This window comes from Coffea arabica, chromosome 2e, assembly GCF_036785885.1.
Source record: "Coffea arabica cultivar ET-39 chromosome 2e, Coffea Arabica ET-39 HiFi, whole genome shotgun sequence".
NCBI classification, from domain to species: domain Eukaryota; kingdom Viridiplantae; phylum Streptophyta; class Magnoliopsida; order Gentianales; family Rubiaceae; genus Coffea; species Coffea arabica.
The window spans coordinates 55191883-55263971 of NC_092313.1; the positions used below are offsets into that span (position 1 = coordinate 55191883).

Sequence of the window (72089 nt, forward strand, 5' to 3'; positions counted from 1 at the left end):
CAACACCCCGCCTCCCTCCTAGCCATTGATCATGGCTTTTAATAGATAAAATGCAAGAAAACCGCAGGAGCTCTCTTGTTTTTTCCATTTTTCATTTTCACCATTCATTTTTCTCTTCTCTTTTCTTTTTTTCTTCTAACAAATAAAGCAGTAAAAGTCGAATAAAAATAAGATTCAAACAAATGAAATGCCCTAAAATTTTAACTTTGATTGATGGTTTTTTTTTCTTCTTTTTTCTCTCTCTTTTCCTTTTTCAATTAATAAACAGTAAAAAGAAATAAAACATATTTTTTATGAATAATTTTCTCTTTTTGACAAATTTTATGTTAAAAGTCTTAACAATAAAAAATAAACAGCCAAAAGGGCAAAAACGAATGCAAAAATTAAAATTAAAATTAAAATCAAATAATAGATAATAATAAAAGTCTAAAATGCTATACAAATGCTAAAAAAAAGTCGAAAACCAAAATCATGAAATTAACAGGTAAGAATAGATAAGAATTATTACTAAAAACAAAAATAAAAATTATTTAAAAATTATTTAAAAATTTGGTGTCTACAATAGGTTTTATGAGCTCGTAATGCGACTTGAAGACGACAGTTAAAGAAATAAGATTTTCAAAGACAATACACTTAAGATCGCATTCTTTCCAAAAAAAATTGCCCCAATTTTGGATTCAAAGATCTTGGACTTTATTTGACTTTTATCATCACTCACTGGGGGATTCAGTATTGAATCTCTTTGCATTTTTTCATTTTCTCTACTCTTCTTCTTTTCTTTTCATATTTTGCTTTTTCTTTTCTTCTCTTTTTCTTTTTTTTGTCCTTTCTCAATATCAAAATACCAAAAATGATGGAATTGAGAATCCCCTAACTTTTTAGATTATAAATACCCCTTCTCTCTTTTTTCAAATTTGAAGCCCAAATATTAATGGTAGAATCAAATTTTTCCAACTTGCGATTCCTTTTTTTTTTAATTTTAGTATTTCTTCTTTTTCATTTTGAAAAATTCTCCAATCTCCTTCCTCAGTGTGAGGTGCGATCATAAGTGCTTTTGAAAAAATCATTGATTTTAGCTCAAATGAGGATGCAAGGGGTAAACAGTGTTTAGATTGTAGAAACGATGGCCAAAGTATCATTCTTACACCTCATGACAACCAAAGTAAAAAATAGCTCATTGAGAATTCATTCCCTTTTGATATTTAAAGATTTTTCCAATGTAGGGTAATGATCATTAAGACTCTTATTTGAAACGAAATTATTCCTTTAAAGGCTCAAATGAGAGAGCAAATAATAAAATCTATATAGATAGAGAAACGAACGTTTGAACTATCATTCCAATTTCTCAAAACAAATAAGAAGTAATGTGCATTTCTGCTTTCACTCAGATGTGGATTGAACCTAGTTAGACACAGTAGGCGTTTTTCAAGCAAAGATTGCCCCAATTTGCAGTTTGTCAATCAATGTGACTGATTTTTTGGGGGTTAATGGAAGTGAGCCAAAGATGAAGAATGAAAGGGAAAAAGGTATCTAATTGGTCTTTCGAGACAAATCCTCATATTTGAGTGACCTCTTTTGATTTTGAATGCTTTTATTGAATAATTTGGATCGCAAATATAGTGTATGCAAAGATTTTATGGAATTAAACATACACTTGTGAATTTTCAGGCAAGAGGTTGAAAAATCTCAACTTAGTCTTATTTCTTAAAATTTATCATGAAATCCCTCAACGAGTAAATAAAGAATGAAATGTACATGATTATTTACAAAACAATAATTGTTTAAATGAAAACTTTATATTGTTGCAAATGTTTGAAACAAATTTCTTGTTCAACTATAATACAAATGAGAAAAGAGAAAATTTCTAAAGAGCTCCACATATACACATTTTTTTATCTCCTTTTCTTTGGAACAAAATGTGTTAACAAATCAAATAAACAGGATTTTTTTGTTTGACAAACAATTATGGAATCTCTCAGATACTTTAGATTAGCGCCTCTAGATGGATTCTTCAAATTGTTATTGTAGGGTCTGCCCAAGAATCAAGTAATACTTGTAATTTTTAAAATTTATTAGACCAAAAATTGTTATCAGATATAGAAAAATATTTTCATCTTATTGAAACATCTTTTATAAATGCAGGGGAGGGGAAAATTAAAAGAAAAATACCCAGAGTTAGTAAGTAAAACTTTAAAATCGGCATGCATGTCCTATGGGGAAGCCCTTTTATACCAAGGGTTGGCCTAGAATGAGAATGCAATCCTCTAGGGTAAGCACCATACAATACCTGATGAATCCGATCAACTTATTGATATTCGAGTGAAAGCAATTTGAAAATTTTGGCAAATTGGAGTGACAAGAGACATTTTCCTAACAAAATGAGAACGAAGTTCGAATGGATTGATTACTTTGATTAACACATAAAGTGATGTGTGAAAGAGCCTACTCTTAAAAGGATTGCAATGTCTCGACTAGTTTATTCAGGAAATCTTAGATCGAAACTCTAAAAGAGAATAAACGGGTCAAATCACTACAAGAAAATTGGTTTCTAGTGACAAGCCATTTTCGTCACAAAAAAAAAAGAAAAAGTCGTCACTAATAAGTTTTATTGACAACTTTCTAGTCATCACAGAGTCATCACTGAAGGCCCGTCGGTAAAAGTATACAGTGACAACCTTAAAAATCGTCAGTGAATGGTACTGTTCTGCGACAACTGGTGTCGTCAGTAATTGTTGTAATTTTAGTGATGACATAGTATCTTGTCAATGATGTACAAAGTAATGTCGTCACTAAAACTAACCCATAGTGTCAACAGATATAAACTAATTACTGACAACTTTTGTTGTCACTAAACACTTTTCAATTCCATAACAATAGGTGGTTGTCAATGAAGAAATCTAATTCAGTGACAACACTTTACCACAATGAAATTTGATGATTCTCCTGCTAAATTATATCTTAAAAATAAAAAAAATGACAATGCTTTACAATTAACAAATGAAGGCATCCATTACATTATAAAATGCCAAAATATCATTTTAAGCATTCGAATATCATAATCAAGTTCAATAACACCATACAAATGGTTTGATAAGTGGTATTTGGCCAAATAACACGTCAAGGCAGGTACTTCCATTGATCAGCTCTCTAGATGCCTCTATGTGAAGTACAAGAAGAGCAGAATTGATGTGCAGTGTCAGGTACCATTGTACGTGGCAACTAAAATGGCATCAATTAGAAGATCCTCCTTCTTTGTTCCATCTAGTGATGGCTATGCCCGGGCTGCTTTGTGCTGGATCGGCTATGAGCCCCATTGCACACCGCACTGGCGACATACTCTTCTGTGGGCTTTGACATATTCCTTGCCCGAGTGGATTTTAGATGCTTGGCATCTGCAGTTTTGCCTCAGGATTCGGAAGAGAGGACAGCTCAAGGACTCGAGGAAGAAGGAATAGAAAATATTTCCTTTCTATCCTATATTTTAAATTGACCATTGCCTCTCTCGTTCTGGGATCTGCAGTAAGATATGAGGCTAGACGCTAAGATCAAATTGTAGATGGTAAAATGGCTCATGTTCCAGTGTTTCCTTGTTTCCATAGAATGGTTTTGAGCTTGCTCTTTAGAACCCAGTCATCAGTTGTTTGGGTTATTTTTCCCACTTATTAAAGATCCTTCAGAATTCGGAACTGAAAAAAAAAGTATCATCTAGACAATAACTAAATAAGAGCAAAGTAAGAGATAAAGCACATAGAACTTTAGAACTCAAGAAACACTTCTTTTATTTTTACTATGATATTAAAAACTCAAGAAACAATTGCAGAAAAACCATTGCAGAAGTGCAGGACAGCCATGCGCACTACTGAACAACATGGATAAGTAAGGAACCTCAACAAACTCCATACACCAATTTTTTCCAAAACTACTGGACACTTATGAATGACAGTTTATATGATTTTTTAAGGGGAAAATTGTTGCCCAGTAGTTTGCTAAGGATGCAGAACAAAACCAACGCATAGGCTGATAACCTATTTCCCATTTCCTCTGCCACATCACCAATGAGGTATTTAAAGAAGCGAAGGAAAATCCCAACAATTAAAACAGCTACAAGTCCTAACCAGCAGACTGGCATCTCAGTACATGCTAATGACAACGCAATGCGACAGTACATTTCATTATCAAAGAACAGATGTTAATCAGCTCAACAAACCCATTGGACAGACTTCAATGACGCTTAAAAGAAAAAATCAACAGGGAAACGGTGAATGAGAGGGCATACTATTTCCAGTTGGGAGGGAGCTTCTTGGTCTTTTTGTAGTAACGAGCGAGGCGGTGAATCCTGCTCTCCACCAGAATCAATCTGAACTTGGAATCCTTGTCCTTCCTGTTCCTCTCCAAATGCTTCCTGATTGCGATGGCCTTCTTGATCAGATGGTATAGATCCTCTGGAATCTCAGGTGCAAACCCTGCCCTCCGAACCAGAAAAAATCACTAATATTGTTATAAAAAATTTAAACAAAATAATGCGAATGCAATAAGAAAAATGATATTGAATTGTTTTTTTTAAATATACTGTGAGCCTTGAGGATCCCAAATTCCCACTCCACCCAGCACCACTTAACCCACTATTTCTCTCACTAGCAGCCACTGATAGCAACATCATACACCCACTCCCTCCACCACCATCCAATTATTGGGGAAAAAATTTAGGGCAAATTAATTGGGGAAAAAATTAGGGAAACAAGGTTTGCAAATTAGTGCAAACCTTGCCCTCCGAACCAGAAAAACTCCTTCCTGAGCCTCTAGACATTGCCGGAGTCGTCGACCTTGTAGAACTAGAGGACGGCAGCCTTGGCCTTCTTCTTCTTGGGCTTGGTGTGGGTTTTCTTCTTGCGCTTCTTGGAGCCACCACGGAGGCAGAGGAAGAGGTGGATGGTGGACTCCTTCTGGCTCCTTCCAGATGTTGTAGTCCGCTAGGGTACCACCGTCCTCCAACTGCTTGCCGACGATGATGAGGAGCTGCTGGTCCGGCTGCCGCCTCCGCTGCTGCTCGGCATTCGGGAAACGAATAAAGGGGGTTGAGAATAATGGGGTTGCTTGAGGGATTGAGAGTGTGAGGAGTACAGATGGCGCCTGGATGTGGGGACTGGCCGACTGGGGAGTAAGAGTGGTTGCTTTTCTTAGTGTATGGTACCCGCGCCACTTTTTTCATTTTTAATTTGAACAAATTTCGGGTACTGGTCAATCAAGACAATTCAAGTCAATTTTAGGTTCAATTTTTATTTAAATTTACTAATGTATTTCTAATCACTACTTCTTAATATATTTATTAAAAAATTATAATGGATGAAAAATTTTTGCTAAATTCAAAGAACTGGTAAATGTTCTCTTTCTCAAGTTATAATAGTTTATATAGTTGTTCTAACTAGAAACTTTCATTAATTTTTTCCAGTTAAAAACGTATTATTATTTGAGCAACTATGAATAGTTTAATAAATCATCAAATTTAAAAAAATTAAATTAATATTGAGGCTCACAATTAAATAAATGGATTGGAGATTTTTCAAGTTAGTGATGATACTATGTTGTCACTAACTATGCTATAGTTTTACTGATAAAAATTGGTCGTCAATAAATATAAATAGTGACAATAATAAAAAGTTGTCAAAGAAAGAGGTAGAATTACTGACAACTTTTATCAAGTTGTCACTATCGTAAAACTCGCGCCTTCCAAGTCCCATGGCGCGAAGTAGTTTTGTGACGACAATTAAGGGTTGTTTGGAGTCCCATGGCGCGAAGTAGTCCTTGGCCTTTTTTTTCTTGTAGTGAATGGATTGATGATTTATTCAAAAATTGACTGGATCGCCCTAAAAATGGATAAATTGGTCAAATAGATTGAATGAAATTGATGATTTATTCAAAATTGACCGGATTGTCCTAAAAATGAGTAAACTGGTCAAATGAATTGAATGAAATTGATGATTTATTCAAAATTGACTAGATTATTTTTAAAAAATGAATAAACTAGTAAAATGGATTGGATGGAATTGATGATTTATTCAAAAAATTGACTGAATTATCTAAAAATGAATTGATAAAATAGATTGTATGGAGTGGATGGTTTATCCAAAAAAAATCGACTCAATCACCCTAGATGCTAATAAACTTGTAAAAATGGGATTGATGGAATTGATGGTTTATTTGAAAATTGACTAGATTGCCCTAAAAGGGAGTAAACTAGTAAAATGGATTATTTAAAAATTGACTAAATTGTCAACCCATTTGTGGTTTTTAAATTGTACGAATTTCATTACAATGCATCAGTCTATGAGTTTTCTAAAATCAAGATTCGGCGTCGATATATTTAACATCTCAATAATGAGGAATTATTTGTGAATTTCTTCAACTTAATGTCTTTTATGCAAGGAATTTTTACTAATTCTGAAAAAATGACCAAAAGATGATTGTTAGATGCTTATATTCTACTATGCAAAAGTTGCTCTATTACCATGGAAAAGATCGGATCCTACCTTAACTCGTACACCACCCCTTTGAACGGTACAAGAAATATAGACGTGCAAATCTCATTGGATTACATATCCAAGATACAATGTGGCTTATTCCTAACGTGGGATTCCCTAAATGGCATCCCTCTAAAGTTTATGTATGATACCAATTTCAAAGCGATTAAATATGCAATTTGAAATGAAAACATGACCTAAAGGGATCCTTTTGTATGTCAGGGTGGGTCTAAAATGATGTGCAATTATTAACCTACGAATGCAATACATCAGAATTTTAAACGTGCAATAGCCTATCTAAAAGGGTAGGTTCTAAAAGAGTATCATGCCAGATCTCTCATTTTCTAGCGTTTGTGAATGCAAAAGACGAGAAAACAAGGAAATGTTAGTTCAACACATAACACGTTGTGGCAATTAAATGATACAAAAACTAAAAAGAAAAATAAGGAAAGAGGGATGGAATCCCTCCCCCCGTGCCTAGTGTTCCTAGTTGGGTAAGGTTAACTCTATCCTAAGTTATTTCTAATATGGATGCATGAGGTTTTGGCTTACTAATGTATCTAGACTCGATAAGATTTCAGGCTCCCAAACCTTCAGACCAAGAGGCGAAAGGTCATCAATCCTAAGGCCTTCGATCAGTGGTTTGAGTGATCCCTTAGACATCGCTATGGGCGCAGAGCACACCATCCGCCTACCTAAGGAAATCGATCCTAATCCTACAAGGAAATGTGGGATGGCGCTCACGAGAAAGAATAAAAATAGGGTAAAAGTAATGCATGCACGTATGAGGTGCTTCCTTTTAAAGGGAGGGATTAAATACCATTACATGTAGATTAAGGTTCTAGGGTGGCTATCCTCCCCAAGATGCAAACGCGATAAACATAAGTAAATGAAAGAAAATAAAACACATTATTCATCACATACACGGATATCGAGACGATTGCGCGTGTTAGATGTAAAAAACCCTAAAAAGGAAAAAATGCAACCTAAAACCTCCAAATGTGATATATAAGAAGGTTAAAAAAAGAAAAGAATTAACTAAATCAAATGCCCGGACTCTTTAAAGTCCCCAGTGGAGTCGCCAAACTGTCGCGCCCCATTTTAAATGAAAAAATAAGAGTTACGGGTTTATAAAAATAAATTTTGATTTATTTTGAATGAAAATGAGTTTTTGATTTGTAGAGAATAAATAAAGAAAAAGGGTCTAAAATGGGATTTAAAAAATGCGACGATTTTAGCCCAAAATATAGTTTAAAAAGGGTTTTTAATAAAAAAATAGGAGTCGCCACTTGGTATTGAGTTAAGGTGTACCAAGTCACCTAAAATGAATTTTAAATAAAAAAAGTAGAGAAAATCCTTTTTAAACGACTCCAAGTCTTCGAAAATCAAGAGAAAAGTGTTCTGGAATCACGTTTGAAGAAAGGAAAGATAAGAATAAAATCCAAATCACCCTTTCAACCTAACCAGAGATAGTTGCGTGATTTAGTCGGAAAATTTTCTTAGTTTAACCTATAAAACTTATCACATTTGGATGTTAGTATATAAATGCAAACCTAGACCTAATGGCTATCGGAAGGATCAAAATATCTCTTCAAAACTTGATTGGTGCAAATCACATTAATTGTGATACCCCAAAAGTGAATATTTAAAGAGGTCACGAATATGCAAAGAGTGAGACTTGAAGAAAAAAAAGAAAATAATAATATACAAATATACATGACCTAAAGGAATGCATTATAATGGGTACGGGGGTACTAAGATTCGTGACTTAATTTTCCCTTTTATAGAGGAGATACAAGCGCGCTAAGGCTAAGGAGCCATACTCGTCTATATCCCATATTCAAAGGGTATTTCATATCTAATCAAGCAAATGATCTAACTAAGTTCTAATTTTCCTAAATGAGATGCAAATCTAAATGTTATGTTTTATACATAGGGATAAGGGGTATTCATATAGGGGAAATATCATGTAAAAATGGTAAGGGTCCAAAAAAGTAGAAAAATATGCATGAAATGTAGTGATTTGTCACACAAATATGATTTAGCATGTAGACGGTTCCTAAGGGTCTAGCATTGGACTAACCCATGTCTATAAGTTCTGACTAGCGTTGGACTAGCGAGAAAACGGAAAAAAAGGCCACAACTAGCGTTGGACTAGTGTGGCGACGTCATGCATTTATTATAATCAAATAAGTCATATAAACATAATAAAATCAAGTAAACACATAAAGCACATAGAACACATAGCACATAAACATGATATCTAAATGCAATAACCCTAAGAAAGCGAGTAAACATGTAAACACACAAGCATGCAAACACATAAGCAAATAAAAGCGAATAAAGACCTAACTATTACATTTGAAGACCCTAACTACAATCTAAAGGGGAAAAGAATGAAATAAAATAAAATAATAACCTAACTATTACAACTCGGCATTTAATTGTCTCTCAAATAATCAAAAATTAAATTAAAATAAATATACAAAATTAAAAACCAATAAAGTGAATAAGTAAATAAATAAATTAAACAAAATAAAAAAATTCAAAAAAATGCAATTATACACATAAAATCACATAGGAGCACATAGGATTTTTAAATAATAAAAGAAAGTACCTCCCCTTGAAGTAGTAGCTAATTGGATTTGGATTTACCCTATTTAAAGCTCCAAAAATCAACAAAGTAGTCAATGTACCAATTTAATTAACAAATGAAAGCAATAATATGTAAAGAAATGGAAATAAATCATGAAATTGAACAATTAAAGCATTTAAATGAAAGTAAACAACTCCTATTCAAGAAATTAAAACAAGCAAGGACCTAATTAAAAAATTATAAAAGTTTTGGGGGTCAAATTAAAGGAAAATGAAATTAAGGGGTCTAAGATAAAACCTAACAAACACAATGCTAAAATCCACAAAAATAAACCAAATATCTATAAAATATTACCCAAGTCTTTAAATCTTTTGATAAAAACCAAATCAAAACTATAAAATCTATCAAAAATATTAAACCTCAAATTTCATCCTAAAACTCATAAATAACCTGTCCAAAAATCATATTAAAGCATGTCAACGAAAATTAACATTTAAAAGGGACAGATTGACTGATTTTTCCAATTTTTCAGGCCATAGTAGAATTAAGCAAAAATCTGGGGTCAAAATGCAATTTTTTTGAAACTTTCATGCAAACCATTCGAAGAAGCTTTCTTCTTCCTGCTGGTTTCCTTCCTCAGTGATTTCATGAGCTCACGGTACAAGTTACCCTTTGCTAAACATAACTAGAGTCTCAACCAAACATCAAGCTTTGATTTTAAGCAACAAAAATCACAGAAACTCAACATCCACACACAAAAGCTGCTACAACAATTTTATTCAACCTAAATATGCTCATGCGAATAACTCAGACAAAAACCCACTGATTCATTAAACAAACCCAAGTGCAATGGCTTCAACCCATCTTTAATCACATCACCCAAACAATATTGCCCATTCCCAGAAGATTCGACAATGCTACTGGCCAGGGAAACGCAGCAAAGAAAAAAAGGAAGAAACTTGTGGTAACTGAAGTTGGATCTATCGCAAGTCACTGTTTTTCTAGCCAAACCATCTAATCACTGAACATCAAATTACCCTAAAGCCTTTTAAACGCATTTTGAGTCAGCCAAACAAATTTCTTCAAATCATCAGGAACCACAGAGAGGAAATAACAGGCGCACGCACAAGGAGTAAATAAGAAACTGATGCGATGAATTCAGATCTTCACAAAAATATGTTAAAATGACAGGAAGATAAACTAGAGTTACCTGAGAACGCTCACGTGATCAATTGAACGTCAGATATGCCTGGAAATGCGCGCTGATTCCAAGAATGAAGCCAAGACCTTGGTTGCAGAAAATTTCAGCAATGGCGATCTAGCTACTTTGAGCCGCGATTTGAGAGGGTTGGAGACTTTTTTTCCAGATGATTTCTTAACAAGAATTGTTCATGGGTATCCAGAGATGGTACAAAAAGAAAGATCTAGCTCTTAAGGTTAGAGGTTAAGTCGGAATTTGATCGGGAAGTGAGCTGGTTCGCCAACCTGGTCGTGGGTTTTGTAGAAAAAATTTTCTAAACTTTTCTCAATTTCCCCCCCCTTCCATTTTCTTTTCTATTTTTTCCTTGTTCCGTTTCCTGCTCTCTCTCTTTTGTCCTCAGATTATCTCCTTTCTTGTTTCTCCTTTCTTTTTCCTTTTCTTCTCCTTTCTCCCTTTCTTTCTTTTCTTCCCCGAAGCTCTCTCTTTTCCCTTTCTCTCTGGTTTTTTTCCTTTTTGATCTCTCTTGTTTCCCTCTATCCCTACACAGTCTCTCTTTCCCTTTCTTGCTCTCCCCCCAGATCCTCTCTTCCTCTCCCTTGTTTCTCCTTTTTTTTTGTTCAATCTCCCCGTAGTCTCCTTTCCTCTCGGTTCCTTCTTTTTCTTTTCTTTCTTTCCCTCCTTGCCCCCGGCTTTCTTCCCCCAGATTTTCCTCTTTGTTTTCTGTTTTCTCATCCCTCCCAAAGCTTCTCTCTCTTTCTCTTCTAGTTTCTAGATTTTTCCCACACTCTCCACCTGTCTTGCCACCTAGCCCCTTGCATGTGTTGTGCAAAAAACAAAGACACATGACTAATGCTCACCTAATACACTTAGCTACCATGCATGCCTTCCACCTATTTTGTTTTTTCCTTTCTATTATTTTTTTTTGGTTTTCAAAACAAATTTAGGGCAAACAAGATGTTAATTCCTAATTGAAACTGCCTTGGAAATTTTCATTTTATTTGGAAGAAATTGAACTTGAAAAGATTAAAAACAAATTTTTGTGAGACTTTTCTTTTTTCAAAAATTATTTAAAAAGAAAATGAACCCTAGTTCCATAAGAATAGCAAACTATCATTTTGTGAACTTTAATCAACTAAAAAAAATAATTAAAATTAAATTAAATTAAAATTAAAATGGAATTGAAATTTTGGTGTCTACACAACTCTTCCAACTACTACGATCGCATCGGCCCCAAAATTTCTCGCTTTCTCTCTCCTCTATGAAGGCTCTCTCCAATTTCTTCTTCCTTTCCTCCCTTTCGTCTTCCCTTCTCCTCTTTTCCTGGTAGCTTATGATAATTACCATAAATAATGAAAATTTTATACTTCTACAACTATTCATCTAGTTGTCTAAGAAGGAACATCTTCATCTAACTATCTGAGAAGGAACAGGAGATAATGAAGTGGAGTTTTTATGCATCAAAGTTTCTATCTCTTAAAATCTCTAAAGGTATTCTCTCTATTTTCTATCTCTCTCTCTTTTTTCTTTTTCCATTTATATGATCCGTAAAATTGTTATGGTGGTTTTATGATTGTGTAGATGTAAAGATTGGAATTTTCCTTAGATTATTTTTTACAATAGGTTCATTATTTGTGAATAATTTATATTTGGGGATTTCACCACTTTTTTATGAGAAAATTATTTGCAAACTTAACTATGGTGTCTGTTCTACATTTTAGAAAGGTTTATTATTTTGGCCTGAACATGATGTGCAGTAAAGAGTACGAACATCATGTACATTCCACCGCCTTTTTTTAATTCGAGGTTTACATTTTTCATCTTTTATATCTTTTGATATTATCCATATTTTTGTATTTCTTTTTCAGAAACTTTCTTTTGTTATTTTTTGACTTTAGGCTAAACTGTTCAAGATCCAAGATTTGCAAGGAAGTGTTGAAGGTATAGATTCTTTTGTCCTTCTTTATTTTTATGATTATCCTTATTTCTTTCAGAGTTCCTTAAATTTTCTTGTTGATTTATTTTTTTATGAATTTGAATCTTTTTTCGCTTATTTGATAGGTTTATATAGTCTTACGAAAGTTTGGTGTATGAACTTATTTTTGTAGAATATTCAAATCATTGGTTATATTGTTTTTTGTGAAGTATGTCTTGTTTTTATTTTTCAGATGCTTTACTCCATCAGGTTGCATTTCTTTTTGTTTAAAACACTTACAAAATTGTTTGTTTCTTCACTTTGGTAGTTTTTACCACGATGTTTTAGCAATTCATATTTTCATAAACCTCTTGCCTGAAATGATGCTCTTTTTTGTAGGTCAGTCTGACTCTGTAAAAATAGGGTGTTGCCAACTTTTAGTTATAGTATTAGAGGTATCTCTTGAATCTATGCTACTACATTATTTTTTCCGAATTTTTTCTCTAAGGCAACAATCTTATTTAAGGCTATTTTTTTGTTTTAATTTTGAAAGGTATCTTTTCCTTGGTAATCATGTTAATCTCAATTTATTTTCTTTTGACTGTAATAGAAATCATGAAGGACTCTAATGAAGATTTAAGCAGCTAATGCTTGTATATTTCCTTTTGCAAAGTCTGTAAACTTATTCTGAACCTTGCTTATAAGTTTATATTTTTTCTGTTTGGGATATTTGTGTCCAAATTTATCGGTAAAATTTAATACATTTTTCCACTTTTATGTGACTCATTACTTATTTATTTGGTTCTCCTCTCCTAAAACATAAAAAATGAGTTTTTAACTTTGAAAATAAGTTTTATTTCCTCTTTATTGTGCTGGCTGACAAAATCGAGTTCCATCTTACTTGGTATCAGGAAGAAAGGTTCAATACTGAAGCATTCAACTTAAATCAAAAGTAGACCTTGTCCTTCCTGCTGTCTCTTTAGTTTGTCCACAAACAATTTGGTTTTATTTTATCTTTTTTAGCAATAGAACTCTTTATTCATTAAGAAGAAACTGAAAAGGGTGATACAATGAGTGTGGGATGACAGCGGGAGCTACCCCGACCAAACTACTACTACCGCACTTGGCGGAACCAGACATAAGGAACTTGAAGCCTGTCTAAATGAAGGGCTGAACGGGCCCTATGTGGCAGAGACGCCTCAGAAGAGAAAACAACATCTGACGGAAGATTCAACGAGGCCATTGCGTCGGCCACAGAGTTGGCTTCGTGAAAGATATGGGCCACCGCCGCTCCCAAGGCCGTTACCACTGCTTTAATCTGCCAAATAAAGTTACACAAGGGCCAACGGGAAGAAACATCAGACGAAACCAATCTAACAAAGACACTAGAATCCACATCCGCCTCACAATTTTGAAGGTTCCGTTGTTGACAAAGCCAGAGCCTCTACCATGAGAACATCCTGATTCCCAAATTTCTTGTGGAAAGCAAAAATCAGGTCTCCCCTGGCTGATTGAAGAATCCCTCCACCAGAGGCACCTGTGAATGAGACACTCGCATCTGTGTTCAATTTGTAGAAGCCTCGAGGAGGCCTAACCCAGGTGACCACCTGAGGTTGAGGCCGCCTCCCTTTCCCCAGGATACGCTTTGCCCAAACGCAATTCGTATCACCCTTGAAACATTGCGGCTGCAAGAGCTGTCCCACACACATTTGATTAGTGAAGTTGCAGACCTGGGAAATGACCTGAGCCGCCGACAGAGGCAAACCCTCGAATCGCGCCTGATTTCTCACCCTCCAAATAAACCACAGGACCAAGAGAGGGATAATGACACGTGTGTGGTTCTGCCGCACCAAGCAATGTGAGAAAAATCATGACGCCAACTTACCCGCTACCCCATTTGCCGTGCCTAGGATTCCAAACCAATTATCAAAAAACTACCACACTGTAGCTGCCACCGGTACCGTTACAAAAAGATGGGAGCTTGTCTCCACCTCAGTCCCACAGCAACAACACCGGGAAGCTAGCACAACCCCCCTCCGCTGGAGGTGCTGATCTAGAGGCAGCCATCGGTGCAAAAGCCGCCACGTGAAGAAGGAGATTTTGAGCGGGACAGCCGAGCTCTAGACCAATGCGTGGACAGTAAACAAGTTCCTTTTACTCCGTACTAGCTCCCATGCCGACGTCACCGAGAAATCCCCCGAAGAAGATGTGCTCCACACCATCTGATCATTGAGACCAGGGAAGATCCGGAGCAGTATGATTTGCGCCACAATGTGGCCAGGGAGAAGCTGCCGAAGACGGTGCTCATCCCATCCGATATCCCTATAGAGCTCCCCTACCAGCAAGTGGGGCGGGCCGAGGCCGGAACCAAAGTAGCCAGGGGGACTTCCGTGCACCACCTATCATGTCAAAAATTGACAAGGCCCTCCCCCAGGGACCACCGAATATTCCTCTAAGTCAGGTCTCAAACTTTTATCAAGCGTCGCCAAACGGCCGATGGGCGGTCAACTGTCACCAGATGAGGATGGATGCCTTTGATATATTTACTATGCATAAATTGTGCCCAAATTGTCCTGTTCTCCCTCAAACACCACTATAATTTGCATGAGAAGGCGTCGACCATAGCTTCAAAAGATCGAAAACCCAATCCATTCTCCCCCATAGGGTAACAGACCTTCTCCCAAGCTGCCTAATGAATCCTCTCGGACTCAATGGAGTTATCCCAGAGAAAGCCATTACAGATTTTACCCAACGACGCAACTACAGCTCCCAGCGGTGGAAGGGCCTATAGCCAGCATATGGGAAGTGAGCACAACACATGACGAATCAAGACTATCTTGCCGCCCATTGAGAGCAGTTTCGCGCTCCAATGAAACAAACGCCGCCGCATCTTTGCCAGCAGTCCATCAAACAAAGCACAAGTAACCCTGCCCCTGAACAAAGGCACTCCTAAATAAGTAAAGGGTAGTTTCTGTTCCCGAAAACCAAGAGTTGATTGCACCAGACTGCAGTGTTCGGCTGTCATTTTTTACGACGGAGAGAAAGAACTCTTGGCCACATTAACCTTTTGCCCCGAGCAGGATTGATAAAGTTGTAGAAAGTCTCGGATCGATGTCAAGGCGTCAGCTGAGCAACTGGAGAAGATGATCGTGTCATCCGCAAACGCGAGGTACGGGACTCTCAAACCAACGGATACATAATATCGACTACTCGAAGTTTCACAAAGTTGCTGTAGACCCCTCCCCAGAAACTCGGCGACAAACAGAAACAAAGCCGGGGAAAGGGGATCGCCTTGCCTCACCCCTTGAGTAGACTTGAAGAAGCCTGAAGGCTCCCCATTGATCAAAATCGAGAACCATGAATTGGAGAACGTACGGAACAGCAAATCAACGACCTGTTCATCAAACCCAAACTGGCGAAGCATGAAGAGCAAAATTGACCAATCAACCCTGTCATACGCCTTCTCCAAATCCAATTTGAGAATCAAATTTGAATCTACCAGCCTTCTATCTAAATCATGAATGAGTTCCTGTGCCAGCAAGATGTTATCAAAAATCCCTCGCCTTGGAACAAAACCTGTTTGCCACGACAAAATCAGATCCGGGAGGAGCCGATTCAACCGGTTAGCCAAGATCTTAGAGATAATTTTTGAGCTGACATTGCACAGGCTAATAGGTCGGAAGTCCCGCCAATGAGAGGCACCCTCCACTTTGGGAATGAGTACCAGCAAAGAGCTAGTCCAGCCTCTCGGTTGATGCATGCCTTTGAAGAAGTCCTAGAAAGGGGTGAGGCAAAACAATTTGGTTTTGTGAACTAAGTTTTATTGACATTTTCTTTTTTATTTTTGTGGCTTTTGTTTTTATTAATTCAAGTTGTTGCTAATCTCAGCAACTCTTGAGGGCTATGGTATTAAGTCATGCATTGCTCTTTCTTGTGTTTTTTCAATTTTCGTCGCTCTTAGTATTTATGCATTAACAACTCTAAGATCAAAGTTACTCAATAAATTTAAAAAAACTCTAAAATCAAAGTACCAAAATGACAAAAATGAATTGTTCTTTCTTTCACAAGTTGGAGTTCTTAAATCTTAATGTAGAAGGATAATCTTTTTGTTCTTGAATCTTAATATAGAATAATAACCCTTTTGTTTGTTCTTCTATAATTTTCACTTTTCTTTTTTTTTTTCTTTTATTTGTTCATTTCATGTGTTTTGGATGGATTGATTAAAAAATTTTCAATCAAATCTAATTTTTGTTTTGCTTAGGTGATTTTACTTTATGCCTGATGTGAATTTTTTTATGTAAAAGAGTTAATTGTGACAGTAGAGCAAAGGTGATCTACAATTTAGATAAAACTAATCAAGTGGTTTCATTTGTCTATGACTGTAACTGGATTTTTTTCTTGAATGCAATCATCAATGTAAAAATAACAAAAACTAAGTTTCATTAGTTGAAGGTATTCAATGGCCTTGGCAATCTTCTTTCTCGGTAACCGTTTCTTTCTCGGTAATCTTCTTTCTTGATATCCAATGTAACTAGAAGACATAAAATGAAAATCTTCTTTCTTGGTTTCTCCTCTTATTTTCCTTTTTTTCTTCATCTCCTTTTCTCTCCTTCCTCTCTCGAGTAATAATTGTTAATTTCTTCTATTTTTTTGTTATTTTTTCCTGATTTTTTTTTCGCTTGGCTAAAAGCAACAAATCATTTTCTCCTCTCCCCTATGTCTTTGTTTGTTATACTCTCAGATTTTTCTCTATTAAGAAAGCTTCTTTTTTTATTTGGCTTTGTATTCACTAAATTTCCATGATACTTATCTTCTGATATGTTTTATTTTTCCATTTTTTTAAAGGATTTAGCTTACACATTCAATAAATATCTTCATCATTTTAGTGTGGGCTTGGAGTAATGGTTGCCTTTTGCCTATTTTCTTTTCTTTTGTTAGGTTGAAAAAGATGATGAAGATTGAAGACGAAATGATGGTGATTTTGATGGGGTTTGGACATTCTTGTATGGTTCCAGATGCTTTACTAGAAACATTAGCCTCAAGGGTAATTATCGTACCCAACATGTGTGTGTGTGTGTTTTTGTTGTAGTCAGTTGATTTTATTTGTTTTAGGGATTCCTTTTTCCTTTTTTCTTCTAAACATCCTTCTTGTTTTAATAACTATATGATAGAAGAAGAATGATTGACAACTGATGGTAGGTTTTTCTTTTTAATCATTTTTTGAGTTTTCTTCCATGCAAATGTTATTGAATTCCTGGCTCACAAAAGGCATCACTTTGGTTCCCTAGATTTTTTTTAAGAAAGAGAATAACTCATTGTTCATTTTTTATTTGTCTAATCTTTGTTTGTTAGCTCTCAAAAGTTTCTTTCTTTTTGAATCTCTGGACAAACTTTTTTCTCTTGGCATGATAATAGGAATTAATTGACATTGTCTAAACTTGTAATGTTCTACTTTAGATTTGTCAGCATGTGGTTTCATATTAGGTTTTTTACACTCATTGGTGGTTCTTTTTCCATTAATACTAAGTAAGTAGAAATAGTTGGTTGGAGTTGATTTTTCACTCTCTATGATTTTGTTAGATTCGAAAAAGATATTGGCTTCTAACTCCTGACACTTGAGGTGCTCAAGAATGAGACTTTTAAGAAATTGGAGTTATCTTTAACTTAGATATGGATATTGAATGAGTTTTACGTTTTCTTTGTCTTCATGTATGTGAGATCTTAAGACATGCTTCTAGTTCTCTGTTGCTTCCCTGTTAAGCAAACTTCGTTGTCATGGTAGTCAGATTATTCAGTGAACTAGAAGTTCTTTAATATATGTTACTGTAGCTTTTAACTCGTTAAACTTTCTTGCAAACTGAGTATCTTGTTTGTTTTGATTAATAAATTCAGAACAATGGTAATTTCAACTTGACCATAAGGAGATTCATATCCCCTCCCCTTTTATGTTTTTTTTTTAAGTTTGTTTCTTCATGAATTTTGAGGAGAATATAAGGTTTTTAAATAATAATTTCAACTTCGTTGGTGTTATTGTCCTAGTGTTATTGACAAGTGCTTTTCCTTATCCTTTGAGTTTTTTTTTTAGGCTGTAGATAGCTTTTTCCTGCTTTTATATCATTTTTATTTTAACTATTTGGTTTCCCTCTTTGTAGTATTTTTCAGAAACTTACACAAACCCTTTTGAAAATTTGAAAGTATTATTTTTTCTTCCATTAAATATTTGATTAGAACTAATGATTACAGAGGATATTTGGGCTTTTAAGTTTCAATACAGGAGTTGGAAATCTGATAAGAACATGAAGATTTAGATCCCCTCCAAGTTCAAGAAAATTCATTTTTATAAGTTTTCACATTCTAATAATGGTTGATGGTGCAATCGAGCTCAAGAATCGTTAAAGATCCGAAACTATGTCATGCTTATTTCTTGTTAAGTTTTTAGCAGTAATTGTTAGTTAATTAGAGTTAGTTTTGAGTTATTTTGAGTCATTAATAAAGGGAATAAAGGCTAAGGTCATGTTGACCATAGTTAAGCCAATTTGAGTTAGTTAGTTTCCTATTCTAGTTAAATTAGAGTTTTAGGAACGCAATTAATTGTTTCCAAGTTAGTTTAGGTCTTTGAGTCTTGTAAAATGCTATAAATAAGGCTCAAGTGTCAACATTTTTTATAGTCAAGTCAGATGATGAATAAAATTTGAGAGTTTTCTCTTACTTGTTACTTGGGAACATTCCTTGATACAAAGTGAGTCGTGTCTCCTTTGTTCAAGTTTTTGCTTATCAATTCAAGACCACGTTGAATTATGGCGCCATTCTACCATCGCATCTTGGTTCACTATTTTGTTAAGTTGTGGGTCGCGATTAAGTTCAACATTCGCAACTTCGCGGGTTAGAGGGGTCGAGATTGTTCCATTTTTGTATCCATAACCTGGTCAAGATAGATCCTTCGGCTGCCTGATCAATTTCGTTCTTCAAGACAGGTTCTTGTTGGGTCGAGTTCGCATCAAATAATGACAGAGACAGGTTCTTGTTGGCTCAAATTCGCATCAAATAATGACAGAATTTGATCAAGCAGCGGAAGAATCTATATTGATCAGGTTATGGATACAATGATGGAACAATGTCGATCCCGCTAACTCGTAAATTTGCGAATCTTGAATCTAATCGCGACCTACAACTGAACAAGATAGCCAACCAAGATGTAATGGTAGAATAGCGCCACAATTCAATGTGGTCTTGAATTAATAAGCCAAAACTTGAACAAAGGAGACACGACTCACTTTGTATCAAGGAACGTTCCCAAGGAACAAGAAAGAGAAAACTCTCAAATTTTATTCATCATCTGACTTGACTATAAAAAATGTTGACACTTGAGTCTTATTTATAGCCTTTTATAAGACTCAAAGACCTAAACCAACTTGTAAAAAATTAATTACTTTTCTAAAACTCTAATTTAACTAGAATAGGAAACTAACTAACTCAAATTGGTTTAACTATGATCAATATGACCTTAGCCTTTATTCCCCTTATTAATGACTCAAAATAACTCAAAACTAACTCTAATTAACTAACAATTATTGCTGAAAACTTAATAAGAAATAAGCATGACACGGGTTTGGATCTTTAATGATTCTTGAGCTCGATTGCACCATCAACCATCATTAGAATGTGAAAACTTGTAAAACTAATTTTTTTGGATTTGAAGGGAATCCAAATCTTCATGTTCTTATCAAAATCGATACTAGAGTACCTTATTGTGGTGAAAACCTTCTGGAAAAAGGCGCTACTTGAGAGTGAGGTGCTAGAGGACACTACTAAGCAAACAATATGTGTAGAGCTGTTATATGTATAGCTAATAGAGTACTTCGGTTGGATTTTAAAGTAATGGAGATTGTGGAGCTCATTTCCTCCATAATAGTAGTTTCATAGACATTCAGAGAGCCAAGTTTACGAATTATATTATTTAGATTATTATTGTCTCTTTTATTAAATTCTACTACATAATCGGCCTAAACTGGGCGCACTCTGTAATTAACCATCGCACATCGTGTGGTGATCACCTCCTAGTACTTGCATAATAGGCGAGTGGACTTAGTATCTCCATTAATATGGATGGTTTTCATCCATGTTCCACTTTAGTTTAAAGCATAATGGACTTCTTTGGGAGTTTTTGAAATATATAGGAGGCATCTTGAATTTCATGCAAACCACCTGGGAGTTTCATGTATTTTACCCTAGTATTAATACTATCAATAAGTCATACTACTAATGTTGATAAATACTAAACAATTACTAAAAAAAAATGCTACTAAATAAAAAAGATATGCAAACAGGTATCATATTAGTACTATTATTAAGTTATAATACTAGTATTTTCAAATACAAAAAAAAGTACTTACTTTGTGATATAGTAGTAGTGCCGTCCAATACATTAGCAGACTATTATCAAGTCATAGTACTAATATTGTCAAATACTAAAAGAAGTATAATGAAAAAAAAAAGTTGTACTGTCTAGTATTAATACATTAATACGTCTTAGTATAGTATAGTATTAGTAATGCAAAAACTATTTCTTATCTAAATGATTATTTCGAAATGATCAAGAGGTACTTGTGAAAGATAATTTTGATCTGTAAATTAGTGAAAATTGTTAATATAACTTCTTAATGTATAACTAATGTGTTAGTACTATATAATGAAAAGGATCCGTGCCAATGTAATCAGTTTTTTGCCCTTCGTGGGATAAAAAAAAGTATCCTACTATCAAGATGTTATGATTGTACTATGTAACTAATATTATGTACTATCTCTTTAATAATGCAGTATCTCAAATTCTGTCATTAAAAGATCACAATGGTGGAGAAATTTATAAGATTATACAAAAAATCACATTACTTAATAATTTTTTATAACACAATGAAATAATATACAAAGAGAAGCTAAAGCAATTTGTAAAAAAATTTAGAAGAATATTATTTTAGTATTAATATGGCAATTATAAAAAAAATTCATATTAAAATTGCATCAAATTTTATAAACTAAAGACTAAAGGATTTGGCTGTTGAAAAAAATCATAATACTGATAATGAAAATAAATCACAATAATAAAATCAAAATCAAAGTAGTTAAACAAAATTTATGAAATGTATAAGAGGTATGAAATAATTTAGATTTTATAGTGACAACTGTACTAAGAAAACATGTATGATCAAATATAAACTATTCAAAATTTTCTCATGTAGTGATTGACAATTGTATAAAACTTTCAATATATTTTTTAATTTTGTAAAGTTTGAGGCACATACAAAATATTAAAAGTTTAAAGTGTTAAAGAGAAGAAAGCAAAAAACCAAATTTAAAATTTTAATTTTGGCAAAAAAGAAATTGTGATTCAATGCCTATCTCAAGAGAAAAAGGAAGAAAAGATAGAAGTTTATTGAACTTCAAATTCTTGGGTTCAAATCCTCTTAGTTTAAAAAAAAAGTTCAAACTTTCGTGGGATAGAGGACATATTGGATAGGTTTTCAATGTTTTGAAGTTCAAATTCTTGGGTTTAAATCCTCTCACTTAAGAAAAAGTTCAAACTCTTGTGGGATAGAGGAGATTTGGGATAGGCTTTCATTGTTTAAGGTGCTATGATTGGAGTTTTTTGCTAAAATAACACTCTTTCTAAAAAATATTCCCAATATGATTCACTTTCAAATTTTATTCCCAAATCGATGTTATTGTTGCCACCTAATTACCCTGATTGCCATGTAGTATAACAATAAAGGAAAGCTTTAATCTAGTCTATACTTCCCAACAAAAACTAAAAATTTAAACTTTTTTATTATAGAGGCACAAGAAGATTGCATAACTTTAATAATTTCCTTATAATTATTTAAAATAAATTCTACCATTATTGACCTTGCTATTATTGCTCTCTGTAATTTTTTTAAATGCATCAAACTTATTGCATATATTTTTCAAAAATAAATTTGCAAAATACAAAAGTTGCAATGAAAATTGTAAGCAATAACAAGAAAAAGTTACAAAAACTTCAAAGCTATCATATTTGTTTTATGTTATGCTTCCGACTCCTTGAAAAGAACTTTTACAAAAAGTAATCAAACTATTGCAATTGAGATAATGCTAAAGTTTCTTGAAAGTAACACAAGCCATTAATTGATGTTGAATAAATGTGCAAAAATACTTCAAGTATACGAGATTATTTGATCATGTGATAGAGAGGCGCTACAAATGAACATGCTTATATATGTGGCGGAAACCAAACATATTGAGTATGAATCTATGTTGTTACGTAGTTTTCCTATTAACATTTTATCAAACACACGGTGTGAGAAATCATTTGTTAAAACAATTAGTATTCAAAATTTTTGAAGGCCATATGAATGTTCCAAAAATTGCACAATAGAAAAGATAAGAGAATAATCTTCGTTTACCTTGAGATTATCAAATTGAGGAGAATATTTTCATCCACAAATATAATATCAGGAATGACAATGAAGTTTTAGATGTTGTTAATATAAATATTGGCTTCTGGCAATTACATTTGACAAGAAAAAATAATGAAAGAATGAAAAATAACGAACCGAAAAAAAAGGTGGGAAGGTTCAAAGAGAGAATCGGGGAAAATATTAGTTGGGAAAGAGAGATGGAATGTGCCTCTATTTCTATCCTGCCACATATGCAACCTATGTGACAAAAAAAAATTATAAAGGTAATAAATTTTAAAACTAGATTACTTTGGGTATATGTTTCGAAAGAAGAGTTATTTTGGCAATAAACTCGCTATGATTGTATGTAGTAGTATGTATCTTCAATTATTTGTGCTTAGATTTTATCCAAGAGTCAATATTTTTTTTATATCCAATAGTGGATATTAAATATAGGGTAAGGTATTGGTATCCAAAAAGTATTATAGCATCTCTCAATATTTATAAAGTTCATCTCTCAATATTTAAATATAGGGTGCGTTTAATAAAACTGAAGTTTGAAGTCTAAATCCATTAAATTATTAAATTGTTAAGTATTAAATCTAATATATTTGAGTTAATATCACACATTCAGTGATAAGTGAATAGCTTATCACTTAATTTTAGGAGCAAGTTTTGCCTAAAAATTCAGTGCCACTTAATTAATCCAAATATTCAATTTGGCTATCAAACGGTCTGAATATATTAAGATATGAATCCATTAAATTTAAGTGCTAAATTGGATTATCAAACAAGGCCTTAATTAGAGTTGAAAGATGAAACAAACTATTCGAAACTTAAATTAAGTTGGTGTCATTAAGAGTTTGTTCAAATTTGGATAGCCAACTAATCATTATATATTTGGTAAACTTTCAAACTCGTCTTGGAAGTGGTTTGATTAGCATAAAATTTGAGATTAATATGCCAAAAAAAAAATCAAACTACTCAATTTCAACTCAATAAAAACTTGTTCGAGATTGGTTTGGTAAATAAATGAACTAAATTTGAATATAATTTCAAATTAATTAAAATAATCAAATAAAGTTGAATTTTAAAGTGTTCAGTTTGATTTAACTCATTTACACCCCTAATCTTAATCAAATCCATCCTATATCAAAAGACCAAATTGTTTGGATTGCTATTTTTAAAAGTTTTAATAGAAAAATATATTATAACGATTTGATATATGTGAGATAAAAGGATGATTGAAAAATGTGAAATGCAAAAATTTTTATGCAGAAAACTACGACCGGATATCAAAGTATTTTCTGCATTAATTTCCCAATAGCCACAACTTGGGGCAAAAAAAAAAAAAAAAAAAAGAAATTCATGTGTTGCACGAGCTCATTGCTAGCAAAACTTATTAATCCAAGTTCTTTGATATCCATCTTTCGGAGGGAAGAAAACGGTTTTGTGACATCCAATAAATGTGTCGAACGGCTTGGACGATGAATTAATCAAACGGCTTAGATCTTTTCTTACATGATCGATGGTCCATAATCAGTCTCACACGAATTCCCATCACAAACATTTCTGCACCATCAGAGTTCCACGTACGCACTACGTATACGTATACGTTATAAAACAAAACAGCTATGCATATATACAGATACATCCGCACGTTTCTTCCTTCTTCTGCAGTCTCTGCCTCTTCTCTCGCTTCCTTGTTCTTTCAACTCAGAAGAATCAATCATAATAAAATAAAAAAAAAATCCGAATTTATATCTCTGTAATTTGCTGCCCAAGAAATCACCTCTGGATTCCAAAACCTTGATCGCTCCTTAGTCCTTATTCTTTGGTAATCCGTACTGGATTTCCCTTTTCTTTTAATTTTTTTTTTACTATTGATGGTAATTTTTTGCGATTTCGGTCATGTTTTTTATTTTTAAAGTTGCTTCGATTTGTTCGTTTTTCAATTTTCGTGATTCGGAGTAAAAATTAGAAATTCATGAGATCTCATTTCACATTTTTTCTTTCTGTTTTGGTCAATCAGGATTATGTTCAAGGGGGGCCAATAGCTGAGCAGGGTGTTTGGATTTTTATGTGGATGGAGCTCTTATGTATATACCAATAAATGTACCTTCTTTTTTTTTTTATAGTTTTTTCCTTCGTTTGAGAAATTTTATTGTAACAGAGAACAGTTGAAGACTGAGGAATTCATTGGATGAATGTTAATGTACTTTGATTTTGTGGTTATTTTATGTATTTTACCATCTTCCAACTATGGCAGTAATTTCTCTTTTTCCTTTGGGCAATTGTTTTTTTTTGGCCATTGAGCCGAGATATAATACTTAGTGCATAGTGCACAACATTGATGCTGCAACCTTTGCTTTTCCCGCAGCACTTGTGGTGGGTGGGGAATAGCTTATGGTGTCGAACAAGTTTAACAGTTATCTTGAACACGGTCCTGTTCTTGTTCTATTAGTTGCTTTCGGCACACTTTAGTTGGTAAGATTCCAACATTTTTGTGTCAAGATGGTGCAGTTTTCCGTTTTGCCCAATACCCTGTCTAAAAATCAATAAATACATGCATGTAATGAATGTATGCATATTTATATCTTCTACTGAGTATGCATTTTTATACGAACACATGCGGCATTTTACCTGTTTGTTGGGATTTTATGTACAACTATTGTGTAAGTTGTGCCTCCTAGTTTATTGATATGCGCAAACAATGCTGGTTCTTTTTGTAAACAATGTGACAGGATGTTCTGGGGAATTTTGTAGAGTTGGATTCGATTGGATTGGATAAGTGCAACTACTTGGTTAGCTGAAATCTCTTGAAGGCATTTGGTTATTTTTATGATGGAGAGCTTGGCCCAGTTAGAGGTGTTGTGTGAAAGGCTTTACAACTCTCAGGATTCAGCAGAACGAGCACATGCAGAGAACACCCTGAAATGCTTTTCTGTGAATGCTGACTACATACCCCAATGCCAGTTTATTTTGGACAATGCATTGACTCCTTATGCACTGATGCTGGCTAGTTCAAGCTTGTTGAAACAAGTCACTGAGCATAGTCTCTCATTGCAGCTCCGCCTTGATATCCGTAATACCTTGTTTTAAGCATGTTGTCTCTTTCAGGGCCTGTATTTTATTTTATTTTATTCTTTTGTAAACTGTATATGGGCCTGGTCTATCAATTCTTATGTTTCCATGTTAAACATGGATGGGTGACTTCTGACACGAACAGATGCTACTACCCGATTTTTTATGCTTTTTTTTTTGGGTTACTTCAAATTTGACATAAATATTATTGCTCTTGTGGATTTTTGCTCTTCTGATGTATGAAATTGATAACTATTTAATCTCTTTGAAGGAAACTACCTTGTAAACTATCTGGCAAACAGAGGGCCCGAGTTGCAGTCCTTTGTGGTTGGATCTCTAATACAGCTTTTATGTCGTATTACCAAATTCGGGTGGTTTGATGATGACAAATTTAGAGATGTGGTCAAGGAATCTATTAGCTTTTTGAGTCAGGTAACATTCTTCTATTGGTTTTCTTTTAGAGATTGAAGGTCCTTGTATTTGACTGATCTCAGTTGCTTCCTTTTAAAGCTAAAGTATTTTTTGTACTATCACTGGGTATAACTTTCCACTGAATTGGCTGCTTCAGTAGTATTTGTTAAAGAATCTTTTTCATACGATCACCTTTGGTGAAGTGAAAGATGCTTTTTGAAAGTAGAGACTTCCATTCATCTGAGGGTTCATTGGCATAGGGGAGTTAAAATACTTTGCAGTCCAACAGGTTTCACAAGGATTACAAAGAAAAACATGTTGAATTAGGTTGAAATGGTATTGAAAGTTGTTTGCTGGGGCATGGCTACTAGAGAAGGTCCTCGATATGATTATTGGTGCAGATCCGGGTGGCAAGAAGTACCTCAAATTTATTTTTGATGAAATTTGCCACCCTGGTGGCTGAAATGCCAGATCAAGGATGTAATATATGGATGTCCACTGTGCTGAATCAAGGACTCTGGATGTGAATATTTCAGAAGTGATTAGTTTCTAAAGTTTTTATTTGAGAGCTCTGCTGCTTTTATTGAAATTCTATTTATAGGCATATAGGCCTATGATTACATAACTGTAAATATAGAAGTTAATATACTCTCAGTATACCAGCATATGAATTTACTAAAATGTGAATCGTAAGTGTTTTGTCATTTCAATTACAAAAATTTATCTGGGTTAAGAATGAGAAAATGTGAAGCAATAAAAGGTCCTAAGGGTCAATATAGGATATGGTTGGTGAATGCTATCACAATTCAGAGATGTAATTTTGAAAAGCTTAAGTAATCTTTCTAGAGGTATCTGATAACCAACTAAATAACTAACTTTAGTAATTAGAAGAGCAATTGTAAATAAATAGATAATTTCTGGTTTGTTGAAGTTTCTATCATCTTCTTCACTTGTAGGCCTTTGCTGAAACTTGTGTGCTTAACCATCATTTTGGTTACAGTTGCTAGTGTCATTTTGGCATAGAAGGACATGTAATTTACCATTTATTAGCTTGTTTTCTATTTGAACTCATGTAATAGCACATATTACAGCTGCCAGACCAAGTTAGATTCTATTTGTTTTCTGCAATGATAATACTGGATATGTATGGTGCAAGCTACACTATCTTATGCTTGATGCTTTGTTTAAAAGATAAATGTTACCATATCTGAGAGGATGTTGGTATGCAATTTTACATGATCAGATTGCCTGCCTTGTAATCCGCAACTTATATGAGCCCTAGATAGTCTTAGGTATCATTTGAGCTTAATTCGTTTGAAGTTTAGTAAATGGGTTAATTTTCGTAGCATATTTTAGAATTATCTTCATATCTTGTTTCACATACAGATGCGTCTACTTGTTGGTCTTTTAGATTATTGAACTCTAGATATCTATCTTGGCTGTTGCAATTGAAAACCTATTTCTAAAATTTAGTGCTGAGATGGTTGATGTTTCATCAGGCAACACCAGAACATTATGCTATTGGATTAAAGATATTGAACCAGCTTGTCTGTGAGATGAATCAGGTTAGTGTCATTTCTTTTTTTTTTTTTTGCCCTTTTCTTTTTAGATTCATCCTGGGCATGGACTATTTATACCAGTTCGGTTTTTCTATGTCACTTTCTGATGCTAATGCTGTAAATATGTGTTTTTTATATGTATTACTAAATATTAAAAAATAGTTGCTTTCTTGTGTCTTTAGTGTGATCAGAGATATTGCTGTGCAAAAAAAAAAAAAAAACCATTAATTGTCTAAATGCTTGAACCTTGAAGGTGCACTATTTGTTTGGTAGTTTTATCTGTATCTCTAACTAAGTATGTGTTTTCTTCATGGCATGTTGATTTACATTTTGTGTCTTGGATCCCCCTCATTTGCTATGTTCTGCGCTAGAACTTAATTTTTGTTATGCAAGTTTTGTTATTCAGGAAGTTTGTATATGTTTTTGTTAGCATAGTTTTGAGCTTTATGGCTAACATAAGAATCATACACGATATATAAATAGTGTGCTCTATGAAAGAGATACATACTTTGCTTTTGCATTTTGTGCTTAACCAGATGGCCCCTGTACTCTAGTGTGCTTTGGGCCGTTTGGTTACTATGAATATCATTGCATATATTTCCACTTAGAGTTAATTGTTATAAGATCTGAGGCATCTGCTCGTGTTCTTTTGTGGTTTGAGGTTTATTTATGCTGGTTGGTTTCTTAAGCATAGCTGCCAAGTTTATCTGTTAAAGCTTTTCTTACAAGGAGGATGGATGTATTTGGCCAATGAAAACACAGGGTACAGATTTATTTGTTGCACAGTTGCTGTACTGTGGCAGCGTTGTGGGATTCAGGCATTTGTTTTGGACATTTCTTTCCTCTGTTTCTAAGCCGTTTCTTTATTGTGACCACTAATTTTTTAGGAGCCCTTTATTTCCTCATCCTGGCTGTAGAGTTGGAAATACTGAGCACTTTGAAGCACAAAGGCCTTTAGGGTCTTTTGCACTTAACTGAAGTGAAGCATGAGGTTATATATGGTTTTATTTATTTTTTAATATTAAATAATTATGCTATAATTTGTGCAATAAGTTGGAATATTTACTTCTGTAAACTAACCTTTTATTTGGTCAACATTTTACATTTACTGTTGAAGTCCAGTGATAGAATCATTTGGTTGCAACTTGTCAGCAATATTGACATGCATAACTGCTCATGAAGTGGTTTGATAATCAGAAAGGGAATGGATAAATTTGTAAAGAGCAGGGAACGAGTAGGGGAAAGCAGAGTTGTTGAGAAAAAGAAAGTAAAGAGGTGGAGGGAAGACAAGGCCATGGAGAAAACAAGTAGAATGAGAAATGAGGGCTGAGAGTGGAGCTATAAACTGTACTAGCTGTTATGATGATACTTGGTATGGTTATTCAGGGTGTTAGTATCACACTACCAGCAAAAATGTGGCCCCCATATAGAACAAATATATTTTTTAGTAGCTTTATAAGCGTGATCGAAAGCCCACGTTACATCAAATTGCTTTGTTTCTGCACATTGTGTTGTTTTGCTTTCCTTAGCTATGTAGACAAAAGTTGAAACAAATGAACTTCTGTGCTTTGTATTATCCACTTCCTGTGTTTTATGTGCTATCAATTACCTTATTTTCCTCTTTTCTTGGTAATGGCTTTCATGGAGGTCTTGGGAACTTGAAGTAAACTGCGCCCCCCCCACAAAAAAGAACCAAAAAAACCAAAACAAAAGGAAAAAAATGATGATATTTCCGTACTCTTTATATTTACAGCATTTAGCGTGTGCTTCTTGTAAGATGCTGCAAAAATTGTAGGCATTGTATATACCAGTGAAGCGCTATTTTTTCCCCCCACCCCCCAAAGACGATATCATTGATATTCTTTTTTTGCATGAATATGTAAAATAAGGTAAACCGGAGTTGTGGTTCTTTTTTTTGTGTTAAATATTACCCAGCTCTAGTAAAAGACTAAATGCTGCGAAAATTCTAGGCATTGTTTGTACCAGTGACGCCCTCATTTTTTTCCTCCTTAATGATGATGTTTCTAAACCATTTATATTTACAATATTTAGTTTCTGCTTCTGGTAAGATGCTGCAAAAATTCTAGGCATTGTGTATACCAGTGAAGTGCTCTCTCTCTCTCTCTCTCTCTCTCTCTCTCTAAAGACAATGTTAATGTTATTTTTCTTTTTGAATATGTAAAATAAGGTAAGCCTGAGTTGTGGTTCCTTTTTTTTAATTTTATTTTGTGTTTTCCTGCTTTATATTAGTTTGATCTTTCTGTCATACCTGAGTAACTAAAACCAACCAGTTAAATATTACCCAGCTCTAGTTCAAGCCTAGATATTGCAACCAGTTTTGTTCTACTGCCTGATGGCGTGTGTTGTTTTTACATTGAACCCTTATTCAGGCTGTTTTGTGCCAATCATGGATTCAGCTAATAACAATATTAATAATAAACAATTTTAAAGAAGTATTATACAAGTTAAATATGGGGAGCTGTTTAGTGGAGCTGGTAATTTCATTCTGTGATATGGTGCCATATTAATGTTCACTATTAGTTTAGACGTTAATTGCAAGCAGACATTTTGGGGTCTGGCACTTACAGATATCTCTTCATGAAATGGCAAGGCCAACTCCTCTACTGACTTTTTAAAGGTCAACATTTTGTTTGATTTTTCAACTTCTTAGAGTGATAAAAACCGGTTTCACTAACCTGTCCTTGAGTTTTTTTGATAATTCTAGGCTCTTTCCATCCTAGTTTCAAATAATTTGTGGTTGAACTGTAATAAGCTATCCTCATCATAGAAAAATTTTGAGATTATTGTAATTTCAAATAATTAAAGCAGTGACTTTTGGGAAATGGAAAACCTTATGAAGTACTGGTAACTGCATGCAATACATTGCCTATTTAGCCTCATAGTTCATATATCCATTGTAATAAATGGACAATACATCTGCATGGATTAGTTCTATACTTGAGTAAACTTAGCATTGATGACATGCCAAAGTATGTATAGAAGGTTGTTTATTTTGTTAATGATTAGAGACTAATTAAAAACAATAAGCAAACAATTCTGTTCCTGATTGGGGCTATCACGTAATTATATCTACCAAAATAGGCAGAACTACAAATCAATTTCTTTGGTAAAAATTGGATTCTCTAACTTGTAGTTATTGACCCAACGAGCTGCTAAACTTCAAAATCATATAAAAATTTGAGAATGTACAATACATTCTCTCTTTCTGGAATATAATCATAAGAGGAAAAAAAAGTAACTTTCCCAAACTTGTAAGAAAATTGGAATGTTCTACTGAGATCTTGAGGAAGACAGGGCACTGTGGATGTTCCCTGTCAGCATATTTTGGGTGCCCTAATTGCCCACCTGTACCCGCCAACAGTGTGTGTCTGTTCTGCTTACCATTGGGCCAATTTTTTGAAAGCCATTGACTGCACTGGAGAAACTAGTGGTTTTTCCTTTTAGATACCCTCGTGTGGCTAAGATTTAACTATAACTTGGGACAACTCATGACCATCATGCTTCAGTTTTCCATCTGGGAAAGTTCAAACCCCTTGGTTGCTGCTTTTGCTTATCCCATAGCACTAGATACGAGTAGTTTGATAACAAGACATGGACGACAAAGATGGTATCATTTACTTTTTCAGCCAGACAAAATATGGTCAAATTGGGGAGTAATAAAAAACATGTATACCTAATATAAATTGGTTTTAACTTAGATTTCCAGTAAGTGGCCATTTCTCATCGGGTTTTTGTTATGAGCTCAGCCAAGATTCATTATGTAGGATATTGATCTGTCATTAGTTTCTATTTTTATTCACTTGATTGTGTTTTCTGTGTTTGTTATTTAAGGTGATTAGATCATAAATCGTGGCATGTCTGCATGTGCCTGTGCTTCTTACTTTTCTCTTTGTCAAGCATTTTATCCATGATAGTGATTGGTGTCTATTGTAAAAACTACCAGCCAAATCCAGGATTGCCCTCAACACATCATCGAAGAGTAGCCTGCTCCTTTAGGGATCTGTCTCTGTTCCAAATTTTTCACATATCAATAACGTCATTGCATCAGCTAAAGAGTGATGGTAATTAGCTGGATTTTGCTCTGAAATTCTCATTTGTATGTATTGGACGCAAATTCTTAACATGTGCCTGTGTTGATTGTTATTGATTTCCTACTTTTTATGTTCTGCATGTAGTCATCAGCCGCTTGCAAGAGCTGGCACTTTCGCTTTCACTGAAATGCCTGTCTTTTGATTTTGTTGGGACATCGGTTGATGAAAGTGCTGATGAGTTTGGTACTGTTCAGGTATGAATCATTGCATTTAGTCTTTAATAATCCAGATTGATGGTAAACCTTGGCCCTATCTAGTTTACTTGTAGTAAACTTAGGATATTGAATCTTTGATACGTGAAACAACTTGCAGTTGTGCTGTTCTTATAAAAATTTATGATGGTTTTGCCTTTTTCTCAAGGCTTAATATGGCTGTCGTGAATGAGTTTCATTTATCGCTAATTGAACTCCTGACTCTGCAGATTCCACTATCTTGGAAGCCAGTGTTAGAGGACTTTTCAACTGTGCAGATATTTTTTGATTATTATACAATTGCAAAGCCACCTATCTCGAAAGAGGTCTGTTTTATATGTGTACGCATGTATATTTGACTTTAGATCATAAGCAGATTGTTTCAATGTTCATCAAGTATCTGATTTTTATTGTCATTTGCTTTTGAGTCCAAAGTGTATTAGATTTGAAATTTTCATTTGAATTACTATTGAATTCTGTTGCAACACCAAATTTCGTGATTCGGACCATAGTAAGAGTTTTTTCTTTTTTCTTTTTTTTTCCTTTCCTCCTTTGGCTTGTATTCTCTGCTTCTCATATTCTCCCTTTGTGACACATTTTTAAACGTAATAAATTAGCAGCTTTAATAGAAATTCAGAACAAGTCAATGTGAATGAAAAGTACAGACTGTGCGGATTATGGTTGTGCCATTACTGCTAGGACAAAAATTTAGAAAATTCCATCTGGTTTTTCTGATGTGTAGGTCCATCATATTGTTGTTGAGGATAAATTTGTAGGTGGATAGGGTTCTTCACTTTCTAAATTTTCCTTTTTTTCATTTTGAGAAGTATTAGAGTGTTAAATTCCCTTCTGTTGCATTAAGTAACATATCTGAACAATTTAAGTCTTCCTTCTGGGCATTGCACTTGCAGTAACATGCTTTGCAGGCTCTCTCTCTCTCTCTCTCTGTGCGCGTGCGTGTGAAACTTGTATCATTTTAATAGAACTGTAGTTAAGAAAGGATATTATAACGTACTACTAATTTTGATACGCTCTTTATGTCTGTTATTAAATCTGATTATTGCAGTTGCTTATGGTACCCTTTTCTAGCTTCTAGGAAAGTAACATGTTTTGCAGTTCGTGTGTGTGTGTCAAAATTCTTTCATTTTATGTGTCAAACTTGTGTCATTTTTTATAGAACAGTAATCAAGAAAGGATGTTACAATGTACTACTAATTTCATAACACACTACATATGTGTGCTTAATGAATTGATTATTGCAGTTTGCTCAAGATATCCATTTTTAGCTGTTAGGGGCTATCTTTTAGCTTCTACATTGTGCAAATTTGTTTAAATTTTTTTAATTCTTTCTTACTTATGACCTCCCCCACTATGCCATGCAGTAGTGATTCCTCTGATATTATTACTTCTACAAAAACAGTGCTGTCCTTAAGAAATTCCCTAGTTATGGGATGCATAGATGGAAGAGTTGTATAAAAGGACATTAGCAATATAATTTAACCTCGGTTCAATAAAACTGATATATTTGTTAATTTGTTCGCTACATCCTAATAAATTGAAAGATTGAGTGGAGATAGGAAATACATGTCTTATTAGGGCATTCAGAAAAAAGATGAAAAGTGATTTTACATCAAATAAAGTTAATACTTTATACAGTTGGATGGTAGATTCACTGGGCCACATCAATCTTCTGCTCTGATATTCCTTTCTGATGTATGGATTACAAATTTTCTCCCAACTACTCTGTGTGTGATGGTTTCTCTCCCTGTTTATCTGACCATCTGTCTGTCTCTCTCCCTCTTTCTCACTCACACACAAATAGACCTGTAGAATCCTGTAGAATCTACACACAGACACCTGTAGCACACTTCCATTTTAGCATGTATGTTATTATGTAGTTGGTAAATTGTCCTGGTTATTCCTGTGCCAGCTTCTTCTTATGTTGGGTGATCAGTTGAACCTTTTGAATTATACATTATTAGTTTTTTATGCCTCGTATAGAACACCGCTTGTCACATGTATTCTCTATGTCTAGTACCTTATCTTAACTTCTATTTGGTTTCATTATTTTATTTTTAGGCTCTGGAGTGCTTAGTGCGATTGGCATCTGTCAGGCGCTCTTTGTTTACAACTGATGTGACTCGTTCCAAGTACTTGGCACATCTGATGACAGGAACAAAAGAAATTCTACGATCAGGGACAGGTGTAGGAGCTAATTGGACTTTCATACTGCATGACTAGTTTGCTGTTTTGCTTTCACGCATCTATGAATCTGGATGCTTTGTGATACTTTCACTATATTGCTTGAGTAATTGTTTGTTCACTTGTGTTGTATTTTCTGGTACAGTTTCTTAATGCACTTGAAAATTTTGAATAAATCATTCATAGTTGCTCTCACAATCCATCCATTCATAAACTTCCGCTCTGTATCATTGATGTCGTACTTATCGCTAGTATCATCCCATAACCCATCCTACTGATTCTTGATCCACAACAATAGATGAAATTTGATGAACCTACCTTCGGTGAATTAAACTTTATTTGTTCATTTATGTTATCTCTCTCCAGTTTTGTAACTGGTGCAAGAATTATACTTGTGCCTATGCTATCTTTGACATGCTTGTGTGAGCTCAATCATGTTGAAACATTTGGTGATAATACTAGTAATTCTGGCCTGTTAAACTAAGTACCGAAGGCTGATTTGTGTTAACATGTGCTGGAAAAGATGTTTCAAGCAACTGCATGAATTATCTGGGATCAGGAGAGTTTTCTTGAGTTATTTCAGTTAGTCGAGCCATTTCACTAAGCTGGTATAACTATTGGCTTGGATACTAAAGGTATCAATTATCCCCTTTCCCCTGTTCTATAAGAAAAAGTCATCCCAAAGAGAGAGTTATTTATTCTGTTTGCTCTGCCACTAAGTTTTGGAGGAAGATATTCTTCTGCGCATTGTCAGTTTGCAGATTTCTGCTATTGTGACACTCAATTAGCCCATCTCTTTTTGACAAACCTTTCATCTTAAGTTATTAGCTCTATAGCTATTGCTACTTTGTTTTTCTTTGGTGTTAACAGCATGGGACTTTCGGAGCTGCACTTGAGAAATTCCTTTTGATTTGATCATTGGTGGAGGGTGGACATCTTACTCTACATTTAATGATGAAAAAGTTGTATTGTACAAATGTCCTTGCTACGCTTTATAGTAGCTCAAATATAGTTGTAGGTCAAATTTTATCCTTGGGAAGGATTGAAATATATCTTAATCTAGTATGGAAAAGCTTCTTGTTGCCTTCAGATGGCAGGTCAGCTATGAGTCATGCCCCTGTCATGGTGCTAGCAAGTCTTGTATTTGACTATTAAAACTAAATTGCCCGCTGTTGCCTATGAAATCTTACTTCAGCATTTTGTCCTTATTATGCCTCTTATTCCTTTTATACATCTGCTAATTGTATAATTTGATTGACTGGTATTCAGGTCTGGGTGATCATGATAACTACCATGAGTTTTGCCGCCTACTTGGACGTTTCAGAATTAATTATCAGGTACTTTTTCCTTGTCTTTCTGATGTCTAATGGAATTTCAGTTCCTTTACCATTTCAGCTGAGATAAGATCCCCATGATACCCCTTTTAATTGTGAGTGTGTGTTCCTTTTTTCTGGTATGCAATATAATTGTATTTTGTCCTTCTTCTTGGCTGAGTTGGGATTTCCTGGCTTAACTAGATCCTATTAAATCAATAACTAGAGGTTCAAGTTTTCTTTCCTCTCCATCTTCAATTTGTTATTTATAGAATTATTTCCATCTTCTTTTTCTTTGCCATGGTCTTAACTTTTGGAAATGCACCACAAGTTCCCTCCCTTTAGTGAGGGAATTGCAGAAGTGGTCATTTGGGTTCCTTAGGTAAAAAATCTCTGGGTAGTCTTATTTGTTGCATCACGTTTGTTGAAAATTCTTTAGAGTTATCACCCTTCACTGTGTGATTACTTGCTGCATTAGCATGAACTTTGCATTATGTGAACTATCTTAAACAGTGCTAGGAGTGCTGCAAACTCTCTTATCAAATACGATCTCGGTTTAACCTTTTCTGCACTCCTCAAGCTAAAGCAATGTTCCCGATTTTCCTGTTTCAGTGCCTAAAGTAACATGAATAAGTCATTTGCTCAAGTCCAAGTAGTTATGTTAACATACTGGTACAATCATTTGTGTTATTCTTTCTGCAGTGGTTGGCATTTGTCAAACGAGTTCTACTTGTATTGAAGGGGAGAGCAAAAAGAACATCCTGTCTTTTTCTCCTTGATGTGTTCTAAGTGGGAATCTTTATTAAGTTCATACACATGCTTTAGACTTCAGTACTTATCCTGCACCATGAATAGACTCTTTTGTGAAAAATCTATTTCCATTTTTCTACCAAATCTACATTCAGATAATATCCAATCGCGTTGGCTTATAATTGCCCTTTCATAATAATGAGAAACTTCCAATCTTTGAACCCTTCTCATAAATCTGGTTGTTTCTCTTAAATTGATTTGCTAAGCTGTGCGTAGATTTGTTTTAGGCTGCTCAAGACTCTGCTGCCCCTTGTATGCGTTTCTTCTTTTTATCAGTCTTTGGTGATGTCTCTTTCTGGTAGAACTGGTAGAACTTCAAGGTGCAGCTACTGGTTTTTTTTGGCCCATGACTTCCTGCCAGGTTGTTTCCTTTGCAAGTCCCAGGCTTGTGCTTGGGCAACCTCTTATGGGTTAAATCTAACAGACGATCATTCCTCAACTCCAAAGTATCTTTTGCTCCCAAGTAAATGGTCAAGACAATTTCTTGGGATCCAAAGTTTGCTCTGATACTGAATGGTGATGCATTTGATTATAGAAAATTAATTCAAGGAATTGAGCATTGGATGAGAGCAGTAAGCTGAAAGCCAGAATGACAACAGCAAGAGATATGGATTCTGGCAATGTCTGTTCTTTGTCAGAGAAAGAAAATTCCGAGTTCTCAAAGTTGACTCCCCCAAAAGCTTAGGATTTAAAATTTCTCCATAATCTAGTGAAGACCAAAGATGAACTCATGGATGTGTTTAATTAACTTCTAAAATGTCCAACAAACATTTAGACATTGGCTTGGGATTAAATCAAAGCTTAGAGGCCCAGACTCATTCTTTCAATAGGTAGTCTACTGGTCCTTGTTTCAATACTGGGTACACCAAGTCTCGTTTTTGTTGTTCTCTAATAGCAACATTTTTTTTAAGGACTAAATTTGAACCTGGATACTTGTACCTTGCCTGAAACTTTGGTGCTGACATAACTTGCATGTACTTTTTGGTCGAGTCGTGTATGAATTTGAGTATAATTTCTTTGATTTGGTAAGCGTAATTATGCTTTATCGCAGTTGTCAGAACTTGTCAATATGGAAGGATACAGTGAATGGATACGTTTGGTAGCAGAGTTTACGTCAAAATCTTTGCAGTCCTGGCAGGTAAATACACTGTTGCATTCTGCTTTTGGATAATATCTACTTATAGCTTTCCTTGATTGAAATGTGATGTGATTTTAGTAATAACAGGACTCGCCTTAAACTGCTTCTGTGATATTAATTGATATTCTATCTTAAAATAGTGTTTTTTTTTTTTTACTTTCTTTCATGTTCCTTGGACCTGGCTGTGGATACACCACGTATATAATTCTTGTCATCTTTTCCCCATTCTTGATTTGTTTCTTTCTTCTTTTTGATTTTCCCCATTCTCCTTCCCCTTCCTTCCTGCTTATATACCCATCTTCCTTCCAGTTGTCAACTTGGAGTAAAGTAACACTAGCTCATAGGACTCCTGTAAGCACTAGGAGCAGCTAGAAGTAGCCAGGTTTCTTGTCATCATGAGTTTCTACTTTAAAAATCTTATTGAATCTGTTTTCTTGCAGTGGGCGAGCACCAGTGTTTATTACCTTCTAGGGCTGTGGTCCAGATTGGTAAGTTCTGTACCATATCTGAAGGCGGATGCACCGAGCTTACTTGATGAGTTTGTGCCAAAAATTACTGAAGGTTATATCACATCAAGGCTGGATGCAACTCAGGTAGAATGTCGTCATGGCTCTTTTTGGCTTGGACAAGTTGGGAAAGTTAATGCAAGGGAAGTAAAGTGATGGGTTGCTTCATTTTGTCATTCTAGGCTGGATTACCAGATGATCTTTCAGAACACCCTCTGGACAATGTTGAGCTTCTTCAAGATCAGCTTGATTCCTTTCCAAATCTTTGTAGATTTCAGGTAAAGTCTATGTATTTTTTTTCCTTGTTAAAGAATCTCATTGCATAGCTCTAATACTATTAGCTTTTCGTCTTCTAACAGTCACTGATTTATTTGTGTTCATGATCTCAGTATGAAAGCAGTAGCTTGTTTCTTATTAATATCATGGAACCAATTCTACAAACATATACGGTATGCTGAAGACTCCATTAGTGCTTTCTATTGCTTGTGTTCCTTGTATTCGATAAAATGTACTTATTTATCCCCTCTCTTCTGTGGATTTTCTTCCTTTATATAGGAAAGAGCACAACTTCAACCTACTGATGGTGGTGAACTGTCAGTCATTGAAGCCAAACTTTCTTGGATAGTGCATATAATTGCTGCTCTCTTAAGAGTGAAGCAGTGTTCTGGTTGCAGGTAAAGAAACGTTCTATGTGATGCTTGTTGGTGGACAAACTTTTTTTTTTTGTTTTTGGGTTCATTTTAGTCTTGTCTATGTATGTTTAAACTTAAATCACTGAGTATTATGCAGCTCGGATTCACAAGAAGTAATTGATGCAGAACTTTCAGCACGTGTATTGCGTTTAGTTAATGTCTCTGATACTGGGTTGCACAGTCAGGTATGCACTGGGGACAAAGCCTCACTGCTTCGAATGATATTATGCGACTTGATACTAATGCTTTCTACTAAATTTCACAAATTGCATAAGTTGTTTGTTTGTTGTGGCAACTTTTGAAGTAGCCACTATGTTTTAAGTTCCACTTCTGATTTTGCTGCTTCTTTTCCTTGGATTCTGAGACTAACTAAAAATACTGAAAATTTGACAGACTTCGAGTGATTTCGAAATAAAATCTATGGATTAGGGCACAGGTTTTTGTCCTTTTTCCTCTAATTTCCTTAAAGAAATAATGCACTGGAATATTTCTTTCATATACTATTATTTATTTATTTATTTATTTTTTGCTCTCTGTGATTTTTCACAAATGATTGCCAATAATTCCATGGAATTCTAAGGCACATTTTTTCTGCCTTTTCCTCTATTTTTCTTAAGAAATATTACACTGTGATACTTTGGCTTTTACCTTTAGTTATTATATGTTTTTTGCTCTTTCTGATATTTCCAAATTTTTTTTCCCATTGATAGTAGCATATATTATTATGTTTTTGTATACCTGCTAAAAAGAATCACCCATTTACACAGTGGACAACCATAAGGTTTTAGGTGACTTTGTGAAATTGCAGATTTATATACACAGATAATGTTGACATGGTCAAAAAGGAAAACTCTTTGCATCTCTAGAGATCCATAGAAAACTTTCTCATGCGTTTTTTCAGCTTTTAAGACATTCAAGCTTATAGTATTAGTAATTTCCAAACCAAGAATGGTCTGAAGGATGATCATAACTTGACGTCTTACAACAGAAATATAGGCATGGAGTTGCAGTTAGAAGAATCATAATGATGTTCTCATGTTTCACTGTCTGGCATATGAGATGATGTGTGCTTCTAGCTTGTAAAAACCATAGAAGCATGCGATATGATCTTTGTGGTCCTTTTTGGCATCTTTGATTGCTTATCCAACTGAGCAGTGAGCTGACCTCTGGAGTGTGTTTCTTATACGGACAATGTATTGAAAGCTAAAATTTCTTCTAAAACCTCTCATATCTAACAAAGTATTTACTTCATTTTTTGTGTAATAGTCAATATCCTTGCTTATGCTAGATTTTTGCTTGAGTAGTTATCTGTAGTATGTATAACATTTGATGTTGTAAAACACTCTTGATAGATATAACTATTAAAGATCTGAGTGATACATTGTGGGCTTCTTGATCTACCTTTGTTCCTTTTGCAATTTGTTGCTTTCACTGAATATCTGTGATTCTCCCCTGCAAGTGTTGTAAACTAAAAGTTTCTTTGCTATTATTATTTTTTAAATCTCACATGCAGTTTCTTTTCAAATGCTAGGAAATATAGCAATTTTATTGTCTTGTTGCATTGCAGAGATATGGCGAACCAAGCAAACAAAGGCTTGATCGTGCAGTTCTTACCTTTTTCCAATTTTTCAGAAAGTCCTATGTGGGTGATCAAGCTATGCATTCATCAAAGGTAATACAACTTATTCTCATTTCAAAATATTGATGGACTTATTGATAATCCATGTTCTTGCTTTATATTGCAGCAGTTATATGCCAGACTCTCTGAACTTCTTGGACTTCATGATCACCTTTTGCTGTTGGATTTTTTTATTCGAAAAATTGCAACGAACCTCAAGTGTTATACAGAGGTAATGGTTTTTATCTTTTACTACTTTAAGCTGCTTGTTCAAGTTGATCTCATTTCTCTTTGCATGTAGAGTGATGAAGTTGTTGATCACACTTTAAGTTTGTTCTTGGAGCTGGCTTCTGGGTAAGTATGAATAGTTAGTACTTTGTAGATTTTATGTATTTCTAACTCCTACAATTAGTCTAGTGATATGTCTTATCATGAAATAATTGTTTTTTTTCCCCCTGCAGCTATATGACTGGAAAGCTGCTGCTGAAATTGGAGACTGTTAAATTTATTATTGCCAATCACACTGTAATGCAATCTATATCATCTGAACTAATTGAATTTCAGACTGTCTCAATGCCTTGGGACTATTTATGTTTTTATGCATGAAGTTGCAAATCTATTGTGTGCTTATACGGATATTCTCTCCTACCCCTTGTTTCAGAAGGAGCACTTTCCGTTTCTTGAAGACTATAGAAGCTCACGGAGCAGAACAACTTTCTATTATACGATTGGCTGGTTAATATTTTTGGAGGATAGTCCTCTGCTATTTAAGTCCTCCATGGATTCACTACTGCAAGTATGTATACTAAGTGTTGTCATGTGTTTGCCTATCCTCCATATACTTTTTTCATGTAGATTAAGTTGCAATTTATGCATGATATGCAAATACATAGATCATGCATAGTGTACAATTATATGCAATGCAAGATTAAATTGAGGGTTTTCCTTTTAAATCATTTTTGCAAGTCATTGACATCTTCTGCTTGATATGTTTGGACACTGTTTAGGTTTTCGTCACTTTGGGTGCCACACCTGATGCTATGTTCCGAACAGATGGCGTGAAATATAAGTTAATTGGGTTGATGAGGGATCTTAGAGGCATTGCAATGGCGACAAATAGGTCCGTACATTTTACTTCTGAGGTAGTCTAATCAAAGTATCAAGTAGTTCTTGCCAATTTGTTCATTTTACCTTTTGGTGGCTTTTCAGTCGAAGAACTTATGGGCTTTTGTTTGATTGGATATATCCTGCTCACATGCCTATTCTTTTAAAGGGCATCTCACACTGGGCTGATACGCCGGAGGTACTATTTCATGGTTGAATTTTTCTTAAGAAACTATGTCCTTGCTTTTGGTTTTCGTTGTCTGAATTTATTGCTCAAGCATTTCATTTTGATTCTTTTAGGTAGGTGTTTGAACTTAAGTTGAGCTTGTTAATGATGTGCTTGTTCTGTTTGCTCATTTTATCTCCATATTGAAACATATGCCAGACCTTTTGCGTTTCTATGTAGTCTTATAAACTTTTCTCTTTATTTCTTAACTTTTGGCTTGTCCAATTGACTTATCCCAATGAACTATATTTGTACTCATTAATGTTTGATCCAATTTGATGTTTTGTCTGAGCTCTGAACATTATTCTATACACGCACAAACTTTGATTGCACAATTCTGCAGGTTACAACTCCATTGTTAAAGTTCATGGCTGAGTTTGTATTAAACAAAGCTCAACGCTTGACTTTTGATTCTTCTTCTCCAAATGGAATATTACTTTTTAGAGAAGTTAGCAAGCTTCTTGTTGCATATGGCTCAAGAGTTTTATCTCTTCCAAATCCTGCGGATATTTATGCCTTCAAATACAAGGGGATATGGATTTCACTAACTATCCTTGCAAGAGGTAAACAATTTCTTGTACATCAGAATATTCTGGAACTACACTAGTTTTTCTGCATTTTTATTCGTCCTTTGAAACTCTTTTATGTCTAGTAAGATCTTGTTTTTGCAGAATGACATGTTCGGTTGGTAAGAAAATTAATTCTGAGGACCCTCTAAAATAGCTACTACATGCATGTAGGAAAACTATTATTGTTGGTGAGATAAAGAATTGTAAGAATCCTTGGATACTTTTTAAGAGTTTAGTTAAGCTTAAGCAAGGAGTTCTACAAGCCATTTAGGAGAGTCATTGAGCTCCTATATGTTTTGAGAGAGATTTGGAATGGTTATTTCTAGTCTTTACCTCATTTTACCTATCTTTAAGACCTTACAGTCTTTCCAAAAGGTCACGACTTCGTTAAAAAAATCCTTTATCTCGCTTCTTGTTTGTTCTCAATAGAAGGTGCTCTCTTCTGGTTTGTGGAATATGTTTGCTTACCTCTTCGGTAAAATTTTCACTGACCAGTTTGATTTGTGGTTCTGCTATGTGGAAATCACATACAATTACTAAAGCTCAGCTTTAACTTTACTATTAATTGTTTACTGCTCGAAAGGATGTTCATCTTCCTGTTTATAAAAAATTGTGTTCAGACTAATGTTATTCTGAGCAATAGAGGGATGCCTTTGTTGGGCATATCTGCTGCCTGAAGCTCTGCTATTGTGGGGTTCTGGCTTTGCAACTTTGCCCTTTCAAGGAGGGCTGGTTGGGCAGCTATTTTTCTGTATTAAAACTTGAGGGGGTATGCCTTTATCTTTATGGAAATGTAAAAGGAGGCTAGTGTTGTTTGTCCTTGTTACTTTTTCTTTTTTGTAGAACTAGTATGTTTTTTTAGTAGTAGTAGTTCTGTAGGATAGGCTATACATGTTTAGGCCATCGCATTTCACTGAGTCTAGGATATGTAGTAAAGTAAATATTTGTTAAAATCAACAGATTCCATTGGAATTACTCTATTTTATCCATTTTTTTGCACCAACTTTTTGCTGTTGCTTTTACCACATGGCAGCTCTTGCTGGAAATTATGTGAACTTTGGAGTTTTTGAACTCTATGGAGACAGAGCACTTGCTGATGCACTCGATATTGCTCTTAAGATGACACTGGCAATTCCCTTGGCTGATATTTTGGCTTACAGGAAGGTATGTATGGCTATTCATTAGAGAATGAGGAAGAGTAATTGAAAGGATATGAGTAAATTCGTATCAGATCTTTTTTGGAGATGCTTTCCATCCGTACTACAGTCTACAAGAGTAGTAGTGATTAAATGGAATTTTGTCGGCTTGTTAAGGATAGTGTTATTTTGGTGAACTTATAGATTAGATCCACTTGTCATATTAGTAGTTAACTCTCTGAAGTACCGGGGTTGCAAATCATAAGATCTAATTGTCATTTTAGTAGTTAAGTTAAAAAGAGGGTAATTTTCTGTTGCTCTTAATATTAAATGACCCAAATTTGGGATGCCCCACAATCTTAGAAATCTTTGTAAAGAGAATGATTGTGTTTTTATCTGCTTAAACAATCCTGTGTCTCTAGTTTAATTGTCTGATCAAGTTAATCATAAAAATGTGGTCAGTAATCCTGGAAAATAGCGGACCATTGCCATCATGAAGTCACCTTTTCCAAAAAGTTGGATTTGGAGAAGCACCTATTACTAGGGACAGTTTTAAGTAATGAAGAATACTCATAGGGAGGAGTATGACTAGTTTCTGAATGTCTGTAAAATATGTCTTTAGTCTTTCCATCCTGTAAGACATATCAGATCAGCTTTGGATTTATGAATAATGTAACGTTTTGAGATTCTATTGTTTTGCTTACTGTGAGCAACTATACCTTAAGGATTGATTTTTAAGATGTGATTCCTAGATCTTCTTCCTCCTCCTCCTTACTCTTACCTCTAAGTTTCGCTTTCAATCACAACCATAATCCTGGATCCAACTTATTGGCCTTTCTGATGTTGTGCTTCTCTGAGCATTAATGGTCGAGTTCCTGATTATGCTTCTGATGTAATTCTTCTTTGTCTTTATTTACTTCAAATGGCAAAGTAGTCCTTCAAAATAATTCGAACACATAATGTACTTGTGTGTCTGTTCCGTACTGTTTAGGAAGAAAAAGAGTGTTCAGGAGAAGGCCAGATTTATAAAGGTTTGGAGGGAACACGCAAAATCCAAAATGTACCTTTCAACAGTAAAGGCATATTTTTTCAAAAATGCTTATCAGATTATTGCTTTTTTCAGAAGGTAGATAAATGCCCAGTGATGAGGCAATGCAAGAAATGTGTCTTTCCTGGGAATTGGACGGATGGGCATTGCCTGTGTCTATCGAATTGTTGGCTTCCTTTAGCACAATTTCTCATTTCCCGTGCTGGATTTCCTTTCTCAGCTATGTGATTTTGATTCCATCCTCAACTGAACCATAAACTAGATCTCAACCAAACAAAAACTGGATCTTTAGAGTTTCCGAAGAAGGAAAAGTCAATCTTCTGTTTTGTGCTTCACCACCTGAAAAGTTGGTTAGGAACCAAAGATCTTTTAGTGTTCTTCTTTCGTGGGCAATGCATCTCCGCTTCTGATAGATACCTCTTGGTTAAAGGATAGGAAATTTGTTGCAAGCTTCAGACGCGCATACAGAGCTTTTGCATCTAGTTTCTCTTGGATCACCTCTGTGCTCATGAATAAGATACATTAAGCTTTCTAAGATAAGCAGAAACCATCATGCAACTGTAAAGGATTTTGAAGTGTAGAAAAACCCTTGAAGATAGCATCAAGGATTTGTTTTGAGAGATAAGACTGTTAGTAAGTGGTAGATGTTTATCTGACTTAAAATCCATTAGGGAGCAGTAGTTTTGATAACATCACCAAGAAAAGTAGTAGATTTTCCTAGGCAAACTCACAAGTATCATCCAACTCTTTGTTCAAAATGTAACTGAATTGGTAAACAATTTGATTCATAAACAAATACCAAGATATAACTTAATTGGTAAAGAATTTCATTCATAAACAATTGCTGAATGCTTGCTGTCTGCTCACGACCTGTATATTAGTGATTTTCTAGGAACGTCTCCTCGATACCTTCTTTTTTTCATCTGTGGTGGTACTAGCAGTTTCTAATCTCGCTTTGTCTCTTTGCAGCTGACAAAGGCATACTATGCATTTTTGGAAGTTCTGTTCAATAGCCACATAGTTTTCTTGTTGAATCTTGATACAAACACTTTCATGCATATAGTTGGCTCGCTTGAATCTGGTCTGAAAGGTCTAGATGGTGGTATATCCTCACAGGTATTATACTATAAACCCATCATGGAGCAATACACGTCTCTTACACAGTGAATTTTTTTTTTTTCCATCTGTTGATTTCCTGCAAAGAATTTTGGTGAGGTTTCACAATGGGTGTATCTGCATCCATTTAGAGCATCATACTTACGTAGTCAGTAAAACAGGTGTTGTATGTTAACAAGCCCATGGTACAGTCAAAGTGTCAAAAAACTTGTATTCACAAAATTCATCTGCTAAATGTTTAGTTTGACTGCTGATTTTGAAAGCAGTGATATTAAAGAAAGGCAACTGGTCGTTAATACAACTAGTGTTACCGATTTTTAATGGTGAAATGCTGATGCATGTTTAAATGGATCCTTTAACGTTGATGAATTTTGTGGCACACTGGTAGGTGATTGCTTTTATTTCTTATCAAATCTGTTCTGTTCTTGATGCCAGTGTGCATCAGCAATTGACAATCTAGCTTCTTACTATTTCAACAACATTACCATGGGTGAAGCACCCACTTCACCAGCTGCAGTTAGTCTGGCAAGGCATGTTTCAGAATGTCCCACTATGTTCCCAGAGGTAGGCCAAGTATATTATTCTTGTGTACTAAAGTGAGCTTTATAAAGTAATGTCCTGATCCTCAAATTACAGAGGCTGATAATTCTACCATTCTGCATTGACTGTCTGTGCCAGTATGATTGCTTCATCTTAGTTTGCAGATCTGAAAGGCATTTAAAAAAATTAAACTGACAAATGCCTGCATTTTCTACCATGAGCACACACTTGTAGTGCAAAGTATTAGCAAATATCTCCGTTTACCAATGAGCACACAGAGAGTTTGAGATATCTGGATTATATATATTGCCAACAACAGTCAAGGAAAGCTTTCTACTTTGTTAAATTAACATTGAAAGAGAGGGATTATTTGTATATAAGTAGTTGCTTTACCTTTCTTCCATGCTTTCTGCTGTCTTGTACTGATATTAGCTTTTGTTCAGATACTCAAGACCCTCTTTGAGATAGTTTTGTTCGAGGATCTTGGCAATCAATGGAGTCTTAGCAGACCAATGATAAGCTTGATACTTGTAAATGAGCAGGTGATGTTCAGAGCTGTTCTTTGGCTCTTTTTTGTAGACCACTTCTTGCTGCTGCTTACAACTCGACACAATATATTGGGCCTAAGACTTTCCTTTTGTCTTATTCTAATGGTGTTTTTTTGGGCCATTTGTTGTAAAAATTTCATTGTATGAATTAGCTGTTCGTTTTCTCTTTGTTTGCAGAAAGTAATTGACACTGATTGCAACAATTTTTTTTGCAGATACTAACAGATCTGAAAGCTCATATTTTGTCTTCACAGGCAAGTCTTAGCCTAGCTTTGACTATTTTTACTGATTTTTTCTTTTTGTTGTCAATCATAATGCAATACGTTGGTTTAGCATGGTTTTAGATGCTAGTTTCTGGCTGCTATAATTATAATGCAGTAGAACATATATTCTGAGTTGAAGTCCTTAATTGCAGCTTAAACATTCTAGAAAAAGCTAGAACTCTTTACCAAATTGTAAATTGGTTAAAACTTCTTAACGGTAGGTCAAGTGAATTGGAGCATTTGCCTCTCGTTTCTTCCAGCAGTTTCCTTGGTGGCCATTTCGGCACCTGTATTCAAATTTAATTTTGGGATTTGAATATTTCAACCAAGCTAATTATCGGGGTTGATGGTTCTCCTGTTATGATTATTATGTTGAACTTGGAAAATCAGCTATTGAGATTGTGGTATTATTGTTTGCGAAAGTGGGTTTAGAATACTTGACTAAAAGCATATTTCAGTTCTGCTCTCGTGTTAGCATGCAAGACAATGCTTAAAATCCTTTGCATCTGGCAACTTTTGAATGTCCAGTTATAGTCGTGGAAGATGATAACCCCCATTCTGGGTTCCTCTTCCTTGGACACCTGACTAGTAAGCAGAATAGTGCTTCGGCTGACCAACACATGATTATTAAGAATATGTACCCAACTCGAAGGGGCTGTGGAACTTTTGAGCTTCCACGCTGCTGATAAAAAAAGAATCATCAACAACTTTGATAGATATGCTTCATGTATAGGAAACTAAACATACATCAGTCGATGATTGGGAAGGATACAGGTTTACAAGTGTCTTCATAATGAAACAAAGCACAAGTACAGCTATCTTGTACAGTTAAGAATGCTAAATATTGTTGTAATGGTCAAATTACAGTATTACTTAAAACTAAAATGAAAATATTTACTGAATTTTGAATGACAAGGATGGCAAACAGATTTTAACAACTTGACTACCCTGGTAGTTAGTATATGTAATAATTCTCAACTGCGAAAGCACTAGCCATAGTTTTGTATAGAGTGCTTTTAATTGTATGCAGAGTTTACTTGATTTCAGCTCACTGTTGTTAATTATCTATCTATTCAGTAAACTGTCTTGCCTAAAGAGCAATTACTAAAATTTGCATGCTCTGCAAATGTGCCTGTTTTGGTTGCTCCATTATTTCCATGTGCAAAATGACAATTTTTCTGGTTTTATTGCAGCCAATAGATCAGCATCAGCGCCTTTCCCTGTGCTTTGACAAATTAATGGTTGATGTTAATCGAAGCTTGGATTCAAAAAACCGAGACAAGTTTACCCAGAATTTGACAATATTTAGGAATGATTTTCGTGTCAAATAGCTATATGCTTGTGGGATTACCTCCAATTTTAATCCACTTGCACTCGTAATGATATCTGTCACCTTGAGGATTCATCTCCGTGTTACAGATGGCTCCTAATATGAAAATTTTCATCCTTGGCAAACACCAATCATTCAGGAGTATTTTGAGTGCATTTGGGATTCTCTGTGGACATGAGAAGTAGCATGCTAAATGAACTTGTACTAATTGTGATGTACATAATTTTTTGAATGAGTGCATAGTTGATGCCTAACATCCATCAATAGAACTTTTCAGGTTGTGGCAGATTGACTAAATGCACCTATTTTGAATGTATTTTTGAGCTGTTCTGTAGGAGAATGCTTAGTTATATTATTTGTTAGGTGAACTTGTTTTGAGTTGTAAATTCTATGTTGATCATTGATCATTTACTAACTTTTGGTTGTAATGGTGCTCTTTACAGCTAAAATCTGAATTCCTTGTTATTTGATTTCATTTAAGCCGTGTTACATATTGTTGCTACTATTGTTGTTATTGTTGTTGTCATTTAATACAAATGTAGGAGGGAAACTCTATCCTAGTATCACGGAATGGCTATTTCATAACACATTAGCCCATCTGGCACTAGCGCTCTCAAGGACTTAGGCAAGAGAAATGATTTAGTTCAGCCTTTATCCAAACATCTCAGAGTAGCACTCTCAAGGACTTGGCCTATATATAGGCAAACCCAAGAGAGCAAGAGAATTCTACAATCTAAGGTTACAATGCTTGACCTCTAGAAGTTCTAGTTCTACACTAGTCTAGGCCTCTTATGTACAAGACTAGGCTATTCTACAGCATCCAATAGTAAACCACTAGCCTTTGGGCTGGTGGTCACTTAAGGCCTGTTACCATCAATTGTCACATTATGTGGCTCTCTTAAAAATCCAGACGGGTGTGTAGTGCATTCGTCTAGTCCGATAGCGGTTCGGTCCCTGTTGGTCCCTCCCATTGGTTCAGTTATGCCTCCTTTAGAATATGTTAGAGAAGGAGTAAGAATAAGTGTAGAGTAAACTATTGCTGACTGTCGAAAAAAAAAATACTACATCCAATAGTAGCCTATAGTAATTTGGAATATTCTACAAAATATATGTGAGGTTTTCTATAATTCTTTCGTAAGAGCTAGTCATGGGTATTAATTGCACTTTTTCCTAGGGGTGTTATCAAATTTTGTTTCAAGTCATGGTGAGAGATACGACTAGGTGAAGAGATTAAGAGAAAATTTTTATCAGATTTATGTACTAATGTTTTATTAGCTATCTATTATTTTATATTTTCTTTTAAAGTTCTTTGTCTACAATCTTAATTGATTTTATATGGGTTTGATCTAATAAAAAGTAGGGATTTTTCCTACTTGAGTAAGGATTTTCTCAATTCCTAATAATAAGTTTATCTTTTTCCTATATTAAAATTATTTCTTAATTTCTTTAGGCATGTTCATATTTAAAAGAGCAAATTGCACTAAAAGTCACTAAACTGTACACTTGTGCTGGTCTAGGCTATTAAACTATTTCCTTAGTCGAAAATGTTGCTGAACTAACCAAAATGCATGCTTTGTGTCATTCTGTATAATTTGGTCGTCAAAACAAGCGAAATGGACATCATGTGACTTGTAGGCTTGGTTTTTGAGGGGCAAAATCGTTGATTTAGTTTTTTGGTTGATGTTTGTCTTCTGCCCTTGAATGTTATAGATAACAATCAGGCTCTATTTTCTTTTCCACCCTAAGGCCCTTGTGAATTTTTGCCCAAATCTAAAGTAGATTTTTCCTTGCCATCTCCACACCACTAGCCAGCCAATGGCTGGGGTTCGTAATCATTGTTTTTTGAATTGATGTGGTCTTTTTGCCTTCCAAGAAAAGGAAGAGGATTTTTTCAAGTTCTCTCTTTGTTTAAGTGGAATCAAGTAGGGTTTTATATGTTCACACATGAAATAGAATCAAGTGGGGTCTTATATGTTCACATGAAACCCTAAACTCTTTTATTAGTTTTGAAACAACTACTATGCCTACTTCCACTTAACATGTGAAATGGAAGCAAGTGGGGCCTTATGTTATATGTTCATATAGAACTCTTCTATTAGTTCTTGAGCAACTAAGATGCCAACCAAGTGGTTGCTTGGAGCTGACTAAAATTTTTGAGTGTTTTCTTAATGTAGAATTTCTCTTATGGGAGAATTGCAATTATATTCTCTCATATTTGCAACTTATGCTTTTCACAGTTCAAAATTAAGCATTTTGGTCCTTAACGATGTTTGAAATACAAATTTGGTACTAAATTCTATTTTGTGTCAATTTATTTTGTACTTTGGAAGAAGAGAAAGTTAGACTAAGAGTTAAGGTATAAAAGAAACATAGATGTATAATATTATATGCATAAAGAAAGTCAATTGCAAGTAGCTTTATTTTTTGAAGCAAGCAATTTCACTTTTGGTCCACAATCTATGTGGTTAGAAATGAAATATGGGAACAAAGTTAATACTGACTAAGTTGCAGGTAGAGGTATCAAAATGGGTGACTTGGGCGGGTTTGGGTTGGGTAAAAAATGGGTAATAGGTTGTCACGCCCCGAGCTCGCACGTGCCCGTCACATGACACCCGCCGTACTCCCAAGTCCCACTTAGGAATACAAGACTACATTAACTAATTTAACTTTGACAGTACTAAACAATTTAACTAAATAAAGTGCGGTACGAATTACATATAAAAGGACGTCTACGAATAATCAAGACGTTCGTACATTTATTCTCCAATTGAAACAGCGGAAACAAAGGTAAATAAAACCAACAACTGGACGTAGCCAGCCTACCAACTTCTATTCATCTAAAACTAATAAAAGTCATCCTTAGGATCTTCTACGTAAACCAATTCATACTCTTCAGAATCTGCAAAAATAGTAAGAAGTGGGTTGAGCGACACATCGTTCAGTAGGTAATATTTACCCCTCTGTTGGACCATGCACTCTTGACTTTATAGATACATACATAAATATGGGTACAACCCATATCGTTTGCATATCATTCACATCCATAATTTTGAAAGTAACATCATTTATAAAACAATCAATAGTGAAGAATGACAAGGAATTTAAAAGCACTTTCTTGACAACCATACTTGGAAAATCGTAACGTCATAAATCACTTTGCAACAATTCATATGCATCTCCATATCCAATCATGTATCATCCCATAAAACGTCACATATCCCGTTCATAGATCATTTCAAAATAGTTCATAAATCACTTCATATCGTTCATAAACCTTCTTTCAGTTCAGCTCATAACAAGTACATGTAATGATCGGCTACTGAGTACTCAACCTAGAGATTTTACCCCTTCTAGGTGGGCGACCAACAAGTTTTATGACTACCGATTGGTCTCATTTCAATCTTGGGTCAATTGGCTGGGCTTTATACCAGGCTACCATGGCGGTTAGACAGGACTATAGCCCCTACCGTCTATTCCATAACTGCTCTGAGCTTTACTTGTCAAAATTCATTTTATATATCGTATACATAAACCTTTGCTTTCATAACAGATTCAGCTCATTTTGTATATAAGAAACATATCAAACATTTCAAATAAGTCACATGGTCTATTTTGTATAGTAAAGTATAGCTTTCATAATTATCCAAGTAAAACATTTTAACCAAACACCTTTCGAGTCAACATAGCAAAATGTGATTGAAAACCAGAATTTCATTTTGCATATTTGAAATTTCAGAAGGGTAAGTACCACCTACCTCTGTTTGGCTGCTCGAGTGGAGCTACCTTAGGTCCTTGTATTGCACCTATCAAATGCATAGGTTCCCTAATTAGTTGTTACTTCCTATAAATACATAAATATACAACCTCTACGTAAGTACAAGATTCATATCTAGACCATTTTATGGACCCTAATAGCATTCCCCTCAAATCGGACGATTTCTACTTTTGGAAAGTTTTCTAATTTGGAAAGTTTCTTAATTTGGAAAGTGTACATTTTGCAAGGCTTCCTAATTTAGAAAGTTTCTTAATTGAGAAGGTTCTCCTTTTTGTAAAGTTTCCTAATTTAAAAGAAGATAATTATTTATTATTATTATTATTAACGGTATCGTCCACCTTATTATTTACTATCATTATTGTTATCCTTATTGTACTACCTCTAGCCTTATTATTACTATTATTATCGTCCTTGTCGTCGCTACTTTATTTTATTACCACTTATATCGATTTACTAATTAGTTATTATTACCTTTCACTTTATTCCTACCTTTGTGCGTGTGTAGGTGTTATTATTATTTATGTATATATGCACATATATATATTGATTTATTATTATAATTATTGTCTTAATTTATTACACTTGTATTTATATTTATATTTTCGTTTACATCCTTTATTTGTTCATCCATATTATTATTACTATTATTATTATTATTTTTTTATTTCTGGGGGGGCCCATGTTGGCCTTTTGGCCAACCATGGCTGACCATGGTCGCCAGACCCTCTGGCGACTTATACCTTCAATTGGCTGGCCGAAAGGCCAACCATGATTTTGCTCCATTGTCGCCAGCAAGTGCTGGCGACATCCTCTAAATGTTTTATTTTTGCTTCTATCTTTCGGCCAACCTTTGCAAAATTCTTTCTTGGCCGCCAGAGATGGCGGCCCCCCACCCCTTTCTTTTTTTTTTTTTTTTTTGTGCGCTTGGCGTTGCAGAAGCAACGCCTAGCCATGACAGAGCAGCGGCAGCAGCCGCTGCCCTTCTTTTTCCTCATCATTTTTTGTCAACAGATTCCAAACACCCTCTAATCTCAAAAGTAAAATCAGTCCCCTTTATTTCTATTAACTCATATACGAATCTTATCAAACATATATCTACACCTATATAGCAACAATACCTGTCCATAAAATTTCTAGAACAATTTAATACATCTACTACAACTTGAAAGAGAGGTTTTCTTGCGTGAACTCGAGACTTACAGGTTTAGGTGCCTAGTCGTCGGATCGATTGCCGGTGTTGCCTGCTCCTCCTTCTCTCCTCTCTGACGGCTCTTCCTCTAGGGAGGCAAACGAAAGAAAAGTAAGGCTAGGGTTATTTTCCTGTCTAGGGTTTTAATAAAATCCTAAACCTAGCACTATTTATATTAGTACCCCTTACCCTATCCTGAAGTTACCTTATTTTATTTTTCCCCTTTTTACTTAGTAACTTTATTCTTTTAATTAGTTGAGAAAAATAAAATAAGCTAAAAACTAAATAAAAATAAGGAAATAAAATTGGTGCCGCATTCGTGGGTTTCACATTCTACCCCCTTACAAAAAGTTTCGTCCTCGAAACTTGCGTACCTTGATCAAAGAGATATGAGTACCTATTCCGCATGTCCTCTTCTAATTCCCACGTTGCCTCTCGTGGTGCATGGTTCGTCCATTGCACCTTAACGTAGGGTATGGTCCTCCTCCTTAGGACTTGATCCTTTCGATCCACGATTCTTAAGGGAACTTCCTCCACTGATAGGTTCTCCTTCACCTCGATGGGTTGGTCCTCCAAAATATGACTCGGGTCTGATACATACTTCCTCAGTTGGGAGACATGGAACACATTATGTATCCTTGACAAAGCAGGTGGGAGAGCCAGTCGATACGCCAGAGGTCCAACTCTATCCAGTACCTTGTAAGGTCCGACATATCTCGGACTTAACTTGCCACTTCGTCCAAATCTCATCACTCCCTTGGTAGAAGATACTTTCAAATATATATATTTTTTTCTTGATTGCAATTCTAAAGGTTTTCTCTTTAAATCCGTACAACTCTTGTTTCGGTCTTGCAACTCTTGTTTCGGTCTTGCACTACTTTTAGTCTTTTTCGAATAACCTTAATTCTCTCCAAGGGTCTTTCCACCAAATCCGGGCCAGTGATCAGTTTCTTACCCACTTCATCCCAATATAAGAGAGATCCACACTTTCGCCCATACAACGCTTCAACTGGTGCCATACCTATCCCGCTATGATATTTATTATTGTACAAAAACTCAATTAGTTTCACCAACCTATCCCAACTATCCGAGAAGTCTAGAACACAAGCTCTTATCATGTCCTCCAATGTCTGTACGATTCTTTCTGACTGTCCATCCATTTGGGGGTGGAAGGCGGTATTTAGTCTTAGGTATCAGTCCCCATAATCTCTTGGTAGGTCGATTAAAATCTAAACGTGAATTTAGGGTCCTAATCCGACACTACTTTCACAATTCATTTTTAAGTTAGGTATCACATTCTCTCCCCCTTTTAAAGGTTTCGTCCTCGGAACCTACAGGATATAAATATCAAAATAAGCTGACAAAATTTCCAATGTTCTTGCAATACATCTTGGGAATTATTTCTACAATGTCTAAATTGAATTTCCTTATTTAATTCTATCAAACTTCTGCTGCGCACTCTTATATTTCCGCAATACCTTCAATCTTCATATTTATATGACTCAGATGAACATAATTTCTCTCACAAATCCGGCGTTCTAAATATCGGCTTAGAATACTCTATAGAGATCAACCTATAAGAAGGATGTCATAAACACTAACAGTACCATTTCTTCCTTTTGGTCACACATTCTATCCCAACTTACTTATCTACTATCACAAAAGTAATCATTATCTCAATATATGGGTTCCTGCCCACTGTGTTTGTAATTGGTAACGAAAATCTCTTATTTCTCTCAAATCTCAAATCTAAAATAGCATCGACCTATTTTCCAGATCCTATAACCTGAGTTATTATACCGCTAAATGCCATGGGAATCTTATTTCCTTTGGTCATTCATTTTTTTCCCTAACTCAATTCAATTTTCGAAAAACATTAATACCTTAAAAATCATTTCACAAACTTCTTGATCATACAAAAATATAGAAAATTTTATACAAAAATTGTCACCAAATTCTCATATTGGAATATAACAACTTTGTCGTAACTTTGGTAAAATATTTATCTATGCGTAGAATTTCAAACTCACACAAGTTTAGAAAACTGAAAGTGTTTTGAAATACACAAGTCAACTAACTATTCCTTTTTCAGCATTAGAATTTAGAGTACAAAGAAAATTTATCAAGAATCATTATTAAATTTATCAAGAAAATTTATCAAGAATCATTATTAAATTTTTCTATACGATAAGAATTTTTTTTTTTGGAATACATTTATCTAAAGCTCTTTTTGAGATTGGATGAGTATATAAAAAAACATTTTGCACAGGATTATGGAATATAATCATTTAGTGTATTTATTCTTTTTTTTTTCTTATAAATATATACATATATATTTAGAAACTATACTTACCAAGCAACTGTAAGGTAAAGGTACATATTTAAAAATTCTGATTAAAAACTATTTGTGCAAATAAAATTTTGGTTTCACTGTTTATTCATTTTTAGGTAAAAAGTATGTAAAATTATATATTGTAAGAAATTTATAAAATATTTATTGCTTGATCATGATGTAATAATACCTGAACTAATAATATCAGCTAGTTTAATAAATGTCTTGAGCATTAGATCTAATTATCGTATACCTCAAAATAAGTCAACAAAATTCCAAGATCCAACATGTATTGCATACGTACTTTCCCTTGATACTCTCAGTTTCCTGCAGACAATACTTCAGATATACATAATATTTCCTACACGTCCGACATCTTAAATTTAGAATGTACCACCAAAATCATATCCAATAAAAAGGACATCATGAACACCTATAGTACCATTTCCAACTTAAATCACACATGCAACTTTTTCAAGCCTATTTATTCAATCACAATTGATCATTTCCTAGTGTGTATTCCCTATAAAGAGTAAATCGTACCCCAGGCTTTGTTATCACTAAATATTACGAAAATCTCTTATTTCGCAGCCTTGTATCCAACTTCATTCCAATTCCTAACAACACTAATATTACAAACATTATTTAACATACTTCTAGATCACATAACCCAAAACTTGATAACATTAAAAATCACGAGAATTTCTTATTTCCTTAAATCCTTTTTCTTTCATCTCCTTTCAATTCCCAAAATCCCTGATATCTCAAACACTATTTCACATACTTTCAGATCATATAATCTGATCTCTGGTACTGCTAAAAGGTCACAGCAATCTCTTATTTCTTTTGATCGGTTTTTTCCATCTCCTTTCAATTTCCAACGTCATTAATATCCAAACATAATTTCTTACACTCCCAAACCATGTAACCTAAGCTCTGATACCACTAAAAATGTCACGCCCCGAGCCCGCACGTGCCCGTCACATGACACCCGCCGTACTCCCAAGTCCCACTTAGGAATACAAGGCTACATTAACTAATTTAACTTTGACAGTACTAAACAATTTAACTAAATAAAGTGCGGTACGAATTACATATAAAAGGACGTCTACGAATAATCAAGACGTTCGTACATTTATTCTCCAATTGAAACAGCGGAAACAAAGGTAAATAAAACCAACAACTGGACGTAGCCAGCCTGCCAACTTCTATTCATCTAAAACTAATAAAAGTCATCCTCAGGGTCTTCTACGTAAACCAATTCATACTCTTCAGAATCTGCAAAAATGGTAAGAAGTGGGTTGAGCGACACATCGTTCAGTAGGTAATATTTACCCCTCTGTTGGACCATGCACTCTTGACTTTATAGATACATATATAAATATGGGTACAACCCAAATCGTTTGCATATCATTCACATCCATAATTTTGAAAGTAACATCATTTATAAAACAATCAATAGTGAAGAATGACAAGGAATTTAAAAGCACTTTCTTGACAACCATACTTGGAAAATCGTAACGTCATAAATCACTTTGCAACAATTCATATGCATCTCCATATCCAATCATGTATCATCCCATAAAACGTCACATATCCCGTTCATAGATCATTTCAAAATAGTTCATAAATCACTTCATATCGTTCATAAACCTTCTTTCAGTTCAGCTCATAACAAGTACATGTAATGACCGGCTACTGAGTACTCAGCCTAGAGATTTTACCCCTTCTAGGTGGGCGACCAATAAGTTTCATGACTACCGATTGGTCTCATTTCAATCTTGGGTCAATCGGCTGGGCTTTATACCAGGCTACCATGACTTTCTCAATTGGTCAATCGGCTGGGCTTTATACCAGGCTACCATGACTTTATCCATTGGTCAATCGGCTGGGCTTTATACCAGGCTACCATGACTTTATCAATCGGTCAATCGGCTGGGCTCTATACCAGGCTACTATGATCTCACCAATCGGTTGGGCTTTATACCAGGCTACCATGGCGGTTAGACAGGACTATAGCCCCTACCGTCTATTCCATGACTGCTCTGAGATTTACTTGTCAAAATTCATTTCATATATCGTATACATAAACCTTTGCTTTCATAAAAGATTCAGCTCATTTTGTATATAAGAAACATATCAAACATTTCAAATAAGTCACATTGTCCATTTTGTATAGTAAAGTATAGCTTTCATAATTATCCAAGTAAAACATTTTAACCAAACACCTTTCGAGTCAACACAGCAAAATGTGATTGAAAACTAGAATTTCATTTTGCATATTTGAAATCTCAGAAGGGTAAGTACCACCTACCTCTGTTTGGCTGCTCGAGTGGAGCTACCTTAGGTCCTTGTATTGCACCTATCAAATGTATAGGTTCCCTAATTAGTTGCTACTTCCTATAAATACATAAATATACAACCTCTACGTAAGTACAAGATTCATATCTAGACCATTTTATGGACCCTAATAGCATTCCCCTCAAATCAGACAATTTCTACTTTTGGAAAGTTTTCTAATTTGGAAAGTTTCTTAATTTGGAAAGTGTACATTTTGCAAGGCTTCCTAATTTAGAAAGTTTCTTAATTGAGAAGGTTCTCATTTTTGTAAAGTTTCCTAATTTAAAAGAAGATAATTATTTGTTATAATTATTATTATTATTATTAACGGTATCGTCCACCTTATTATTTACTATCATTATTGTTATCCTTATTGTACTACCTCTAGCCTTATTATTACTATTATTATCGTCCTTGTCGTCACTACTTTATTTTATTACCACTTATATCGATTTACTAATTAGTTATTATTACCTTTCACTTTATTCCTACCTTTGTGCGTGTGTAGGTGTTATTATTATTTATGTATATATACACATATATATATTGATTTATTATTATAATTATTGTCTTAATTTATTACACTTGTATTTATATTTATATTTTCGTTTACATCCTTTATTTGTTCATCCATATTATTATTACTATTATTATTATTATTTTTTTATTTCTGGGGGGGCCCATGGTCGCCAGACCCTCTGGCGACTTATACCTTCAATTGGCTGGCCGAAAGGCCAACCATGATTTTGCTCCATTGTCGCCAGCACTCCTCTAATTTTTTTTTTTTTGCTTCTGTCTTGGCCAACCTTTGCAAAATTCTTTCTCGGCCGCCAGAGATGGCGGCCCCCCACTCCTTTCTTCTTTTTTGTTTTTTTTGTGCGCTTGGGGTTGCAGAAGCAACGCCTAGCCATGACAGAGCAGCGGCAGCAGCCGCTGCCCTTCTTTTTCCTCATCATTTTTTGTCAACAGATTCCAAACACCCTCTAATCTCAAAATTAAAATCAGTCCCCTCTATTTCTATTAACTCATATACGAATCTTATCAAACATATATCTACACCTATATAGCAACAATACCTGTCCATAAGATTTCTAGAACAATTTAATACATCTACTACAACTTGAAAGAGAGGTTTTCTTGCGTGAACTCGAGACTTACAGGTTTAGGTGCCTAGTCGTCGAATCGATTGCCGGTGTTGCCTGCTCCTCCTTCTCTCCTCTCTGACTGCTCTTGCTCTAGGGATGCAGACGAAAGAAAAGTAAGGCTAGGGTTATTATCCTGTCTAGGGTTTTAATAAAATCCTAAACCTAGCACTATTTATATTAGTACCCCTTACCCTATCCTGAAGTTACCTTATTTTATTTTTCCCCTTTTTACTTAGTAACTTTATTCTTTTAATTAGTTGAGAAAAATAAAATAAGCTAAAAACTAAATAAAAATAAGGAAATAAAATTGGTGCCGCATTCGTGGATTTCACATAGGTATAAATGAGTCAACCCATTTAATTAGATGAATATAAATGGGTAAGTTAAAAAATGAATTGAATAACTCAATTACCCATTTATAACCCATTTATTTTAATTTTTTGTAAACTCATTTAAATTCATTTTTGTAAATTAAGTTGTCAATTTATACCGCTCTTTGTACCCATCATTAATTTTAAATATTTACATATAATGTTCAATAAGTCTAATTACCAATTTTTTTTCCATTTATACTCTATGTCGCAAAATTACATATTATTTAATAATTGAATATATTGATCTTGATCCTTATCTTTTGATGTTTACAAAACAATGGATAATACTAATATCTCTTCAAGAAATATTTTCAGTTATGAAGCAAATTAGATTCAAAGATCAAGTGCAAATGAAAGGGACAAAGGCTGCTGAAAGCTGTCGGACGCTTGGTTCGGACGTCCGATAATCATTGCGCAACTTCGGACGCATGAAAAACTCCACCACCGGACGTTCGAAGGAAATAAAACATTCTCCCTGACTCACTGACTTCGATCGGACGCAAGTATCGGACGCCCGATAGGATCGTTCAAATTTGACGAAAGCTGTCGGACGCTCACAAAGACAATACCGGACGTCCGATAGAATTGAGATATTCCTTCTAACTCATTGTCTGCTTTCGGACGCAAGCACTGGACGTCCGATAGAATTGAAGAAGATTTTTCAAACTCACCGCCTGCTGTCGGACGCAAGAAACCAGACTACCGGAAGTCCTATACTCCAACGGCTATTTGGCTCTTCAGCTACTTTCTATTCGTTGGAAGCATTAATGAAGCACTTTCTTGGTCTCCTATAAATAGAGTATGGTCAGAAACTTCAAATAACTTTTGCACATTGAAGATACAAAAAATCTAGAGTAGTTTTAGTGAGAAAACACTCTCCAAAAAAGATTTGTAGTCTTGGTGGTGTGAAGTTCATTGTAAACTTTTCATTTGTGAGTGAATACTTCAATAGAGTAGCTCTGTGAGGGTTATCCTGAGGGATAGTAACTTTCTTGCTTGACTGAGTGGAGTTTGGGGTAAGAAGGAAGTGAACCTTCCTTTGTACACAAGATTGGTTGTATTTCATCAACTTGAATAAGCTTGTTCTATAAATTGATCTACAAGCTCAAGAGGAGTTTGGTAGTCAATTGGTTTGCAATTCTTCCCTTCTTATTTACTTATTGTTATATTGTAATCTTTTAATTGCTTATCTCTTCTACTCCTACGCAATCGTGCTTTCTTACTAATTGTTACATTGTGTGGTCACTTAGAAAAGAGTGTAAATTTCATTTTGAGCAAAAAGTGCCCATAATTTGATTAGCTTTTTAATCAACCTAATTCACCCCCTCTTAGGTTGTTTTCGATCCTAACAATTGGTATCAGAGCTTGGTCTCCTTGAGATTAAGTTCAATCGGTTTAGGAGTAAAAATGACAACCAATAATGTCATATTTTTTGAAGGACATTCTGTTATTAGACCACCTATGTTTAATGGGTCGAATTATATGAGTTGGAAAGGAAGAATGATTATTTTCTTGCAATCGATTGATATTGAATTGTGGTTTATTATTAATGATGGTCCATATGATACCTCTATAGTAGATGATATTACTCATAGACCAAAATCAAAAACTAGAAATGAATTGACTGTAGTTGATAGAGTTCATCTCACCTTAAATGCAAAAGTCATGAATGTATTATATAGTACTTTAGACTCAAATGAATCTATTAGAGTCAAGGGTTGCAAGTCAGCTAAAGAAATTTGGGACAAACTGAAAGAAATTCATGAAGGTAGTGAGAATGTTAGAGAACAAAAGAAATCTATCTTAGTTACTAAATATGAGTCGTTTAAGATGGAGCCTTATGAAAATATTGATCAAATGTATTGTAGATTCAATGATCTCATTAAGGATTTAGAAGTGTTGGAAAAAGAATATTCTCTAGGTGAGAAAAATAGAAAAATTCTGAATGCTTTGTCCAAAAATTGGAAAAGTAAAGTGACTGCTATTGAAGAGGTTGAAGATTTGAATACTATGCCTATTGAATCACTTATTAATTCTCTGACCTCTTATGAGCTGAAACTTAAGACTAAGGTACAAGGGCAAGAAGATGCAAAGGTAAGAAGGAGCATTGCTCTAAAAGCATCTCAAGATGAAGATGATTCGGCCTCCTTGGATGGAGAAGATGTGGAAGTTGATGACAGTGATCTTACTCTCATCACAAGAAGTTTCAAGAGGATCCTCAACAAAAGGAGATTTAGAAGATGAGGACCTAGTAATTCAGATTCTAATCAATTCAACAATGCAAGAAACAAAGGAAGATATGAGGCCAACAAAAAGTAAGGTGACAAATGCTATGAATGTGGCCAATTTGAACACTACATGAGTGAGTGTTCAATGTAGAAGAGGAACGGTCAAAGAAAACCAAGATTCAAAAACTTCCAATTCACATGGAATGGATGCAACTCCGATGGTGAAATTGAAGAGGAAGATGAATCTACTCAATTGGCTTTCATGGCCATTGGAGATGATGAGGTAACAACTTGTAACTCTCAATTTGATAGTGATGATAAAACTGATGATGATCTTGAATCTTTCATTAAAAAGTTGCATGATAGTTTGAAAAAATCTTATGATAGAAACAAGGAATTAAAACACAAAATTAGTTTTCTTTTTCATGATAATACACGCCTTATTCAAGAAAACGAGATGTTGAAAACTGAAAATGATTTCTTGAAAAAGAATGAGATTGATTTACAAAATAAGTTTGATAGAAAAACAAGGTTTTGTGAAATGTTAAAAAAGGAGCAAGGTGATTTGAAAAGAAGAATGAATAATTTAAATGAGTTGCTCCAACATAAAAAAACAAAACTATTTTCAAGGAAATGAAACAAAAACTCATTTTGGAACTCATGAGAAGAAATTAAATTCTGGTGCAAATAATTTTGTAAGATTTATTAAACCTAGTTTTGCAAATAACTCTTTGGTTATGTGTAATTTTTGTTGTCAAAAAGGTCACATGAAAAGTGATTGCTATGTGAGGAAAAATATGAGAAGAGGCATGAAATGCATATGGATAGTTAGACATGATACTAACTCTCAAGGACCCAAAAATTAAAGGGTACCAAATATTAGTTCTTGAACTCTTGAGTTGGTGAACCTGGTGAATATCATTAAGGAATCAAAATAGTTCGTAGACAGTTGATACTCAAGACACATGACCGGTGATCCATCACATTCATCAAATTCAAGCCAAAATCAAGTGACAAAGTGACATTTGGAGATGATATAAAAGCAAAAAATTAGAGTACGAGATGTTGGTAAGAATGATCAGATTTTTGTTCATAACGTTCTTTTGTAATTTTTTTTAATGTTTCTGATATTTTGAACTGAGTTTCCTTTGATGTTTTTAATAATTAATGGATTTCGGTTGATATGAATGTGGGTATGAATGTTGGTTTCATTGATGCTCATTGTTATTTTTTGTCTCTTTTGATGTGATTTTTCTGTTATTGACTGATGATGGTTGTAGCTACTGTTCTTTTTATGGCAATTACTCTATACTTTTATGATGACAAAATGGGGGAGAAATTATAAAATAGATGTGGTTTGGGATGCTATTAGTAAAGGGGAGTTCATTTGATGCTAGTTTGGGATGCTATGAGTAAGGGGGAGTTTCTCCTCATTTTCCTTCCTTCCATCCATTGTTTTGTTATCATCAAAAAGGGGGAGAATATTGATCTTGATCCTTATCTTTTGATGTTTACAAAATAATGGATAATACTAATATCTCTTCAAGAAATATTTTCAGTTATGAAGCAAATCAGATTCAAAGATCAAGTGCAAATGAAAGGGACAAAGGCTGCTGAAAGCTATCGGACGCTTGGTTCAGACGTTCGATAATCATTGCGCAACTTCAGACGCATGAAAAATTCCACCACCGGACGTCCGAAGAAAATAAGACATTCCCCCTGACTCACTGACCTCGATCGGACGCAAGTATCGGACGTCCGATAGGATCGTTCAAATTTGACGAAAGTTGTCGGACGCTCACAAAGACAATACCGGACGTCCGATAGAATTGAGATATTACTTTTAACTCATTGTCTACTTTCGGACGCAAGCACTGGACATCCGATAGAATTGAAGAAGATTTTTCAAACTCACCGCCTGCTGTCGGACGCAAGAAACCAGACTACCAGACGTCCGATACTCCAACGGCTATTTGGCTCTTCAGCTACTTTCTATCCGTTGGAAGCATTAATGAAACACTTTCTTGGTCTCCTATAAATAGAGCATGGTCAGAAACTTCAAATAACTTTTGCACATTGAAGATACAAAAGATCTAGAGTAGTTTTAGTGAGAAAATACTCTCCAAAAAAGATTTGTAGTCTTGGTGGTGTGAAGTTCATTGTAAGTTTTTCATTTGTGAGTGAATACTTCAATAGTGTAGCTCTGTGAGGGTTGTCCTGAGGGATAGTAAAACTTCCTTACTTGACCGAGTGGAGCTTGGGGTAAGGAGGAAGTGAATCTTCCTTTGTACACAAGATTGGTTGTACTTCATCAACTTGAAGAAGCTTGTTCTATAAATTGATCTACAAGCTCAAGAGGAGTTTGGTAGTCAATTGGTTTGCAATTCTTCCCTTCTTATTTACTTATTGTTATATTGTGATCTTTTAATTGCTTATCTCTTCTAGTCCCAAGCAATCGTGCTTTCTTACTAATTGCTATATTGTGTGGTCACTTAGAAAAGAGTATAAATTTCATTTTGAGCAAAAAGTGCTCATAACTTGATTAGCTTTTTAATCAATCTAATTCATCCCCTCTTAGGTTGTCTTCGATCCTAACAGAATAATAAGAATAAAAAAAATATGAACTAAGTACTATAAAAGTTAATATAAAAACTTAATCCAAAAATTTTGAACCCTAACATTTTTTCCATATATAAATTTAAAATTTCATTTTAGAAAGATAAGAAAAGAGGCTAAACTTATCATAAATTGGTAATGCTAAAAAATGAGCAAGCTAACAAACTAAGAGAAAATAAAATAATAAAATAAAACCAACAAATAATAATAATAATGAAACAAAAGTAGTTAACATCATGGAAAAATGAAAAATTTGAAAAAAAAATGGGTGGGGGAAGAGAAGAGACTTTGGGGAAGTGATACACACCCGGATCCGAGGATGCCAGAATTCGAACCACAAGCCCAAGACCAAGGTAACGAGTTTGTGGTAAGCGGAGTCCTAGACTATCAAGGGCAGCGCGAGATAGTTTCGAATGATAGAAGACACCACAATCAAGCGTGTTCCTTGATTGATAAAGTCGACGAACACTTTAGATCCTCTAAAGGTGCTCAAGGGTGCTTACAAGAAGCTAGAGAAACTCTCTTAATTTCTGAAATTGTCCCAAAAAAAAGTCCCTTCTCTATGGAATTGAGCAGCCTTTTATTGGCTTACAAAACAACTTAACCTAAAACTACGCGAAAGAGGTAAGTTTCCTAATTGAATTGAAAGACTTAACCAAAACATAACTAATTCCTTAACATACTAGATATGCCTTAGTAGGCTTACAAGACCCAATTGGAAGCAATAAAAATAGGAAATAATTGGAAATAACAGAAACTGCTAAAACAACTAAATCAGTCCGACGCGTTGCACACGAAATCCTTGAACTTTGAATGCTTGGCTTTGACTCTCTTCATTGGACCCCAATGACCCGTCAATGGACCACGTAATAGCTTTTGGGCAGCTCCTAAGATTCGTATCATTCCCCTCCTCTTAAAAAGATTTGTCCTCAAATCGTGGGAACGCAAGAATTGGCGGCGCGGGCTAACAGCACTTCGGTTATTAGCTCAAATGGAAGGAGGCATAGAACATTGCAGGACCAAGACTTTTGCCCTTTGCTCAACCTGCACAAAAGAGTGGACACTAAAAAAAGCAAATGTTAGAGGTGATGGGCGCGAAGCAACGCCCTCAGGTGTAAAGTGCATCAAGAGATTTTGCTTTCTCTCATGGCTAGCAACTCGATTTTCCTTTTTCCTTGCATCTTCATGCTCACTCTCTGTCCTCAACTTCTCTAGATCTCCACAAACTTGGCTGGGGGATAAAAGGGCTAAAGTAATCTTCCTACCATCATGGGTAAAAGACTACTTATTAGTTCGACCTTCAAAGGATACATCCTTATCGTATTGCCATGGTCGTCCCAAAATAATGTGAGTGGCTTGCATGGGAACGACGTCACAGATCACCTCATCCTCATACTTCCCTATGCAAATAGGCACCGACACTTGTCTATACACTCACACATCCCCATCAGCTGTCAACCATTGCAGTCGATAAGGTCGTGGATGTTTCTTGGTTGGGAGAGCCAAATTTTCTACCATGAGTAAACTTGCAACATTGGTGCAACTTCCCCCATCTATAATTAAGCTGCAAATCATATCCTTAACTTTGCAATGGGTGTAAAAGATGTTCTCCCGTTGAGACCCCTCGTCCTCCTTAGCAAGCATGGTTAACGCCCTACGAGCGACCAAACATCCTACATTCCCAGGTAGCGGTGCAATCTCTTCCTCTGAGTCCCCATCACCCGTCAAACGCGGCATCCCTGCATAATTAGACTCGTTATCTGTGGCCACTTCACCATTGTCCCTTATAACCATAATGTGTTGATTAGGGCATTGGGATTGTATATGACCATACCCCTGGCACTTGAAGCATTTTCGATCCCGATTGCGCGAGTTAGAAGCACCATTAAATGGGGTTGGCGCTCCTTTACTTGTACCCGATCCAACTTGGTCCCCTTTAGGCTTGAGTAGAGGAGTTGAGTTTGCAGGCTTCTCCTCTTTAGGTCCGGGATTGGTGCTCCAACTTGAAGGAGTTACATGGGACGAAGATCTAGCGGCACCCCTCCTCTTGATTCGCCTTTCAACTTTCACAGCCTTATCCAACATTTCACTCATATCCATGTAATGTTAGAGTTCAACTATCTCAGCAATATCGGATTTTAGGCCATTGAGGAATCGTGCCATAGTGGCTTCAGCATCCTCATTCACATCGGCTCTCATAATGAGCATCTCCATGTCTTTGAACTAGTCCTCCACACTCTTGTCGCCTTGAGTGAGAGTTTGTAGCCGTTGGTGTAACTCCCTATGATAGTAGCTTGGGACAAATCGTCTCCTCATGATTCCTTAAGTTCTCCCCAAGTTTCTACTGCTCGCTCACCATTTTTCCTCCTACTAGTTCGAAGTTGATCCCATCATGCGGATGCATAATCTGTGAATTCGACGGCGGCAAGCTTCACCTTTTGCTCCTCTGAATAGTTATTGCACTCGAAGACAAGCTCAATTTTGCGCTCCCATTCGAGGTATGTCTCAGGATCGGACTTACCCTAGAATGATGGGATGTTGAGCTTAACTCCCTTGATGGATTCATTCCCGCCGTTTCTCCTTTCTCGGGCAACCCTTGGTTGTAGATCAAACTCGCCATCCTCACTGTTAGATGCATCCAACTAAACTTGCCTCGACCTTCCTCTGCTCAAACTAGCTTGATTTTTGGATGACTCCAATTGTTCCATCCGTTAGTGCAATGTTTCAATGGAGCTTCTAAGCATGCGCCTGAATTCTTCCATCATATCCTCCATTTGAAGTCTTAAATCAAAAGGTTGGGATTCACCTTCGTTTGACATGTTTTAAACCTGCGGGAGATCAATGACAAACAAAGAACCTCACTTCACTCCCTCACAATTTTCTCTCACACTCGTGTATGTCACTCAAATTGGGACGCACTAGTAATTCTCACCAATTTTCTCAAAGCTCTTGATCACCCACCTTGAGGAAATTTAGAGTGACCTTAGATGAACAATCAACAACCAATAATTCACGCAAGTGCAACTAGGCTCCCTTTTTTATTTTTTATTTTTTGGTGATTTCAAGGACTCAAAAATTCACAAAATTTTTTTTTGACAAAAGTGCATAACAAATCTGGGAACTTATGAAGTGACTATAGATTTGGAAACTCAAGAAAAGGAATTCTATCCAATCTTAAGTCAAGGCTAAAATTTAGAAGTCTCCAAAATTCGGGTTTCCAAGAACGTGGTTAGGCACTAGGCCACTCAGGAAAACCCTCGATAACTGGAATGACCTAATTTTTTTTTAATTAAAAGAAATGGATGAACAGTAGATGCTACAGTACCGTGTGAATAAGTACGGCTACAGTACCATGCTACAGTGCTCGTGAACAGTGACGACGCTACAGTGCCGTGAACAGTGATTTCGAGTTTTTTTTCCCCACAAACCCAAACACAAAGACACGATTAACTGACAATTAGCAACACAAACTGTGGCAGACCGACAACACAAAAGAATTTAAGAAGAAAACCCTAATAATAAACTCTAAACAAATACGACAAGAACAAAATAAAAGGGATATAACTTGATACCTTAACCTATGCTCTGATGCCAACTGATACGAACCCGGATCCGAGGATTCCAGAATTCGAACCACAAGCCCAAGACCAAGGTAACGAGTTTGTGGTAAGCGGAGTTCTAGACTATCAAGGGCAGCGCGAGATAGTTTCGAACGATAGAAGACACCACAATCAAGCGTGTTCCTTGATTGATAAAGTCGACGAACACTTTAGATCCTCTAAAGGTGCTTACAAGAAGCTAGAGAAACTCTCTTAATTTCTGAAATTGTCCCAAAAAAAAGTCTCTTTTCTATGGAATTGAGCAGCCTTTTATAGGCTTACAAAACAACTTAACCTAAAACTACGTGAAAGAGGTAAGTTTCCTAATTGAATTGAAAGACTTAACCAAAACATAACTAATTCCTTAACATACTAGATATGCCTTAGTAGGCTTACAAGACCCAATTGGAAGCAATAAAAATAGGAAATAATTGGAAATAACGGAAACTGCTAAAACAACTAAATCAGTCCGACGCGTTGCACACGAAATCCTTGAACTTTGAATGCTTGGCTTTGGCTCTCTTCATTGGACCCCAACGATCCGTCAATAGACCACGTAATAGCTTTTGGGCAGCTCCTAAGATTCGTATCAGGAAGAGAATTTTAAATGGGTTAATTGGGTTTGATGGATTACCCAATAATACCCATTTATTAAATGGGTATTATTGGGTAACCCATTTATATCCATATACAAAAATTTAAGATACCCATACCCATCTATTCATGGGCGGGTATGGGTAAATTTAGTTAAGTGGGTTGGTTTGCCACCTATAGTTGCAGGGATATTTAAATGGATAGTGGCAGCAGGAGGAGTGAGATGTTGGATGATAGGAAGGAGGGAATGTAAATAAGAGATTCCGAATTCAAGACCTTCCGCTTACCAAAAACAAAAAAAGATAGTGGCAAAATAGGTATATGTTTGATAAATGGTCTTATTAAAAGACCTTCCAAAAACAAAATAAGAGATTCCGAGTTCAAGACCTCCTGCTTACCAAAAACAAAAAAAGCTAGTGGCAAAATAGGTATATGTTTGATAAATGGTCTTAGTAAATGGAAAGTGGATCAAATTGCTCCAATCCAATTAAACCATTTAATAAATAGATCTAATGGATGCCATTTTAAAATGGATGATGTGAAACCATGTTCCATCCATTTATCTGTTTACTCTCCCAAATCTTAAATTGAAGATCCAAGTTTTGCACAAAAAAATATATATTCCGAAAATTTTGAAATCTCTATTGCAATTCAAAATCTATCAAGATTTAACAAAATGAGGAAACTATGAGGTTTCAAATTTAAGAATTTTGTAATCGTTTAAAATTTAGTTGCAAAAAACATTGTTGCTTGAATAAAACATGAAATGATAAGGGAGGACCTGTGATGAAATATATGCCTTTCGTTTTCAAAGAGAAATTTTCTAATTTAATTACAAAGAAAAACTTTAGAAGGCTAAATTGCTAGGCCGTTTGTAAACTATAATCGCCTTACTTGACATCTAAACAAACAAAAGAAGCCATTTTTGTAAAAAAAGTTTGGGTAACGAGTAAGATAGCTTTGGGAGTTTGTGTGTGTTTTTTAAGAGTGATACTAAATTTGAGAAAGTTTTTAAAATATAGGGAGTAATAGATGTAGAGTGTATGTATTCACGGGATAAATTAAGTACCATTTATGTGTTTTAACCAATGCTACAAGGACACTCATTAGGAAAATGCTTTTTACAAAAAAAAAAGACTAAAAAATTTAAAAATAAAAATTACTTTGATATTGTATGATGCATTCTCACTTCTTCCGTACTAAATAACGTGCAAGTATGCAATCATTTTATTTAAGAGTGTATAAAAGCCAAAAAGAAAAAAGAAAAGAAAATAGTAGAGACCAAAATATAATTTTGAAAAAGGTCTAGGAAGTCTAGAGATTAAAAATGAAGAAAATGCAATTAATGCTGTTAGCATATGGAAAGTTATGAAGAAGAGAACAGGCGGTCCTGCAAAATTCCACTTTCTACTTGTCTGATAATATTTGTATCAGACCATCTATTTTCTCCTTTTTAATATAAGTGAATATATTTGGATGAAATGGATAATTCATTAAATTAACCAACATAATTGGGTATAAATTAGGGCTATATACAAGTCGAGCCACTCACGAGCCAATCACGAGTAGTTCAAGTTAGAGCTAGACTTGAGTTTGGTCAACATTGAGCTTGAGTTAACCAACTCAAACTCAAGATGACCAACTAAAACTCGATCTTAAAGATACTCAATTCGTTAGCTCACAAGTCGGCTTGATTTTTATTTTAATAGTGAAATTCTATATATGTATAGACACACACACATATATTTATATATAACATTTTGTTATTTGTTAAAAGAATTACTATTTTATTTATTTTTAAAAATAAAATAAGTATTTTTTATTTTTCTTAAACTCGAACTCAAGCTCGACTCAGCTCAAATTTAAGATCGAGTTCAAATTCAAACTTTACTTCGAGAGATTGTCGAGTTCGAACTTAGTAAAATTAAATCGAGACTTGATTCATTTAGGCCAAATTTCAACTCGACTCAACTCGTTTGTAACCCAAGTATAGATAGTAATCCATTTAAAACCATTGAGTTTATATGGGTCATCCAAATCCATTTAAGGTTGGTTTTTGTGGATGGATTATGGACATGGATCCATTTTGTCGCTTCTACATGAAATGCCCTTCAGAATTCAGTATTTTGTCTTTTTGACCCTTGAAGTGCCTCTGAGAATTCAGTATGTTGTGCTTCTAACCCATGAAGTTGTCCTAACTTCATGCTTTAGCTTTCAATTATAAGATATTCTTGTATAATTGTTCAATAACCAATATTTCTATATAATAGTTCAATTACCAAATATTCTTGTATAATTGCATCTATTAATTACCAAATATTCAATTATCAGATATTTCATGAGGGAAAACAAAAGGTATAGGACCTTCAAATTAAAAATTTAAGCAATTAAAAACTATGTGCCATGAAACTCTATTGAGTAAGTTTCTCTAGTGCACATGATCGTGAATGCATGAAGGTGACGATCGTTAACAGTATCATGATAATTTCCTTTTTTTCATAAGAAAACTGAATGAATTTTATTAAAATTGATATAAATATACCTGTAGAGTAGGTAGAATAAAGTTTAGGGCACATCAAACTATGTACATGAATCATCAAGTGACAAAAGCACTTTTTGTAATAAGATGGGCAGGTTAATTAAGACATCTAGAAACCCAGTGAACATTCCCATCTATAAAACTACAGCAATCAATATGGATTAGGTGTTCTTGAAAGTGTTTTTCAAAATCTTTACTGTAACGGTGTATGTTAAAAATTTTGTAGATGGTCCGTTTGGATTAGGTATTTTTGGAGATATATTTTAGGGTGTTTTTAAAATTCAAAATTTTATTGGTGTCTTTTTATAAAGTTGTTAAATTTTCACCACCATACACACCACCCACTACTGCCCCTCTCCTCCTTTACCACCATCACTGGCCCTTCCCCTTCCCTCCTCCTTCCTTCTCCTCTTCCTTCATTCCTTCCTCTTTCCCTCATTTCCCTCCCCCTTTCTGGTTGTGTCTAAGGGTGGCAATGGGGCGGGGTTGGGGCGAGGGAAAGATCCCCCACCTCCCGCCTCGTTGTCAAATAACTACCCCCATCCCCCACCCCGTTTCCCCCACAGGGGGAAAAAATCAACTTATCATAAATGTTCACTTACGATAATACAATTGTAAACAGCGTTAAATAAGATTAAAGCTGTCAAGATGGAAATAAAGTACAACAGGTCAAGTTACATTCCCGTATTCAACAAACTCAGTCAAGTTGATTTCTCATATTCAACAAACTAAAAACACTCAACAATAAGTCCAGCTTTTCTCTTCATTAACATAACTCAACAACTTCAGAACATTTGCTCTTCATCAACCTCGAGATGTGATAACTCACTTAATAAAACAACTCCGACATTTGATGCTAAAATAAAAGAAGAAACTTGTCACCAGGCTATAGTGTATAACAAACAATTGGAAAAAGTCAATTTAGATAATTCAAATTTCTTTAATACCTATTCAGTAATACAATCAACATCATCTTCTTCATCAAACAATGTATTACATGATATCCCTTCCGAAGAAGAGCAAGTAGCTGCACCAAAATAAAAAAAATAACTTCAGATTTACTAAATAAAGAAATTCAAAAAAAAATTTTGTATAAATTTAAAAATAGAAGTTAAATCTTTTGTATACCATTTATTTCATTCCAGAGCCAAGTGCAAGTACACATCAATGCTTCCATGGTATTGG

At 34.9% G+C, this 72089-nt stretch overlaps 2 protein-coding genes across 12 annotated transcripts; one reads left to right on the forward strand and one right to left on the reverse strand.

Annotated features, from left to right (window-relative positions):
* Positions 1-24303: 24303 nt before the first annotated feature.
* On the forward strand, positions 24304-48648 carry LOC113732569 (uncharacterized). 11 transcript variants are annotated; one of them, XM_072080588.1, is made up of 31 exons: positions 24304-24494; positions 24690-24756; positions 25038-25144; positions 25424-25742; positions 26013-26173; positions 27652-27717; positions 31676-31793; positions 31908-32017; positions 32245-32340; positions 34094-34217; positions 35486-35553; positions 37391-37477; positions 37918-38070; positions 38166-38261; positions 38373-38432; positions 38539-38657; positions 38773-38860; positions 40243-40347; positions 40421-40525; positions 40595-40647; positions 40755-40818; positions 40955-41089; positions 41301-41413; positions 41503-41596; positions 41967-42186; positions 43226-43356; positions 45346-45492; positions 45928-46056; positions 46476-46574; positions 46796-46834; positions 48037-48648. In XM_072080588.1, the coding sequence occupies exons 4-31, from the start codon at positions 25499-25501 to the stop codon at positions 48172-48174; spliced, it is 3162 nt and encodes a 1053-aa protein (XP_071936689.1). In that variant the 5' UTR covers positions 24304-24494; positions 24690-24756; positions 25038-25144; positions 25424-25498; the 3' UTR covers positions 48175-48648. The 11 variants fall into 11 exon arrangements, with proteins under 11 accessions (XP_071936689.1, XP_027114239.1, XP_027114233.1 ...); XM_027258432.2 differs by having other exon boundaries at positions 24356-24494; positions 24690-24772; positions 25402-25742; XM_072080587.1 differs by having other exon boundaries at positions 24356-24494; positions 24690-24772.
* Positions 48649-51016: 2368 nt separating this feature from the next.
* On the reverse strand, positions 51017-53887 carry LOC113729180 (uncharacterized). Its single transcript, XM_072077719.1, has 2 exons — positions 53512-53887; positions 51017-51072 (listed from the first exon to the last, which is right to left on the reverse strand). Exons 1-2 carry the CDS (start codon positions 53885-53887, stop codon positions 51017-51019), a joined length of 432 nt encoding a protein of 143 aa, XP_071933820.1.
* Positions 53888-72089: the final 18202 nt, after the last annotated feature.

Excerpts from the sequence above, each read along its gene's own strand:
- LOC113732569 (XM_072080588.1), top strand. The coding sequence starts at position 25,499 with ATGATGGAGAGCTTGGCCCAGTTAGAGGTGTTGTGTGAAAGGCTTTAC. Across the intron at positions 38,071-38,165 it reads CAAGGCTGGATGCAACTCAG|GCTGGATTACCAGATGATCT; the intron begins GTAGAATGTCGT and ends TTGTCATTCTAG. Across the intron at positions 38,262-38,372 it reads CAAATCTTTGTAGATTTCAG|TATGAAAGCAGTAGCTTGTT; the intron begins GTAAAGTCTATG and ends TCATGATCTCAG.
- LOC113729180 (XM_072077719.1), bottom strand. The coding sequence starts at position 53,887 with ATGAGATTTGGACGAAGTGGCAAGTTAAGTCCGAGATATGTCGGACCT. Across the intron at positions 51,073-53,511 it reads CTCATATCTCTTTGATCAAG|ATTCTGAAGAGTATGAATTG; the intron begins GTACGCAAGTTT and ends CTATTTTTGCAG.